At 34.3% G+C, this 71879-nt stretch overlaps 5 protein-coding genes across 9 annotated transcripts in view; 3 read left to right on the top strand and 2 right to left on the bottom strand.

Annotated features, from left to right (window-relative positions):
* Positions 1–2778: 2778 nt before the first annotated feature.
* On the bottom strand, positions 2779–11808 carry LOC111016186 (DUF2358 family protein (DUF2358)). The gene is made up of 2 exons (XM_022291482.2): positions 11292–11808; positions 2779–3418 (listed from the first exon to the last, which is right to left on the bottom strand). The coding sequence occupies exons 1-2, from the start codon at positions 11642–11644 to the stop codon at positions 3007–3009; spliced, it is 765 nt and encodes a 254-aa protein (XP_022147174.1). The 5' UTR covers positions 11645–11808; the 3' UTR covers positions 2779–3006.
* A 19256-nt stretch (positions 11809–31064) lies between these two features.
* MGP4 (Nucleotide-diphospho-sugar transferase family protein) lies at positions 31065–37768 on the top strand. Of its 4 annotated transcripts, XR_015792350.1 has the most exons (7): positions 31066–31227; positions 31316–32074; positions 32660–32821; positions 33205–33420; positions 36472–36722; positions 37512–37610; positions 37691–37768. XR_015792350.1 is itself a non-coding variant. In XM_022291517.2 (6 exons), exons 2-5 carry the CDS (start codon positions 31595–31597, stop codon positions 36679–36681), a joined length of 1068 nt encoding a protein of 355 aa, XP_022147209.1. In that variant the 5' UTR covers positions 31065–31227; positions 31316–31594; the 3' UTR covers positions 36682–36722; positions 36867–37179. The 4 variants fall into 4 exon arrangements, 3 of the variants coding, with proteins under 3 accessions (XP_022147209.1, XP_022147207.1, XP_022147208.1); XM_022291517.2 differs by lacking the exons at positions 37512–37610; positions 37691–37768 and adding an exon at positions 36867–37179 and having other exon boundaries at positions 31065–31227; XM_022291515.2 differs by having other exon boundaries at positions 37512–37768.
* Positions 37769–47593: 9825 nt separating this feature from the next.
* Positions 47594–59039, top strand: LOC111016180 (glycosyl transferase family 1 protein). Its single transcript, XM_022291476.2, has 14 exons — positions 47594–48418; positions 48588–48674; positions 49158–49267; positions 49386–49436; positions 52432–52603; positions 52982–53296; positions 53371–53574; positions 55828–56313; positions 56401–56610; positions 57078–57266; positions 57659–57822; positions 57929–58081; positions 58173–58251; positions 58370–59039. Exons 1-14 carry the CDS (start codon positions 47978–47980, stop codon positions 58823–58825), a joined length of 3117 nt encoding a protein of 1038 aa, XP_022147168.1. The 5' UTR covers positions 47594–47977; the 3' UTR covers positions 58826–59039.
* Positions 59040–61117: 2078 nt separating this feature from the next.
* On the bottom strand, positions 61118–65761 carry BAG6 (BCL-2-associated athanogene 6). Of its 2 annotated transcripts, none has more exons than XM_022291508.2 (3): positions 65479–65761; positions 63177–64979; positions 61118–62728 (listed from the first exon to the last, which is right to left on the bottom strand). In XM_022291508.2, exons 2-3 carry the CDS (start codon positions 64941–64943, stop codon positions 61262–61264), a joined length of 3234 nt encoding a protein of 1077 aa, XP_022147200.1. In that variant the 5' UTR covers positions 64944–64979; positions 65479–65761; the 3' UTR covers positions 61118–61261. The 2 variants fall into 2 exon arrangements, with proteins under 2 accessions (XP_022147200.1, XP_022147198.1); XM_022291506.2 differs by having other exon boundaries at positions 61118–62791; positions 65479–65760.
* A 5132-nt stretch (positions 65762–70893) lies between these two features.
* Positions 70894–71879, top strand: part of LOC111016183 (BTB/POZ domain-containing protein POB1) — a 3722-nt gene continuing 2736 nt past the window's right edge. Inside the window, exon 1 of the mRNA XM_022291478.2 lies at positions 70894–71485. Coding sequence (XP_022147170.1) covers positions 71233–71485 — 253 coding nt within the window. The 5' untranslated portion in view covers positions 70894–71232. The remainder of the gene's footprint in view (positions 71486–71879) is intronic.

Below are 71879 nucleotides of genomic sequence, written 5' to 3'. Positions count from 1 at the left end.
CAATGACTAAATTGACTAAATTGTTACCAATTTGAAAGTACATAGACTAAATCGTTACAAACTAAAAGTTAAAGAGACTAAATTGTTACTTTAGCCAAAAAAGCGACCAAAAATATTTTTTAACCTTTTTAATATGTTCATTCATTTTAGCTCATGCACGTTCGATTTAGGTTCATTTAGTATTTTGGTCCTTCTAGTTTTCTATTTCATACTTTGTAACTGTCTTGTTATAATTGGTATATTTATATGGGCCTTTAATTAATCAATGAAATATGCAGTTAATTTACACTCAAATGTTTCTTGTTCTTTCTTCACAGAAGTCATACTTCCAGTAGACATAGATGATTGTGGGAAGGAGCTGCTTCGCAATGACCTCGACCGACTCTCGAATTTGCCCCACGAGCCGAAACGGAGCAAGGGTGGCAACAAAGGATGGGATAGAAAAGTAGGAGTGACAGGCGTCGCGGTTGGGACCATTCGACACAGAGAAAGACGAGGCCGAATGATCCGCCTTGGGCAACAAGCGCCGCGCCAACAACTTGGCCAGTCGTTCCTCGTTGCGATATTCCCACTAGAGAATCTCGATCACCATCATCATTCTCCAGGCATTCGGAGAAAGTTGAGTGGGAGCCAAGCCTTTAGAAGAGAGGAAGGCTTGAGTGTAGAGGGAAAGAGGGAGCCTTACTCCATTATCGAACATATGAGGATATAAACCTACTTAGCTCAGCGGATGGTGATCGATTCACTCGTCGTCAGTAGGGAAACGCATAAAGACATACTCTGGAATGCGACAAGTCGAGCATATTGTTTCCAACACCTCGTTGGCGACGTTTGACGAAACAATATGGACGGCTGAAGGTTGGCCTTCATCAGGAGTATAACTTTTCTTCTTTGACCCAACCATTGAGAAGAAAGGGATGACGAGAAATGAGTGTTTGCTCACTGAAGATGAATTTTGAAAGCTGAAATCACAACACCCCTTGACAGCAATGACAAACGAAAGAGACAAGAAAGTGAAGAAAGAAAAGGGCGGACGTGAAACCTACTTAAAAGGAAGCGTCACTCGCCGTACAAGCTGCTTCAGATCCCAACGACTCGTAAAAATCACAACAGACGCATGACACCACAACGTTCTATGTAAGGAGACGTGAAAGCCTGTAAGATGTCGAAGAAGCCAGACGGCCAACGCTTGGCCCATACTTGAATTCGAGAAGGCGACCTTTGACGCACGCGAACAACCCCACGTACGCGTTCGCTCACATTAATGCTTCCTGACCAGGGTTCTACCTATTCGGGTCAATCCAACTCGAAAGCAAGGCTAACTGTTAACGGTGGAAATTAGGCATTAAACGTGGGGGGCACGCAAGACGACACATTGAAGTGGAGACCAACCCCACTACAAAAGTACAACCAAGCGACACTGAGGCTAACATTGATGTGCAAACAGTTGCAGAATGTGCCCTATCGCATAACGCTTGCAACGTGTCAGGGTGTAGGTGACGGGTGCGATACCACGCACTGAGAATGTCCCTTCATTGCCCACCAGAGCCCATACACGCATGACGGTCCACCACACTCTACACTGAGCGTCCTTCCTGGTCGGCTCCGTCACCTATAAAAGGTATAAGATCCCACCTCACAAGGAAAGTAAAAGAAAAAAAATGTCATTCAATATTTCTCTAGTTTACTCCTCTCTTCCGATTTACTAACTTGATTGTTGGAAGATCGTAGGTTGGACACTACACCAGTGTCGAGATATGTTGCTGCAGGTTGATTTGTTCGACCTCGAATCGAAGAACACATGGAATAGTCGAATTTCGACATCAACATTCATAGTTATTGACGAAGAATAATCATACTAATAGCTAATGTATGCATATTCTCATTTTTATAATATTTTATTTAAATTATGCTAAGAGTTTACCAATCATAGTGTCATTTAGTTAAAACAGTTGTAGAATCAAACTTTTAACCTTTCAATTGTGATTTGATTGATTTTACCCATAAAGCAACCTTGTGGACATAATTTAATGGAAGATGGTTTAGTGCAACCACCTGTTGGCTACCCCAAGATTAACGTTCATGTGCCTCGATTTTATGGATCGATTTTTCCCTTTTTCAAGGTTAGAAAGTGTGCCCTTTTTATTTGACTTTTCAAATTTCAACAACCAATTACCTTTCATACACTATCTCTGTCTCTTTCATATATTTCAAAAAGCAAACAGTTTTGAAAGTTATTCTTAGTGATTAAGGTAAAATCAATAAAATCTAGTTTTTTTTTTTCTAGCACCGAATATAATTTAGTTTGAATCTCATTCTGTCTTCAAACATCTTAGATGATTCAACTTTTACTGCTTGAACTAATATTTATTTTGGTACTAATGTCTATTTTAATTTTTCTGTTTTTTTTTAAAAAATTGATCATTTTGATTTTTATTGCCACTCTACTGGCAACATGTTGATGTGAGTGTAGTTGAAGTCCGACTAATCCGACATTGGATGGTAAAATAATTCCAATGTAAAAAAAATTTTTCAAAAATACTTAAGTACAACATTAGACGCAACCTTCTGATCGAACATAAGTTTCTTGACCCCATTATCGATTGAGCTATGTTTAGGTTAACACAAAAAAATTGACATTTTAAAGGTTTAAGAATCAAATAACATTGTGAAGATTTAAGAACCAAAATGGTTATATTATTGTAAATAATATATATATTCTCCCTAAAATAGAGTATATATGTAATCTCATCATCAGAATAGGAAACAAACCAGAAATGTACAAAATTGGCCTTTAAAATTCACATTATACATCACTTACAATATTTTTACAAGGCTCGTAAGCTGGCAAACATAGGTTAAGAGTAATTACAACCTGATTATACATACAAAGAAAGTGCAGTAAACTTTGGTAGCACCTAGCAGTATATATAGTGTATCATCATATATTAACAGACGCCATTAACCACAGCAGATCCCAAAACTTTTTCAGCAGTTTCAGCAAAACTATGTCTTGTTTGAAGCTGAAGAAGACGACGTTTCGAAATAAGTGGGTCTGGCATTAGAAGGGCAGCCCATCGCCTGGACTAGCTCTTCCACGGAGAGAACCCGAAACTTGGGAGGTGGCGAATTGAGAGCTATATTATCGACACGGTGCTCGTAGATTTTACCTTCCTTGTCAAGCTTATACTCGGAGGTCCCGTCAAATCGACTGCGGCTCTCCCATGGGATTCGTGGGATGCCATGAACGGTCCATCGAACCATGATGACGCTTTCCATTGGCTGCCATACACCAATGATATCGACCCACAAAGCCCTGAAAAAGATCCTTCCATGGAATCGTAGCCCCCACAAGATTGACTTGTAATTCTCAATGCCAGTGAAAGTGTTAAGAGGATCTTTGAAAACAATATCATCCCTTTGCATATAAGTAAGAACAGGAGAAAAATTAGAATATTACTAAAGAAGATAAGCTAGAACAATTGAATATAAGCAATTTGAAAAGAACTTGTCCTTTCAAAGAACAATTCCAATTGCATATAATCAGCATCAAATTTTTGTGTTACGTGGTGAAATGCCCAAACATATCCCATTTGAACAGTTATCAAATAACACAACTTCTAGATTATCCATTTCCATTACCAATCCGAACATAGCTCAACTAGTTAATAAGGCATATAGCCTTGATCTTTGGTCGAGGTTCAAATCCTCACCCTCACATGCTGAAGTAAAAAAAATATATATATATCCATCCACATCTTGTATTCAAAAATCAAAATCAATAATTGAATTGGTATTCTTCAAAGATGGTTAGGAATAGAATCTTGCAAACTAGTTAATTATCCATCTCCAGTGTCATTCTAGCCCAAATAGTTAATAAGACATTATCCTCGACCAAAAGGTCGAAAGTTCAAATACCCCATCCTCGCGTTGAACTTAAAAAAAAAAATTATCCATCCACATCCGTATTCAATAATCATCACTAATTGAATTGTTGTTCTCTGAAGATGGTTAGGAATAGAATCTGGCAGACTTTTAGTGTGCACATTAAGCAAAGTTATTCTAAATAGCTCTTTTCATTTTTTTTCCCCTTCATGGCTTGTGGCCTTTATTTTTGTGCTTTCTCATCAATAATATATATTCACACACTATAAGCCATACCCATTTATTACTATTATTGCTATTATTATTTTGGTAAGAAACGATTTAATAGAGACTGAAAATACAAGAGGGGTAGGAAAGTGAAGCAACCCCAAGGAGATAACAAAAAGGTTCTTCCAATTGGCCAAAAGAGTATTAGTTCTATAGTTTTTGAAAGGAGAAGTTTACGCCAGGAAAGAGCTAAAAAAGGATTAAGAATCTATAAACCAATCAAATGATTTTTCTTTCAATATTGTTTGAAAATTCTATTGTTCCTGTCGAGCGAAAAGGTCCCAAAAAAAAGCTCTAACAAAGTGAAGCTAAAGGTTTTTCTTGTCTTTTTTGTATGGATGCCTCACCAGTATCAAGGGAAGAAGGTGTTCGTGTCCTTGGCAAGGACCAAAAGCCAATTAAATATGGGAAGTACAATATCCCAGGAAACAGAAAAAGAGAAGTAAAGTGGAAAGTACGAGCCTGTTTGGTAACGTTCTCGTTTTTTATTTTGGTACTGTTCCTATTTCTTGTTTGTTGTAACGAAAAACAAAAAACAAGAACATTACCAAACGAGTCTTACAAAACTCCAGCAAGAGCCCGATGAGAAACTTGTAAAGGGTAAACCACCTTGGCAAAGTCACATAGGAAGGGAGGCCTTTTTGGATCTAATCATGGGTGTTTAGGCCCCGTGAGACTAAGCTCCCAAATGAACATTTTGACTTTTTTTGGGTAGCAGTCCTTCCAATGACATCATAAAGAAGATAGAGAGGGAGCAACTACAAGGAAATGCAAGGAACTCATTGTCTTAAGTGACTCGGAGGACGAGACCAATTAAAATGAGGATGAAGCAGTCAAGACAAAAACTAATAATTAGTATGTTTGTGTGGAGTCTTCCACTCCTTCGAAACTTGTCTGAACAAGGAGAAAATAGGCCGTGGATGGAGAAGATAGAAGCCAAGTAACCAAGGGGGACACACCTATAGAGAATGAAGGGAGTGAGAAAATGCTTTGAAATCCGCCGAAATGATTTTTGCTTTCACGCTCAAATGTTTTCTTTGTTTTTTCAATCTTGTGTTTTTTCAAGTTTATTTGAAAAAAATCCTTGTATTGCCCGTTGATAGGCAAAAAGATAAACTCTTTTGTGTTTGTAAAAATTCTTTTTATACAACACTTCCAGAGAGGTCAGCGTAGAGACTTGTACCTTTGATGCTTGGGTGAAAAGCATCTGACCCATGTTTCATTCGTTAGAGAATGAAGTTACCCTCAACGAGTTCGTCGAGAGGCCTTAAGTGAAGGAGGTTTGTTACTAGGGTGGAATCAAAGACGACTAGTTTGGCGAGATGAGCCAAGACCAAAAGCACATAAGCATTCGTGGGATCAAGGTGTGACGATGTTGGTATCAGAGCGCGGTTTTTTCTTTATTTGAAATTGTTTGATGCTCTTTCACTCACTTCCTGTTTCTAGCCTTTTTCTTGAGAGATGTCCAAAAGTTTGCTACTTGAATCTTCGTTCTTCTTTTTTTGGTAGAGATAAATGGACAGAGATCTAGAAGTGAGGGTAGCAAAGCTCAAAAGACAAATTGGGTTGTCAGTGGGTACCATGTTGGGAATTCTATAGGATCGCATTCCATCCCGACAGTTGTACCTTCCTTCTTGTAACATAATTCAAGTTAGGTAGGAATATGGGGCTATTTCCCCATAATTCGTGTGTTGTGCTTGCTTTATTTGTTGTTGTGTTCTTTTGTGATTGTGCTCATCCTGGGTTAGTGAGTGAAGGCCGACTAAGATTGAGTCCTTAGCACAAAGCAAAAAGTTCATAGGAGGATTTTAGCACTGTGCCAGTTGGTATCAAAGCGTGGTTTTTATCTTTGATGGATAATTCCTCACAAGCCAATCAGTATGACTGAGCCAGTTCGTGATCATGTAAGTCGTCTCAAGGACTACGTGGTGTTCCAAAGGAGGGAATGTCGTCTCTTGGAGAAGTGGTGGCACAAAACGATAGTTGATTCAAAGAGATTCAAGTTTCTTTTAGTAGTACTTCATGGCAGAGATCGGGGAATGGTTGAAAATGGTGGTAGGTGAACTTGATTCTTATTCTTTTACTATTTCAACTAAACTTGATGTGTTGAAGGGTGAACGAGTAATGAAGTCCCATTGGTAAAGAGAGCCCTCATCGGGACTCCTTTCAAAGACAACACTGCCTCGACTAAGGTGAAGATTCTGGAACCAAAGGCATTCCATGGACTACTTCGAAGCTGCACAGATCCCGGATGAAGGTAGAGTGGGCATAGCAAGCATGTACCTCTCCGGGGACGCCAAACTTTGATAGCGTACGCATCTTCAATGAAGATGCGGTAAGACCAAGAATAGAAGCATGGGAGACCATGGAAAAGGAGTTGAAGGATCCTCTCCTACCTTGTAATACATCATGGGTTGCAAGGAAGGCTCTCAAAAAGCTGAAGCATACAGTAACAGTGAAAGATTATATTAAAGAGTTCAATTTGCTTATGCTAGACGTCCATAACATGTCCAAAGAGGACAAGCTTTTCAATTTTTTCTCAAGTTTACAACCGTGGGCACAAATCGAATTGATAAGACGAGGTGTGAAGGATTTACCTATGACCGTTGCAGCAGCGGATGCCTTGGTGGACTATCATTTCATTAACACACCTTCCATGGAGGAGAAGAAGGAAGAGAATGGCAAGAGGCCCGAGGCTTATTGTAAGTTCAAGAAGAATTTTAACAAAGGCAAAGGGAAGCTTTCCCAATCTTCTTCATCTAACTCGGCCCATGTGGGATGATGCATAGAGTGCGGGACTGCTTGAAGAGAGAAAAGCTAAATGCTTTTTATGCTTGAAGAGGCTAAGAAGGAGGTTACAAGGTGTACAAAGCATGGGAATACGGAAGATGAAAAAGAAAAAGAGACATGATGTAGCTCATCATGTAAATCCACTACAGCTACTTAATGACATGGTAATAACCCAGGAGTCTGTGCAAAAGAGGTTGATGCATGTGTTGGTCCTTGTGAATGGACAAGTGGTGATAGAAATACTAGACAATAGACAATAGAGCTACCAACAAATTTCTGTCAACCAAGATCGTGACTAAGTTGGGTTTGGAGGTTCAAAGAGTGAAACTCGAGTCAAGACTGTAAATTTGACAATCCAGTCAATACACGGCATGGCGGTCGCAAGGGTTAAACTGGATCTTTGGGAAGACCAATGTAATCTCATGGAGGTAACATACAGAAAAGTTGCACATTCTACCAATAAAGATAAACCATCCATTAAATTTAGACGACCACTGCACTAAAGGCCAAAAGACTGGTATGCCTATGAGCTTATGAGAAACTGCATCATCTAGAATTAATTACAAAAGGACTAACTAATCCCCAAAATTCTTCCTATCCCCCAAATTTCTAACCCCCACTATTTATTACCATCCACTCTAACCAACTTCCTAAGAATCATTTTTGAAGGAAACATAACTTTTCATTGATGAAATGAAAAATTACCCGAAACGATAACAACTTGCTTAGGAAAAGATTCATCAAGCAACTAAATACAACTAGATACAAAAAATACCCATCAAACCATAACATCAAAAGAACAGACACTTGACCATCTAGAACATTTGCAAAAGATAAAACAAGCATATCTCCAAATTTAAAAAATAACAAGATATTAGACCACCACCAACATCTTCTAGCTGAGCACCCACATTAGTCGAAGTAAAAGGCAAACCCAAAGAGCAGCTTCAATGAACCCAGATGTTTCCAATAATAGCATCGCCTGAATCTTTCCTCACTTGCATGTTCACCAGCACAACCAGAAACTTTCCTTGGCTTTTCAAACCAGCAGCAACAAAGCTCAAAAGGATAACCATGACTATAACAGAAATAAAATCTTTCCACACCTTTTAAGGAAAAAAACTCCATCGCATTGGAGAATTCACAAATATCAGAATTTTACTTCATCTTCTCTCTTTCGTTTCCCCCCTCCCCCTTTTCCTTTCTTCTTCCCACTGTCTCCACGTATTTTTTTCTTCTTCTTCTAAATTTTTTCCTTCTACTTTGCTCTTCCCTTTTTTTCCCTCTCTTTCTCATCTCTCTTTTTTCTCAACACTTGGTCTTTTTTTCTGTTTTCCATTTTCTTTCAAAATCCTCTCCTTCTTCTATTTATCCCAAAATACAAAAACACAATATCTTGCTATTCCTACTGCTCCCACCACAGGGCAACTACATAAAATTAATACTCTAACATATTATACCACTACTAATATCATAATAAGATTGCCAATAGCTCCTTATTAATACTCTAACATGCACCCACCATCATCGCACAAGTTGCTAAGCATCAAGTCCCCTCACATCAACCAACTAGAGCTTCTTACACTCTCCAAAACACCAGATTATATTGAGAAGAATGTCAGTCACACACATAAAACTAAAGGTTAAATCTATCGAACAAGCAGAAATCAAGGACCACGAAGGTTCCTTTCAGTACATCCTTTGTCAAGTATTGGTATCCAATACCACTATGAAAGTTCCTTTCAGTACATCCTAATGACACCAAGAACAATGACCCTGGTACCTTAAACTCCAAACTGACTCCACAATGTTTCTATCCACATCAAAATTTCTCACGCAAAGTAATGACCTTAGCATCTCCTTAACAAATCTCTAATTAGGCCTCTTTTTGGCAAGCCTCTGAACCATACGAAGGGCACTCCAATAGGCTATACCATTCAATTAGACAAACGGGTTTCACAAAGGTTAAAGGAAGTTAACGACCTATTGAATCAAATTGTGTTTTTATTCTAATTCCTATTGTGGATTTCTTAGACAACATCCTTATCACACAAGTTGCTAAGTGTTGTGGGCATGCTTGTCCAGGGTGTGTTCCCCATGGCCGCATGTCCAAACCATCCTCACCACTCGCTTTCCTTTCATGTCTTTAAAGCTTTCTAGTGTAATTTTCTTGTATCGGGTTTTTGGGGTTGTAGGTGGAATTTGGCCGAGCGGCTTTGGAACTAGGTGTGTATTAGTAAGATATGTGAGCACGCCAAATTTCAAGCCAATCGGAGTTCACACGGGCCCTGTAGGCCACCGAGTGACTCCTCACCACTTAGGACGTCTACACCTGTCACACCAAAAATGCCTTATAATGTACCTTAGGGGAGACCAAGTAGTCATCAAACCTCCCCCCGACCAACTGTTGTATGCTTTCTTGCAATCAAAGCTTTCTTGCATCAAATGTCTACAATGCTTGTTTTAAAGATGTTTTCAACTGTTTTTCTCTCTCACGTTTTCTAAAACCAATTTTCTCCTAAAACGTGAGCGGAGGCTAGACCCACGACCGAGATTGTCCGCAACTTACAGTTTTTCCCGGCTGACTTGCTCGTTTGAGCTAGAGCAAGTGCCGCACAATCACTCGAGCTGCTTTGAAAAGGTGCGATTGTGACACTAAGCACCAAATCCCCTCACATCAACTCACCACCAGAGTTTTCAACTCCTTTCTCTAAAACACCTGATTTCCTTGAGAATAATGCGATCGTGCAAACCAAAAACTAAAAGGTACGTCCAACATACAAGAAAAAATCTAAAACCACGAACATCCTTTACCAAATAGATCCATCATCCCACAAAATTAAAATCCCATTAGCAATGTTAAAGACACCAGGAATGATTATCCAGTACCTTCCAGAACTTTGGTGAGAAACAGAGAGGATATATTAAAAAAAGGCCAGAGAAAAGCAACCTGCAGGCCATGGGGAGAAGAAGCCCTTATGCCAGGAAGCACAAACGGCCTCCAACCTAAATTGACTACACAATGTTGCAATCTATCTTCTCCAATTTACTCCAACAAAGAGACAACATCTTCCTCCCAACAAATCTCTAATTAGGCTTTTTTCTCTTGCAAGCCCCTGAATCCCTAATATTCCCGTACAGTGTTTATAAACTTCAAAGAGCCTCTGAAGGCAGAGCAACTTCTTTTGATAGTTTTTGCAATAGTGTACAGCTCACCTCATACATGATTGGAAAGCTACTCTTTGGTAGTCTTGGGAGGGGTTGGTTCCCTCTTCCCCTCATTTGTTCTAATATATCAGGCTTCTTATCAAAGAAAAATTAAAACAAAAGTAAGGACCCCTCCAAAGCTTCATGTTGAAACCTTCTCTTCAAGTCCTGAAGCCTGCTGCAAAAGAAAAAAAAAATAGCTTTGATAGGCATAGGTTAATCGACAAGTACCTAATTCTTGTCTAACTACCATAAGAGGGAAGGGAACTACCAAAAGTCCACACATGGATAATTGACTTCCATTATCCACTTTATTCTCTTGTAGAAGGTTTTTTTTTTTTCCATCCTATTAAAATGGTCTACCTTTAAAGCCTACCCCTATTTCGACCTCACAACTTTCACAAAAGACAGACCTTATTGCAACTCAGTTCTCACCCTAGAACCAACCAAGCTGGAGTATTTCATCCATGTGTGATAAGTTTCCAACCAAAATTTTTCGTTCCCAAAGAACCTCTAATTTTGCCTTTGCCCCACTGTTGTCCAAGCTCACAGTTTTCACAAGTCTTCTCCTTTAATCAGAAATCCTCTTTGTAACAAATATATATATATATATATATATATATATATAATTCATTATTCACTTCGTTTTCTAAAAATATTTTTGTTTAAAAGGGATTTGTAACACCTTAGGAAATACTTCGACCAGTCAAAATGCTATTTCCGCAAGAAAAACAGTTGGTAGCTGGTGAGTTGCTAATCAAGTCAACCATAAACTCATGCTTAAACTTGCAACAATTTCGACAACTTCCCAACTCATTTCCAATTAAATTAAATTCAATTTCGACTGGGTCTAGTCTCAGGATCATCCTTTCCAATTCAATTCCCACACAGGTCCTGATGTTTGTGAAATGGGGTAAAAATGGAGAAAACTGATCATTTCTCATTATGGATTTTTCCCCCTTGCCTTCTCACATGATCTAACTGAAATCTTCAATGAAACCTACCACCACCAACAATTACAACATACAAATTATAACACCAAATCTCCTAGGCTTCTATTCTAATCTAACATCGACAATACAAGAGAAACGGAAGAAAAAACTTCACAACAATCAATAAAACGAAAGGGATATTCCAAATACCTGTAAATATCAAAGCTGAGCTCCCTGTAGAAAAGTTCCGGAAACTCTTCCCTCAGCGTTCGTATGGCATAGCCCATGTTCACATAGTAATTCTGCTTTTCTTCCTCCTCTTTGCTCAGCTTGGAACCTCCTTTCAACGGAGTCGCAAACTGTCCGTGCTGCCTTATATACTGATCCCATTTCGATACCCCAATTTCACAAGGTTTTACTTCCGAACCGACATTAATCCCAGCCTTAGCGCCAATCATCCCCAATTTCGATGAAACTCTGAAGCTTTTCACATTTCTAGAATTGGGGTCGCTGATAATCTTCGAGACGATGGAAAATTCTGGCGCATGCGCGAGAAGAGCCATGGAAGTAGGCACTACAAATAGTTCAAGAATTAGACGAAGCCCAATATCGAAAGCCCCATTTTTTCTGAAGAGCGAACAAGAAAATTTCCAGAATCGATCGTTTTTTGGCTGGCGAGAAAAGGCGACGGAAGAGGAGGAGAAATATCTGTGTAGATAAAACCTATAATTATTTTGGATAAAATGAATTATCAAGATAATTGACCAATCATCAACCAATCTTTTTTTAGTGACAAATATGTCCCTGTCAATAAGATGTGCTCAACACATGCATTATAATTTGTGGGGGACTTAATTGGTTTTAATTTAATGTACTTTTCAATGACGATAAATGGCTTTAGGTGTAAAATGTATGCCCATTTTAACACATACGTCAATAGGTTAAGGCACCTAAGGAAAAATGATCTAGCAAATAGATATAAATACTATTTTGTCACTATACTTTCGATTTTAGTTTATTTTCATCATTGTACTTTTTAAAATGTTAATTTTAGTTAATATATTTTCAACTTTTATTCATTTTAGTCAATACGAGTTTTGCTGAGCGGTAATTAGTATATGTCTCTGACTAAAAAGTCATGAGTTCGAATTCCCCACCTCCACTTGTTGTACAAGAAAAGAAAACTTTTTATTCATTTTAGGTTGTGCATTACTATCAAAACGTCGATATTGATTCATGTACTATTAAAAAGCAGTGACTATAGATTTACCTCATGTATTTTTTTTCCTTGAAACAATTACGTCATGTAATTGAATTAATGACATTCAAAACAATAGATGCGACAACATTTTTGTCCATTGGTATTGCTTGTTGGCTTAAACACATCGACAAATGTCCTTACACATAAATCGAGAATTATAAAAGTCAAACATTTAGCACCTACCATAAATCGAGAATTATAAAAGCCAAACATTTAGCTTTAAAGATGTAACAAGGTTGCCAAACCGAGTATAACTCAAATGGTTGAAGCACCTATCGGTTTCGACTCTTGTTCATTATTTTTCCTTACATTTTTCTTTTCTTTTTTTGAGATAAAAATAACTTCATTAAATGGAAAGAGATGCCACTCGAGCTACATAAAATTTGAATTTCTGGCACATTTTCCTACTTTGATTGTTTTCCTAATGGGAAAAGAAAAATTGTTAGTAAAAGTAAATATATTTAGTTTGAAATTTATATTTACCGGTAAAGCTTAGAGCTTCCAAGTAATACTAGTTAAACTTTTAAATTGTGACTTACAACTGAGGTGATTTAAATTTTTTCTTTGGTTGGGAGTCTTAAATTTGATTCTTATGTTTGGCAACAACTTATTTGAACTAAGTAATGATACGAGGACAACACCATTACATGCCAAAGTCCCTATCGTGCATGTATACAGCCTTCGCACGTGCGCCCACAAGCCCCACACAACCACACTGTGCACATAGCCATATTGCATAGGCCCCTGCCATTGGTCCCCCCATGTCGCTCGCCAGCACCCCTACGCACCTCACAACAGTCCCAAGCCGCGCGCCCTGCCTTGCATGCATCTCTTGCAGCACCCGTCTACTGCCTCAGCCGTGCGCACCATCCATTTGCCTAGCGCTTGCCCATGCTGTCACTCTTGTCGCACATGCCTGGCACCAGCGCCCGTATGCCTACATACCACGCCTTGCCTTCCCGCATTAGTGCACGCCACTACTGCTCATCCACGCGTGCCACCTACCATGCCAGCCCTTGCCACCTTACCCCATGTGTGCGTCCACACCATGCCACCTGCACCATGCCGTCGTTGCTCCATGGGCGCCACTCCCTTTGGTGTCAAATTGGACGTTGCTTGCCGCCCACCTATCTCTTTTAAGGAAAAGATTTCCTTCTTTTTATTTTATTGGATTATTTTATTTTTAATCAAATTAGTTTAAAGAAAGAATTGCCTTACTTGATTAGGAAGTTGGCAATTTAAGTTAAACATCTTTCAATTATTTGTTTCCTTGTAAAGGTCTTGCATCCCTTATCAATAAAATTGTGAGTGTTTTTTTCCCTCAAATACAGAATCTCTTTGTGCGGTAGAACTTAGATTTTCGTGTTTTACCCTCGGAGCATGCTTTTTTTATTGGTCATCAAACTCGTGGGGTGTTTTCGACCTCAAGCATAGTGAGTATTCTATCTGCTCAAGGTAACGACTTCAAAGTTAATCCATCTAACCCTTAGGGTTGAAACCATCTATACGATTAAGTTCAAGTGGCTTGTGGCTCGAGTAGTCAATATGTTTGGGTTGCCGCGTATCAATTTTAGTCCTCATAGTTTCTAAATTAAAATTTTAAAGCTTTATACACCTATATCATTTTGCTAAATACATATATATTGAATTTTAGGTATATAACTTTTACTATTAATTGTTCAGTTGATATGAAAGGTCCCCTATATTGAATTTTTAGGTAAATAACCTTTCTAATGGTGTAACTTAGAAGCTGCCAACTAGTGTTTTGTTATCATATTGTTACTGTGTGGTGCAGGTTATGTTAGAGAATACGAAGAAACTCGAATATCGAAGTGGTGCATAGTCGGGAACGATTTTGACTATAGATTTTTTCAGAAAAGATGGACTAATTGTCTAGCCGAAAATGCTTAGCACAAGTGTACATGTCAAGTTTTAATAAAAATGGTAAGTAATTACCAATATAGTCCACCGGATTTGGTTTCTAGTCACTCAAGTACTACATATATTAATGTCTAATTTTATCTAGAGAAACAACAAGAGATTTTTTTTTAGACACAAAAGTCAAATAACAAAACGATTGAAAGACTCTAAGGAAAACTTTTATAGAGAACGGGCTCTAGGGAAGTGATTTCACCAACTAAACCTACAAGCAGACAAATTAAACATGCCAAGATTGAATATACAATTAATTTATAAGTCAAGAAATCATGAATCATAACTGTCTCTCCCAAAAAAATGGGGGAAATGAGAGAAACTAAAGTTGTTGTGTCAATTGACCGTCCCTAACTCAATCTCCATCATCACGAGCCTTTGAAAATAGTCTCCTCGCCCTCCTTGCTTCAACTCTCGAGCCAATCCTCTCAAAACTCCAATTGTCCAATGTAGGAATGTCAAAAGTCCTCAAAAAACGACGCACTAATCTTTTATTTATGAAAGGGCATTGCTATAGCGCCATGGCGATGTCTTAGAATTGTGACGGACACACAAAGTTCGTAACACCATGGCGCTACAAGACAGCACCGCTGTCACTATGGAAAAAGACCTCAGCTTAGTCTGTAGGCGCCATGGTGCTGCTGGATGGCGCCGTGGTGTTGCTTCTTTAGAATTTTGCTTCCAATTCTGACCTGCAGCCATCATGGCACTGTATGATGGCGCTGCGGGATTGATGTGGCTGAATTAAGCTCTCCTTTTTGCTCTAGTTTTCTTCTCAATTGATCATTAATGCTTCAACTCTTTCTAATGGCTCGATCCTGTAAAAACATCAGTTATGCAAGTAAATAAACCATAAATGACCGAAAATTGCTAAATAATTCCCACTTGAATGTCATGAGATGTGGTTTATAAAGTACACTATCAAATTGATATCTCTTTCATTTTATTGAATTATTGAAACGACCTAATTATCCAAGTTATTTAATGACTTAATGGGATGATAACGATGAATGTAAAATTTACTTTTCTATTGTATAAATAAAAACTAATATGATTTGTTAAAATGCTAAAAATATTCATAGCTAAAAAAGTAGATGAACACACGGCATGTTTAACGTGGTTCAGTTTCACAACCTACTCCACTAAACCACACCCAGAGATCTAAAATAGATTATCAAAAGATTAGTACACAATACATATTGTCTTATGCATGAATTTAAAAGAACTTCCTTATTTAATTTTATGCTGCAATCCCTTGCTCTAATCCCTTTGACGATCTACGTTCACAAGCTCCCCTTGTGTCAGATTCAGTGTATTCAACAATCGTTTATGAAACTCACCGTCTTTAATCGAAAACGTTCTCAATATATATAACCAAAAGAGAACAAATAATCCATTTTCGTTTTCATCAAAAAGGATCAAACAGTAAGTAAGACAAAAATGGATCAATCAATACGTGAGAAAAATATTGCTGGATCGATCAAACTGTCTTAACAATGTTTCAATATTTAAAGAGAAAAACCAATCATCGAAATATGGTAAAGATTCTATTAATCAGTCAAAATTAAGTCTAGCCAAATCAAAGGCAATGAGATAAAGAAAGCAATCAATCCCTCAAATTTCTCAATCAAATATATCACAAATTTCAAATAAATCCGTTAGACAAAATTACCAAAATGAATAATTAATGCTTGAGGTTCAAAAATAATGCCAAAAAAAATACTTTTTCAATCTCCCCCTTTGGCATTATTTTTGGCAAAAACACTAACTAAACAAAATCTACAAAATCTCCTATAAAGATAAGTAACATCAAATCAATAAAAATCTCTTCCTAAACAAAAGTCTCATCAACATTTCTTTGGATAAGTAACCTTGAGAATTTGTTGTGTAACTCCCTAAGAGTTCATCTCGTGTATCTCGCCTCTTTTTTTTTTTTTTTTTGGTTTACCTCAAGATCTTTGATAAAAGTCTTCTTTCTCGCATTTAGCTTCACTTTATGGCCATGCAACCCACTTTTTGAATGTAAGGCTCCCTTTCAATCTTGGCTTCCAATTGTAGTTCTTCATGAGAAGTTCAATTTTTGAATGTAAATGACCTCTCTTTCCATCTTTCGATTTTAAAGTCTAGTTTTCTATGGAAATGTTGTGTGACAGCCCACATTGTGAAGTGAAGGATCGAAAGATTTCCTGTGAGAGAAGTGAGATCTTCTCAATCTAAAGACGATCTTTGTTTCGAAGTTTTGTAAAATGCAATTACAACTTTGCCCCAATGTAGTATTGCTTGACTTTGCCCCAATTTGAAGATTTGTAAAAAAGACCTTGAAGCCTTTGAAACTGACGTTCGTGATCTATATTGATTGTCCCAGTCATTGAACTAAAGAATTGTCATGGTCTTAAACATTTCATTTTTTTCTTTATTTTTCCTTTTTCTTTTTCTTTACTTTTTTCTTTTATTATCCTTTTTTTTTGGCCAGACATACTCTTTTACAAGCAAAATAGGGTGCAATTACATATGAAAAAGTTGGTCATGCGTAGTCGCCTCTATTGTTGTTCCAAATTATGTCTTTGCTGCTGCTCCAGTAAAAATTGCTCTCAAACGAAACTCATCAAAGGAGACTGAGATCTTGAGACTATTTGGCAGGTCGCTAATTTCCCAATTCTTAAAATCATTATCCTCAGTCTTGGCATCACTTTTTATTCAAAAGAAAAGAACATACAAAGAATTAAGCTTTGAAGAACAAGACGAAAGAGAGTTGAGAAGAAAAATTTAGGTATGAATAAAGGCAGTAAAAAAAGGGAGATGTTTGTGCAACTACAAGTACCAATTCATGAAGCAGTAAATCATAAGAGCCCAATGTTATTTATTACCTTTAAAGTTCTCAAGGTAACACTAGGTGGATAATTTTGGACGTTTACCACACAATTAGATGTGTCGGGCTTAGCAAAGGGCTTTTATGGTAAGTAGACAAATATTGATATTCATCACAAATATTGTATGTGACGCTGGGCAAAAGATCTTTTGCAGTAAATGGTCAACTTTCAATGTTGACCATGTTTACCATATATCGGTAGGCTAGGCTCAAGGTAGATTAGGCTTAAAGCAGGCTAAGCTTAAGGTTTTACAGGGAGTGAGTAATTTTGGTTTCTCACCTAAATAGGCATGCTTGCCCCAATATGAAATTTGGTGGTTTGCTGGTTAGCACATGAGAACAATAGGAAGATCAAGATAAAATTGGTTTGAGTTACGGATTTAACCTGACAACAAAGTCCGGAAAAATGGTTGAGCTTTGAAAAAGATTATGACTCATTGAAGACATTCACATATTCATTTTTTTCCCATTTTTCATTCTTTTTTCACAACTTTTTTTTCACTTCTTTTTTCGTTTCCTCCAAGTGACTTACAATGGTTGGTTTATGATTCTTGCTAAGTTCTCCACTAACAAGAATTATAAGAGTAGACCATATAAAAATTATCATTGAAAAATTCCAAAATATGTAATTTTATTTTTATCGAGAGCATTTTCAAAGAAAACATTTTTGTTTTTTTTTTGTTCTTTTCTTTTTCAACCAATGATATGATATGAGTGATGCATGAACGAATGTATGACTTAAATTTTTTTTTTTTTAAAGAAAAGTAGCTCAACTTCCACACACTCACATTCTTTTTTACAAGTACTTAGCTAAATCATGGGTGACTAAAGCTTCATTGTCGTTTTAACACTAGCAAGCAATCTCAAAGATGACTTCAAATAAGAAATAGACTTTATTGATAGTGGGAAAATATTAAATTCACATTGGTTTCCATAGTCTCGTGAACTCATGATTCTAGTGCTTCATGTGTGGACCATCTTCCTTTGAAAACTTTAGCCATCATGCCTTCATTAGAACTTGCACTTTATGATTTAGTGAAGTACAGTTCTCAGTTGAATGACCTAAAGCTCCTCCATGGTAATCACAGCGGACTTGCGGGTTGTACCACTTTGGATAAGGTGGTCGTAATGGCTCTACGGGTACTGGAGCTAATAGATTACCTTGAAATAATTGGGATAACAACTCGGTATAAGATATTGGTATCAGTTTAAAGCTCTCTCACTTTAGTTGTCTCCGACTATTATGATTGTCTGGTAATGTTGGCGATCTTAGTTGTGGGTCATACTGCAAAGATAGGGAGTTTATAGGTACTGTATAGGGATTGTATACCACATATCCTTGTTGGTGACTCCATTTGCGCTTCGAGATTACTGCATGAATTTTATTTTTCCTTTTAATAGAGCTTATATTTGTTTCAGGATGTGGTTCTTTATTAAGTAAAGGCACTAGCAGTTGTTTTATTGCTTTTCCCCATCTTTGAGCATATTCTTCCCCTGCAGATTCTTTTCCCATTCTCTGTTGAGTATGGGTCATACCCGTGTCATGTTTGGATTCATTTAGAACAAAAATATCCTCAATTTCTTCAACATTCTCCTTTTCTTTACTTTTTAAATTATCTGAGAAATTGGTCTTTGATGTTTATCCATCTTGGAATGTGAATTCAATCTGACAGATTGTAGAAGCTTGTTGGCTTTTCTTGGAAAGCTGAGATTCATGTGATGAATTATGCTGGGGGGAGCCCTCTGTTGATTGACAAAGAGGTGAGTCCACTTTAGGTGATGAATTATTATGAGGTTCGACTAAATTGTTAGGTTGAGAAATGTCCCCAACTGTAACAATACTATTTAAGACATTTAAAATTTCTGTTACTTGCCCCTGAATCTTATCAATGTCTTGTCTCATCTTCTTTAGTTCAACATCCTGCACCTTCATGACATGTTATTGAATCTCGTCTTTTATTTTCTTTAGCTCAGTATTCAATTCTTCCATGACCTGTTCGTGGATTTCGTCTCTAATTTTCTTTAGCTTAGCATTAAGTTCTCCCATGTTATGTTGCTTTGTGTACCTTGTATATAAAGAATGGTAAATATGTGGTTGTTGAGCTATTTTCTAATAGTTCATGTTGATTATGATGTAATGGAGAATGCACATATTTTGATTTTTTTAAGATAGAAATTGATATGCATGAGACGATGTTATGCAAATGTTGGATATAAGTTAGAGAAAATTTTGAAATGATTATGAACATGTGGAATGATGCATGCATAAGATGATATAGAGTTTTTTAGTGATGTATGAGAACGATGGACATGTAAAATGATAAATGCGAGATATATTCTTTTAATTTATGATATATACACATGTGGCATGATGCATGAGAATGGCATAGAGTTTTTAGTTTGATTTTCTTTAAATATGCTACAAAAATGCAATTCTTAGTGCAAATGCTAGACTCTAACTCATCCTAAGAGAGAGACATGAATATGCATGACATTTAATTCTAGGGGTTAAGGCTTAACTCCTAAGTTTTGGATAAAAAATGAATGAATTTGAAAGTCTTTGGTGGGCCTATATACGGATAAAAAAATGAATGAATTTGGAGTAGTTCGTCTCCGTTTATCACGATCAAAAGGTTTGCATTCCAATATATCCTAATAGTTTTCTCTTTCAGATTTATACAATGTTGAAAACCTTTTCTTTTTGTACTCTTAAATCCTTTCAATGTTCCTTCCATGCCCAAGTAGTTTCCAACGGTTGTTTTCGATCTCTAATTTTGTGTGAACTATTGTATATATGGGGATATAAGGAAGTTCATATGAAATTTCGTTTATATTCAGATATATCCGAAGATTGTAGTTGAAGAGTGGGTTTGTAACAGTGATTTTAGGAAGTTTATATCCGGATATATCTGAGTATTGTAGCTGGAGAGTGAGTTGCTAATATTGATTTTATTTAGAAGTCTCAAAAAATCTGGATATATCAGAGGGTTGTAGTTGGAGAGTGAGTTGCTAACCGTGATTTTAGGAAGTTTATATGAAATTTAGTTTATATATGGATATATCAAAGGTTAGTGAAGACTTGTACCAGTTGAATAATTCTCCAGCGAAGGAATAGTAGAATTGAGTATACGAAGATCACCGATGAGAAGATGTTGGGTCATTTCAAAAGCGGAGAGAATGATTTGGATATTTTTGTAATTAATAATATTGCTAAATCAAGAGAATCAATTGTTTTTAAGGAGTAAATTAAGGTTTTGAATGAGTGAACTAAGGGATTAGTGTTGAAAATTTATGAGCCCACAATAATTAAAGGATTAAGATAATAATTTATGGAATTAAATTTTTTATAATTAAAAAAAAACAAATAACTATAATAAATGTATATGCGATAAATAAGGGTAAAATCGAAATTCAAATAAAATCCTACCTACAGAAATCTAAACGTATAAAATTAGAATTTTAGACATTTGTGTAAATAAGTTTATAAAACAGCCCTCGTAAAACATTATCTCTATTACTTTTTCCCTTTCTCTAATTAGGCCCATAACTTTTTTAATTAATCATTTATACTTTGATTACTTCTTTTCCATTTATGCTACTAATAATTTTATTTCTAATAAAAAATATATACAACTTTTATTAGTTGATGTGATTTTATTATAAAATATTATAAATTAATATTTAATCTTTTAATTACTTAACTTTACTTTGTTCTTATTAACTAATATCAATAAATTTTGTAAATATAATTCATTATTATTAAATATTGGAACAATAAAATTTAATAATATTATATTTTCTAAGAAGAAATGATTTTAGTTGAAGTAATTTTATTTTAATTATTATTTCTTAATATTAAATAAATTGTTATAATAAAAAATATTTACTATCAATAAAATAGTCATAAAATAAATTAAAATTTATTGCTATTTTAATTTTAAAAAATTTGCCCAATAATATTTCTGTAATTAACTAGAAAGAAGAAATGGGTAGTAATTGTTATATATCCGATTCTAATTCCAATTCCAGATAGTTTTAGTAAATTAAATTAAAGGAATTATAATTCCAATTCTAGAAAATTTCTAGTAAACAAGATCAAACGAATAGAATTCTTTTCAATTGATTTGATTCCAATTGATTTTCATTTTTATTCCTAATAAGTAAGGAGAGCTTAAATGAAAAAGTTGTACTCAATCTTTTTTAAGGTTCTTTTTTCTTAAATAATGTTTTTTTTAACTTATTTTCAAAATAATGCTTGTTAAAAACAAATAAAATGTAAAATGCGTTTTTTTAACTTATTCCAAAAATAATGCTTCTTAAAACATAGTGCCACTTGGTAGTCTTTTGAAGAGACGACCATATGCTGAGAGACAACCACATTACGTGACATGTAAAAGATGGTTGTCTCTTACTATCTAAAGCGAATTACGGTACCGTATTGTAATTTTTTTTGTGTAATAGTTTTTATTAAATTTTATTTTGTTTTTCTAAATTCATATATATTATATATATTCTTTTAAATATTATTTTTTAAGGCAATATATTATAATTTTTTCTTGAAGTTATCTATTTGTTGCATTTCAATTTTTTTAAAAAATACTATGTTGGAGAATAATATTCTACATTTATATAGACAAAATAACAATTAATTGTCTAAAATTTACAGCCTATCTATCTAATGTGACCCACAATGAGGACGTCATCGATTACGTGGTGGTTGATTACGAACTCTCAGTACCACCGGTGTCTGATCTCGATCCTTTGTAGGATTGAGATATTGTCCATGTTCCCCACGTCCACGTCTGTGACCAGCCTCATAACCATATTGTCGTGCCAAAGGTGGTGTGTGAAACTAGCTTGAACCAAAAGTCGGTATCATGACCATTAGGGTGGACGGGCCAGCTTCATTTTGTGTCTTTGTAAAGGTGGAACGTCCTTGACGATATAATATATAACTTAAGGTACAAGAATGTCAACTGACGACGTCTTCTATGTTTTGGACTGTGAGCAGGTGTTAAGTACTCTATACATCTGATGAAGCCTTTGGAGATATCCCACACCAACATTACGTAACCTATTAATATGTTCTAACAACGAGAGGATACTAATTTGTTTGAAACACATAGCCTACAATAAATTTTTTTAATAAATTATATTTAAATTCGAATAGTTTATAACCAAATTAAAAATCATACCATATCACCAAATGCTACTTCTTCGTGAGTGATATAATGCCTAGTAATTGATGAATACCAACTAATGTATCTGGGATCACAATTACCATCATCGTGCACTAATGGTTGACAATTATAAAATCTCTATGCATGTGCCACATCGTCATATAAGGTGCAGTTTGGTCCCGCCATGTGTTATGTCGAATGTCATGTCATGTATCCTTAATTCCAAACTAGGCACTTTTGGAATTTGTTGTTTCATACCAAATTGTCTTGTAACATCCGGTTACCTCAAAATCTGATAACAATGGGAGGAACATCAAGTGCACAAGTTGTTAGACTTATCGATACCATCAATGGTCGAGGCTTATGAGGATATTTATAGTACTCTTTGAGCAAATGAGTCTCTAGCCAAGACAAATGAATACAACAAAGATGATAAAATTTGTGGCCGACCCTGACTGGCTTTCTTATCTCTTTGGAATCTAGTTTATGACTTTGAGCCTACTTTATGAAAAGTAAATATAAGACTTGCCCACAAGCGTGGCCGACAAAAACTGTATCTTTGAAAAGTAGAAAAGATATAAAGCAAAAGCGAAAATAATTACAACAAGACAAACAACTTTACAAAAGCAAAATAAAGACAAATCTGCATTATTGTTAGGCATCTCCGTCGTCTTCCTATTAAGGTCGTTTGATGACGTCAATCACCTTCTTCCTTTTTACGTTCGTATAGTAGCGCTATCCAATACACCCGCTCGATCCGACCTTGATGATTAGGGATGAACATTATTGTGGACTTACAACACGGCATCCGCCATACACCCCTCTGCCGAAGCATCCTTCGGTCTACCGCGCAACTACCATCGGTAACCTACATAATGTAGGCACAAGCATATCTAACCATGGTTTCTTCATCTGCATCGTCATCCAAGTAACAAAATTGAGAAGATAGCCAAGGTAAACTCAACCTAAAGCCTCCGATGTGCTGATCACTGGAGTCACCCCAAGTAATAATTGGCTCAACATCAATTGGTAACCCAAGCTGCACCGCTACATCTTATAGAGTGATAGTACACTATCCATCCGGCATGTTGAATGACCTCCAACGTTCTATAAGTGTAGTGATCAAATGTCAATCTTATTAGATGAACCCCAATCTAGCAAATCCATAAAATCTAGAAGCACGTAGTGTTGACTCAAGGATGCATAAGGATGGAGCGATCAAATACTATTTTTTTATGTCGGTAGTGTAACTCTTCATTACACTGACCTCGCCAAACTATTTCTCATTGATGGTGAGTTTGGGAATACAACACAGATCGATCAATAGGACCTGGATCTAGCTCCATGATCTAATACCATAAAATATCATTGGTTGGAAATTTAAATAAAAATATTATTTGAGTAAATAAGATTCATCATATATTTCAAAAGTATCAAATTGCAACAATAAATATCAAATTACAATTACAGAAATTTATAATGAAATAAAAAATTACATCAACAAAAAAATAATATAAATGATTATATCTATATATTAAATTACATCAACAACTATGATGACGCTTCCCTTTTACTCAAATGACAACTTTTTCGATTGTGACCATGTTGATTACGTAACCCGCATTTTTGTTGGACATTTGGTTCTTTCCGATCCATATCATTATGAATACATGAATTTCTTGGTTTTTTAGGCTGTCTTAATAAAGTTGGATGGACAAACAGTATAAGCAAGTTTTTATGGGGAATCCAATAATCTTCATGTGGGATGGGCTCAAATTAAGGAGCGTAACATTCAATGTACACTAAAAGCTTGTAACAATCCTCAATATAATCTTCGTAGTTTATGTTTATCTGTGAACAAACTGCCATAAAATGAGAACATGACATGACATATGATTACTACTTGTTGCATGAACATGGATGTTTTCAACAGTTAATTTCACTATTTGTATGTTACCTCCTTTGAATTGTAATAACGAACCATTGTTTTCACATGAAACACACCAACGACATGATCATAATTAACTACAACGTGTTTGGTGGATCTCGCCACCCCGTTAACAAGCTTATCGTAAGCATACCAGTTCAACTTGATAATGTTAATTTACATAATAAACAACATTAAATAACAAACTAAAGAATACCTTGTGTATTCTCATTTCTCCTTATTGTAGGATCGAATGACAACACTAGAGGGAGGTGAATAGGGTTGCTTACCACTTTTTAAAAAATTAAAATTCAAGGTAATGAACAATTATGCAATCAATAAAAGAAGATTAACAAGAAGAGGAAATATTGAACAAAATTTTTAAGGAAACCTATATGCAATCTACCAAGATTCTAAGTAGACAAATACTGAATTTAAAAAAGAAAAGAGAAGAGAGTGGTGACACAGAGAATTTTTATAGTGATTCCAAAATTCCTACTCCACTCTCCAAAACTCCTTCTTGGGTATTTTACTGTAGTGGCTCTTTTAACAGGTGAGAACCAAACCGATCGACCCTCTTTTTGTTCTAGGTTAAAGAGAAACCCAAGATCTTTTTTACTGGTTCAGGATCCAACCAATTTACTTTTCTCACAACCCAAAGTGTACCCACACCTTAATACAAAACCCAGTTTGAAAATAAAGTAATGGCTAAAAAGCCACACTCTAATGTATCTCTCACAAAAGAATAAACAAGTTATGTGTAGGAGAGAATGAAGATTTTGCAAAAGTTAAGAGGAGAATTCAAAAACAAATGATTTTGCTTTGATAGTTGGTGTGTGTAATGGTAGAGTTTGGTGGCTTTAAATAGAGTTTCGAGGATGAATTTTGGCCATTGGATTTAGGGCAACAAAGAATGAATGGTGTAGATTTAAGAGGTGAGGTAAGGAAATGAATTAAAAACATAATTATGGTGATTAAAAGAAATTGGTGGAGATTGAGAAATAATTGAGATTGTGAGTGATTGAGGAGACTGAGAGAAATTGGTGGAAATGGATTTGTAGAGATTAAAAGCGCCACATGTCATCTTCTCATATGTTCGATTATTGGATGTCACGTTAACATAAGTATGTCCTTTTGATGCCACATGTCAACTTCTGAGCGGTCCATTTGTCCATGTCACCCACCATGTAGGATTTGTCCACTTGTTCACGTCACCCGCCACGTAGGATTTTTCTCCTGGCTTGTTTTGATCATAACTTATTCGTTTAAACTCCAATTTGAATGATTTGACATGCATTGGTTTTATCTTTTCGAGCTCTACGCTATGGACACTTTGAAACACTCAAATTGTTAGTTTATACTTGGTTTGTGATCATCAAAATATTTGGTTTGATTGAAGCCATAAAGCTAACACTTAAAGCATCCATTACTTCCTCGCTTCGCTTCTCGAAATATTTCACGCATCTATAGCATGTAAGTTGCACTAATGAAGTGATGAGTAACATACGAGCTCCTTTAAGCACCCCATTAATGCACTCCAAGAAAGTGGTAGCTATCCACCCATATCTATACCCTTTATCATGTGATTGGGTCCACTTCTCGATCTCAATGTTGCGGAAGAAGTTCATACAAGAGCTAAGCAATAATTTAATGTTTTCAATAGACTTGTTGTACTTCTGAATTTTGAATTGAGAACTAGCACGATAGACCAAATCTTTCAATTGCTTACACTTGTATTTTTTATTGAAGTTGCTAACAACATATCGTAAGCAAAATCTGTTATGCGATTTAGGTTTGGTCCAACCATTATCTGAATTGTTAACAGCAGAGATAATACCCCATGTCAATCTGAAATCAAACATATATCTTTATTTGTAACAACTTTTCTTAGGTTTTTAAAAAATCATCCCCACGTCTCACAAGTCTCTTCATCTACAATGGATAAAGCAAGTGGCATCAGATGTCCATTTAAATCGACTGATGTGTTGGGTTTTGTACTCTTAGCTCGTGCGTTTATAATTAATGAACAAATTATTTATTGATTTATTTATTCAGTAAAGAGTTATTTTATTTCTTTGCATTACTCATATTTCAATAAACTAAGATCCCAATGTTATTTAATGTAACTGTAATAGTATATATTTGATCTACAATATATATTTAATATACAATGTATATATTTGATATACAGTATATATACAATATATATTCGATGCACAAGTGGATAATATTATAGTAAAATGACTTAAATGGTCTATAGTATATAATAAGGTTGGATACCTTATCTTGGTAACACTATGGATACGACCCGCTTTGTAATAGGTACAAACGACTTTATTCATGTCGTTCATGTGGAGACATGCGAGTGAGGGTATCCTATACAATGAGTTTGTATAAGACCGGACCGCGAAACAATTAATCTTTAGTTATAACACAGTAAACTAACTAGATTAATATTTCATATGACGACCAGATAACTCGATCTTAATCCTGAGCGAGTTATGAACTCCTGTCTATAAAGGATCGTCCTTTGATTTGTATGGGTGAGAATGGTCTGGGTTGCTGACTCAATAATCCTACCATTTTGGGGACGAGACCAAGTGGGGAGCTAGGAACATAACTACTCAAGATGAAATTCACTCATTCCCGACTTTAGAGTAAGTATATGAGTGTTCCCTTAAAGCTAACTCTAAGACTTGAACAAAATGCCTCACCCTCTCATTGACTCGAGAAGGACTTCTGTTTAAGGTCGGACCATAAACAAATTGTTCATTAGAGGAGCAGTGGTATTTAAGGTACAAGATGTAACTCAAGGGTAAAACGACAATTTGCCCCAACTGAAGTTACGAACACTCGTGAAGGATTTACTTATTGTCAATGATCAATTTCCATGGACACGAAATATTCTGCAGTGAGAAGAGTGCTGTTGTGAATCTTTAGTGGGATGATCTGCAGTTAACGAATGTTGGTTAATTTAGTTAATGAGTTTAATCAATTAACCTCGTATCGTTGAAGCTTCTGATCTGTAGGTCAATTAGGTCTCATTGCTAGCTCACAACGGATAAAACGAGGATCAAGAATTGTGAAAGAAATTTGAAATGTTCAAATTATATAAATAAGGGAATGTATATAATGATACATTATATATATAGTTTATATTGAATAAAGTTTCAAAAGTTAAACTATATATTCCGAGAGAAATATTTGAATGGGATTCAATAATTAATATTAAATATGATTCAAAAATATAGTTTTTTAATTTTAAATTTTTTTTTTGAGAAATATATAGTTTTTTAATTAAATATGTGATATTTGATTAAATGTTAAATAATTAAATGTTAATTATTTATTTAATTAGTATTTAGATTTAATTAATTATTAATTAAAGTAATTAATTATTAATTAGATAAAAAAATTAAATTAATTATTATTATTTATTAATAATTAATAATATTACTAATTAAAGCCCCCAACAAAATTGCACGCGAGTGAGAAGTTGTTGTGACGTGGGGAGTTACCTCATGTCACTTTTGGTTAAAACAATGCAGAAGTGTTATGCACTGTTTGCTTCTTGTTGCCCGCAAAGAAAACAGACAACTCTCCCAATTCTCTCACTCTCTCAATTCCCTATCATTGAATCCCACAATCGAAATTCTCGACCAAGAGACTTAGTAAGGAAGATCATGTGATGGTATCTATATCAATTTAGAATGAGTTATTCAAAGGTAAGAAAACTCATCCCCTGTATTTTACTTTTCTGTGTTTTTTAATTTCAAAAGGAAAATCCAAAAACACGTGTTACCGCTTTCGCTCGGGATTCACAATCCATCACAATCAATAGCTTCCCCTTATAATTTCCATATAGGTGAGTACTGTCTATTTGAAGTACAGGTCGACACTTTTGAAAAGATGCAATTCAAGGACCGAACCACCAAAATATTGAATGAAGAATGACATGACCCGACTTTCCATAATCCTAGATTTTTCATTCAACAGTTGTTCCTGGATTAGTGATATGAATCTTCAACATATTACAAGCAAATACTAGTCAACTCAATATTCATTCAAGACAAAAGCATCAATTGTGAAACTCAAGTTCATGCTAGATTAAATGAGGCTTTATTTAATCCTTTATTGTTACAAAACTCTTGGTTTGCTGATTTCATCTTTAATTTTTGGATTTATGGTGTATTTTGATTTATGTTAAGTTTTAAGACTTTTCATTTACTTATTATGTTACAATTAGTTAATAGTTGTTTATGGCATAGATGGACTTAATTGTTCCAACCCTTCAAATGCCTATATGTTACGTTAAGAACTATTTTGAAGGCTATATATAGTCATGTGTGTCAGATTTGAGAATATAGAATTGAGATGTAATGAAATGAGCATTTGAGTCATTTTTTTAGCCAATAGCTAATGTATTTTGCAATCTAGTGATAGCTTGCATGTTTAGGATCATTCAAGTGAGACTTGATCTATCTTACTTGTGGAATGATTCGAATCTCAAACAAGGAACGAGCTTTCTTGCCTTGAGATATTTGATCAACAAGGTAATCCGGTTTTTTTTTTTTTTTTTTTACTTTCTTTGAGTTGATTCCATAATTATTTTTGGTGTTTTTGAGATTGAGTTCAATGGGTCTTATTTTTCAAGGAGATTTTTAGATCCAATTCTCAAGGGTTTCTTAACAATTAGTATGTTTCACATTATATACATCCATTTTGATAAAAGTTGATATGATTCATCCCAATCACAAAAATAACTCAAGCCAATACTTTTGTTTTTCCTTCCCAAACCCTCATGTAAGAAATATGATATCCAAATTTTTCCTTGATCAAATCTCGAAGTGTCAAAATATTTATAGAAGGCTGAGCTCTCACTGCATCACAAATTTTTCTACCTATCATATTTGAATCCAATTGAAAATAACTTTGATTGAATTTTGAGTAGACACAAGAATGTTGGTCTACGTATTTCGTTATCTCCCATAGGTTATAAAATTTATTTAGCATCGCACGGAGTCATCATTTGCATCCATCTTGCCACTTCTTACATCTAGTTACCCATTTAGATAGGGCCGACTCTACAACTTTGTAAGGGTGGTGATCAGCAAAACGTTTCACAGTATGTTTCATGGTTTCTTTATCGTTACACCTAAACCCTTTGTACAACAGATCAATTTCAGCCGTCACTGGTTAAATAATATAATCGTGTTCTGCAATACTATTAATGATATCAATGTCCATGTTATTGAATGTTTATGAAAGGATATTGTGTTCACCCTCAAGATCCAATTCATCAAACTCATCATCTGTTATTGTCCTGAGTTCTATAAACCTATTCTCAGTAGGTAAATCCATATCTTCAAATAAATTAGTTCTTTAAGGCACAACTAAAGCTCATGTTTAAGGCATTGACTGTCGTCAAGACATTTGGCTAGATGTTTGATCAACCAATGAGACATTCAATACATTCCTAAGATTCACATATAATTCCACTATTTGTGGAGTTGACAGTTTAGTTAAGAACATTAAATCCAATGCACGATGGTTCTCTAATGAAATGAGAATGAACCTAATTGATCCCAAATGTGTTTGATTATGGTGTCTAAGACACAATTTCTAATTTATTCTTACTGATCATATCTACCTTCAGTGATATTCCAACAATTTCAACAGAATGATCAAACTCAATACTATAAATAGTAAAACCTCCACATGGCGGTCGATCGTACTCAACTCCATTTATACCATCAATAATACATCCATTCATGTACAATACAATTGCTAAATATTTAGCTGTCATTTAGATCCTAAATTGAAAAAAAGAACTTCAATTAAGTTGTTAAAGAAACTACTAAAAAACATACCAACTAATTAAATAAAAGAAATATTAATTAACAATTAATTCAACTTCAACTTACAAAACTATTAAACTAATTTGATTTAAATTAATTGTAATAATATTTATATATTCAAAATTAATAAAATCTAAAGCTAATAACAATCTTACGTTAAATAAAATCAAATAACAATCAAATAAAAAATACATATTTTATATAATAAACATATAAGAAAAATATAGCATACAAACAAATAAAAATACAGAATTTAACCCAAAAAAAACACACACAAAACAATAGGATAAAATGTATCTTTTATTTGTTGAAGTGGTACACGGAAGTAGAAGCTGACAAATAGTAAAAATAAATTTTTTTTTATTTAGATTATTATTTAAAAAGAAGAAGAAAAGTAAAGAGGGTGAAACTTACAATGTTGACTGCTAAATGGCGGCGGTATCAATAGCGAAGGTGGTGAACGCACTAGAGATATGGAGCAAAGAGGCAGCAATAACGATTTTGGTTGGAGGGGAAGAGACAAAGTGAGGGAGGAAAGAGAGTGAGATAGGATCAAAAAAGAACTCACCTAGACATCTCTTCAAAAAAACGACCAAATCAGTGCACCTTGGTCGTCTCTAGAGACCGTGTTTCGCAATAAGAAAGAGACAACCATCTTTGGTTTTAAAAAAAATAGGCGTGGCACCCGTTGTCTCTAGAGACGACCCAACGACACCATAAATATAGACGCATTATTTTTTAAATAAGTTTCAAAATATGCCATTTTTTTTATTTAATAGGTTTTAGTCTAGCATTATTTAGAAGATAATTTATTTTTAAATCCTACTAAAAATGTCTCATTTTTAGCAATTTCCCATAAGTTGGAATATATATATATATATATATATATTTAATAATACAACATAATTTTCACAAAACCCCCCACAAAAAGTCTTATTTTGTTAATGAGCTTGAATTCTGCGGTATTTACCACTTAGCTAATAAACTGCTAAAACAGCTCCCCGCCACCGTCGCTCCGGGCCCCTCTCCAGTCTCCATTGCTCTTCCCCTCAGATCCTCACTCTTCGTACTCATACTTTCCCGCCGGCGCCGGTGGAGGTTCGATTTCCGGCAAAGGAGGTAGATCTCTGACCAAATATGATGTATAAAACGTTTTTTTCTTCTCTTAATTTCGGTTTCTGAATGAACCACGCCCAATCAATTCCAGATCATACTGTTCAATGCGAATGAATCCATCAGTTGATTGGTGTGCCGAGTTCAGCGTTTTTTCGCATGCCCAATTGCTATTTTTGCCTTGAATCTCGCATTCTGTGTTCTGTTTTCCCACTCAAGTTCGAATCAGAGATCTCCGTGTACACTTGATTTGTGTTCATTTCTTGTGTGACTGACAATTCGTGGGTTATTCTATTCTTATTTTCCTCCTTCTGGCTCTTGGTTTTAAAGATTTTTCTTGAGAATTGTTGACGGCATTCAGAATTGCGCGAAAATGCCGTCGATCTTGCACCAAAGACCCATTCACAACTCACTTGCAAGTCCATATCCACTTTCTCCTCGTTCTTCCTTGAGTTCTGAGAGGCCATTTTCCATATTTAGTCCTTTAAACCTGCTTGCCCTGCTTTCTCTCATTGTGCTTCTTGGAGTCTTTTTGCCCTGGATGAATATACAAGAGAGCATTTTCTCAACCTCAAAGCTCTCGAGCACGAAATGGCAAGAATACTCATTGGCTGAAGCTGCGTCATTCGTTGCTAGGAACGGGACTGTGATTGTTTGTGCTGTGAGCCAACCCTACTTGCCCTTTCTCAATAATTGGTTGATTAGTGTTACCAGACAGAAGCACCACGAGAAAGTTCTTGTTATCGCCGAGGACTATGCGACGCTCTATAAGGTGAACGAACGGTGGCCGGGCCACGCAGTGCTTGTTCCACCTGCTCCTGATGCTCAAACGGCGCACAAGTTTGGTTCTCAGGTGTGGCTAAATTGACTCTAGTATGCACTTTCATAAATTTTGTTTCAATTGTAGTTCTAGGTTTGTTTATTTTGTTTGAAATGATAAATCTGATTGCCTAGATAAACATCTTGTCAGTGTATGTTGCTTCTCTGTTCAATCTCTCAATCATATTTAACACTGCCTGGGCAAACTCGGTCTGTTAATGCAGCACAAGTCGTAAACATTTTGCTTATTTTACAATTGCATAATTTTCATATCTGGCCTTAAATTACAATTTTTAATGTAAGCTATTGAATATTTTTCATATCATGCCTTAAGTTACAATTGGCATTACTTGAAGTCACTTCTGTACTAATCTGATTGCTTCTATACCAATTAATATGATCTCTCTTTTTGCTCTCCCTTGTATAAAGCATTTTTATAGAAAAATCAGTGGTGTTTCTAGGCTATTGAGGATGTTTGCTCAAGCAAATTTCTTCCCATCAAACCCTTGTTTTTCTTTCTCCTAGTTTACTTCTTCCTTCTCATACTCAGGTATATGTGTTTATCTTTAGCCCAATTCACTGTTTACGTGAAATGAAAATGATTTTCTTCTCTTCTCAGGGGTTCTTCAACTTCACATCTCGAAGACCACGACACCTGCTACACATTTTGGAGCTTGGTTATAATGTTATGTACAATGATGTTGACATGGTATGGCTGGCTGATCCGTTTCCTTATCTGCAAGGGAATCATGATGTGTACTTCACAGATGACATGGCTGCAGTATGTACATCAACTGTTTTCTCCTCTATTTCTTTTTCCTTTTCCTCCAGTGCAATGTTGAAATGGGTTGCTTACAGTTTCCTGCATATAAACTCCAATTTATTACTTTTTAATCTTTGAATAAGAAAGAAAAGGTCCATAAGAGTTTGGGAATTTTTTGATGAAAAATGCTGGAGGACTTTCGCTTCTTGAATTTTCACCATTAATTAAATGTTTGTATATTTGACGAAAATATAAATTTGACTGGAAAATGTGGTACTTCTATATCTTTAGCTTAATATTTTATGAGAAACATGGTGAAGTTAAACTCACATCTTAAGATTGATGAAAAGTGGCTGCATCCTTGCTCAATTAACATAAGGTTATTGCTCACATCTTAACAGGTGAAATCTTTGCACCACTCTCATGATTTGCCACCTCCAGGGAAAAAGGGCCGGACTTACATATGCAGCTGCATGATTTTCCTACGCCCCACAAATGGAGCAAAACTGGTCATGAGGAAGTGGATCGAGGAACTTAAAGCTCAGCCATGGTCCAAAACAAAAAAATCTAATGATCAACCTGCTTTCAACTGGGCACTAGATAAAACGGCTGGAGAGGTTTGTTTTTTGTTTATTTAATAAATTTACACCATGCAAGAGCAAGAAAGGAAAAAGATTTTTCTGAAACTACCAAAAGATTTTTCTGTCTTTTTTTATTGGAAGAACCAAAACTTTTCATTAAAGTATTAAAAAGTTACAAAGTATGATACTCCCATTAGAGTTTAAAAGCAAAGATTTTTCTTTGTTATTGAAGATTACTACTGTTGCTTACAAGCCAAAGATGTCAAAGGAAAAATCTATTGAATTGGAGCCAAAAGACTTTCTTTTATTTTCTAAAGAAAATAGTAGAGAGGAGCTTGTTGATATCTAGTGGGGGTACCACCTGCCAATTGTATGCCATAAATTACCAGCAAAAGAACAGTTGAGAAGATGTGGTGTGTGGCCTTGGGACCCCAGATCTTTCTTGCACAAAAAAAAAAATGCTGACCCAGAGAGGGAGCATGTGGGATGCCGTTTCTGTATTTCATCGTGAGTGGTTATGCTTTCATAACTAAGCTCCCACGAGAAGACCTAACTTTCTTAGAGTTTTTGCTGTGCCACATTTCTTTGTATCAGGGAATTCTCTAAGATAACTTTTTCTTTTTTGGATAAGATTCTCTAAGATAACTTTGTTGACAATGTCCATGAAGAGTGCGTGAACTGCAAAAAGTTGGAGAGTAGGTTATATAAAAAAGCTCCATTCCTGGATTTCATCTTCCAAAATGAGTCTTCTAAAGCCAAGGTCCCATGTAATCGTTTTTAGTTTCTAGTTTTTTTAAATTAACCTTGTACTTTTTTTTATCTTTGGATAAGAAACGAGAGAGATTCATTGTCAACCAAAGGAATCCAAACGGTCTAAGGGAAGGGGGATGAGGATGCCCCTCCCAAGACAACTACTATAGGACTGCTTTCCAATCTCGAGCAATCATCGACAAACTATAGTTACAAAAGAATTTGTTTTGGTTAAGGCACCACAAAGAAGACATGATTTGTACCTTGTTACAAAAGACAGCCTGCTGAGTCAAAATGTTGTTAAAAGTTCTTTGATTTCTTCTTTCCAAATGCCCTACAAAAAATCTCTCACCGTGCAGCCTCCAAGCACCTTTGCTTTTCCTGTTAAGGACCCCCATTTAGAGCCTCCATCAACCATTCTCTTCAACCGATCTGGGCAAGCAGCAAGAGACGCCTATTTCAAATAACAAAAAATCCCACCCTCTGGAAGCATAAGGACAATGTAGGTAGAGATGATCTAAGCTCTTCCCATTCTTTAAGCAGAGGCAGAAAACCGAAGGGTAAATGACCGAATTGCCTAATTTTTTCTGCAACTTATCTTGTGTATTAAGGCTTCGATTTGCAAGGTTCCAAAGGACGATTTTTAACTTTCCTGGGAATATTGAAATTAAAAATATATATATATATATATATATATAATGATAATAACTTAAGCTTGTCAATTTCTTTGTCTAGATATCTCACTTTTTAAAAACACTTTTTAAGTCTTGGCAAAATTTCGAAAACAGGATAAGTTTTTGAATTGTTTCATGTCACTCTTCAAATTTTGGTTCCATCTCCAAACGGATTTTGGCCTGACACTCTATCTTGACATTCTCCAAGTGGGCCTTGGAAATATATCTCAAAGACGGAAAGCCTTATTTGGAACTGGTCGAATTACCAATTTTTTGAATGACCATTGGATAGGAGATTCTCCTCTTTCATTATCTTTTCCAAAGCTTTATGCTTTGGCTCCTCGGTTTCCAACATCTATCTTTGATTTGTGGAGCTCAAGTTCCTCATCACGCACCTTGATACCTTGGTCTCCATGAGTACCTTTTGGATGATGAAATCCAACGATGGGTCTTCTTCTTGAGGCTCTCCTCCTTTTTTTTTTCAAAGATTAACCGGACAAATTGATTAGGCTGAAGGAAACTTGGGGATTTTCTCATATCACTCTCCTTTTGTAGACATTTTTGATAAAAGTGGGGTGGATTCTCTCTTCATTTTCTATTTCATTTGACGTGGAAAGCTCCAAGTACCCCCAAATTGTTAAAATTTTCTTGTGAGAGCTTACTCTTGGCTGTATAAAACACCCATGATGTCTTACAGAAAATAAGCTCCTTTTCTCTCCATCTCCCCCGCCTGGTGCCTCCATGTGAATGGAATTTCAAAACTCAAGACCACATGTTCCAATCTTGCTCTTAAGCTGTTCTTATTTGGTCACAGTTTTTGCAGATTTTTGGCATCTCCCTCTCCCTCACAAATTGACAAGTTTGCTTCCCATTTTCACAAAGGTTTCCTATTAGAAATGGAAAGAAGATTTTGTGGCTTCAATTAGTGAGGCTTCTTTTGGTTAATTTGGTAAGAAAGAAAGAGTAAAATATTCAACAAGGAATCTTATAAATATTTTTGGGATAGTTTGTTGTTTATAGCCCCTTCTTGGTGTAAACTATTCAACAAGGAATCTTATAGCTATTTTTGGGATAATTTCTTGTTTGTAGCCACTTCTTGGTGTAGATTCTGCACACCTTTCAAATTTTGTAGTCTTGCTTCTCTTACTGCCACTTGGAAGACTTTTTGGTAGCTTCCTTTGTTTGGCGCTTGGCTTTCCTCCCATTTTTGTAATTTCATATTTTATATGAAATAGTTTCCTACTCAGAAGCTAAAAAAGGTTTTAGAAAACTTTTCTTCTAGTTCTTAAAATTTGGTTAGGATTTTGAAAATGGCTAAGATAATTGTTACTATATAAGCCTAATTTTTAACAATAGAAAGTCACAAACAAAATTGTCATCAAACCAGCCTTAAAATAGCCAATTCTTTTCCTTTTAGTAACCCAGAATCTGAATCGAGTTTTCCTATGAGCTACGATCCTCTGAGTTGTTTTAACCAATTGGTCTAGAAGTTTGTTCATACAAGGCTCTGTTACTAGGATTAAATCACTTGAATATTTCATAGATGCGGGAAGAATCCTTCAGTTTCTGGTCAAGATGAGACAATATATATTACACTTTCTTGTAAAGAGAGAATGTGCATTTTTTGTAACTACCTAAAAATGACCACAATGATGATATATAGGTGGATCTATACCTGCTGCCACAGCCAGCATTCCCAACAGGTGGACTATACTTCAAGAACCAGTCATGGGTAAAGGAAACCAAAGGGATGCATGTTATAATACATAACAATTACATCACAGGTTTTGAGAAGAAGATAAAACGTTTCCGAGAATTTGATCTGTGGTACGTGGATGATCATACTCTCGAGTCCCCCCTCGGTCGGATATGAGAAATTAGAAGGTGTTGTTGTTGTCCTTCCTGCAATACAAGGTACACTCTCTAAGAACCGTGCAGCCTGAGTAGTAACATTTGGTTAAATTTTCCTTCTTCATGGCATGATCTTGAGGTCTTGGGAATGCGTCTGCAATAACAGATGTACAATAATGTTTTTGTATTTTTTGTTTGTTTTTGTAGCGATTCAATTGGTAGAAACGATAATCATTCAACTGCAGTGGAAGGCTGCCCTATTAATATTATTTTTTATCAGCCTTTGGTGGAATTAAATTTCATTCACAATTTGGTATCATGACAAGAATGTAGTTAGCAGCATGTAGCAAGACTTTCATCTATCGTTGAACGTTTAGTTTCAGTTTTTAACGTTACTGTTATGAATAGTTCTACCTTAGTCTAATTTATCAAATTCTTTGAAATTTTTGTATCTTGTATTACTTAGAATTTTATGGAGGACTATCCACTACAGGATATTAGAACTTATAACATTCATACATGGTCAATTCTTTAATATGTTTCTCGAACTCTTACAAGTGTTCCAGAAGTGGGAAGCGACAAAGAAATTGAGGAACTTGAGGCAAATATTCTATTTAGGCCTTTGACAATCAAAATCAATCATAATGAGATTGTTATTTTGTTGATGTTGTCTACTAGAAGTTTTACTAAAATTATCGGATATATTACCATTACTATAATATTCCTTTCTTATTTTTTTCATGCTCTCTTTTTTCCTAAACATTTGGAGCACATCCAGTCTTGAGTTTTCTATTCTCACTGGATGTGAAACTTGAATATCATATTTATCTCTCTTTGTTACACATGATTTAGGTGGATGAAAATAGCAATTGGTGAAAGAAAACGTGCATGGTTGATTGAGGGAGATTTTCCATTTGGTCTTGGAAAGTGCAAGACATTCTCGAAATTTTGGTACCTACATTGAATTCTTCTAAATTTAGTAGTCAATGTTTTATATAACTCATGAACTAGATACGACGTCGCTTGAACAGGATCTTGTTCGATATACGATAATGTCCTTGAGTAGTAAAATATAACTCATGAGATGGATGAGCGCAACTTGAATCTCATTAGTTTGTGTCTACGTCGTGGTATGTGTTCTTCTTCCAATGTTGTTCCCTCCATTGATTTTAGGAATAATCTTGTGTGAATTTTTGTTGATGGTGTATGCTACAACCAAAAGTTTTTTTTTTCTTTTTTATAGTTTTTTGCACCTCATGTCAAGTTCTAACACTATTTTTGGTTGATTAACGACGATTTATCGTTCTCTTAAAAGTCTCCGGTGTTAAAATTAGGCATTATTAAAAATTTGGAGGAAGAATTAGAAACTATCGTCCCTCTTAAATATTAGGTATGTAAATTTATTATCAACCAATGTGGACCAAGATTATAATTGAAAAACTTTAAAATGTAAGGGCTATTTGGAAACTTCTCATCAATTGGGGTTAGGTTGGAAAATAAAAACCTCCAATGGACTAAAACAATTAATTTTTAGATCAATTTGTTTGATTTTTTTTTTTTCGAAATTAAATTGTGCAACAAATGAGTTCTCTTAGCATATTACCTTGGACTAGACCTAATAGACTGGCAAAAGTATTAGTTCAAAATTGATCTAAAAAGTTAATTAATTCAAATCTTTGATAAATTTTAATTCATTTGCAGCAGGTTACTATTCTAAGAATTTATAATTGTTAAGAACATCATTTTTTTTATAATTTTATTTTTTTAATATTTGTTTACAATTTTTTTTTAATTTTTTTTGCAAACTAACTATCGTCTTGTCACAATAGTTTAAGAAAATAGATATAGTATAATTTTCAAATTGGGTCAATTTATAAATAAATTACTTGTCTGTTGTTCTCACAATTATTTTAAAATAAGAGCAACCTTCAAATACTCTTAAAAAATCATTTAAAAAACATATTGAGTCAAGGACAAAACTTAGATTTTTAGTGTTTTTGACTTTTTTTTAAAGAAAAATTTTATGTTACTCATAAATACGAGCATTTTAAGAAATAAAATATCTTAAACTACGACCAAAGTATTATAATCCAGATCAAAAATACGATCATTTTAAAAAATAAAGTATTTTAAGTTACCACCAAAATATTTTAATCCATGTTAAAAACACTTCCAAACATGACGAACGAGAATCGACTAAAACCCTCCAAAATTGGAAGTCAAGTAGATAATGTCATTTTTTAGTTACAATACTAATATATCCCATTGGTTCCAGCTGCATTATTTAATCTTGTCCCTTTTTTTTAGAGCTCAAGTGGGTTTTACTTTTCAATTATCTGTGTATTTAATTAATGACGAAACTCAAGAGAGTTTCTTGCAACTAAATCAACCTAATATTGTTGGTTCAAATAACTCCATTAAACTTTTTTTCGTTGTCAAAAAACATTTTTGGTCTCTATATTTTCTTAAGTAATAATTTAGTTCATGAATTTTAATTCATAACGATTTTAGTTATTGTACTTTCAAATTTGTAACAATTTAGTTCTTGAATTTAGTATGTAACAATTTAGTCTCTATCGTGAAAAATTTTGATAAATTTCTTGTATACGTATATCGATAAACCAATGAGGGATCGTTTATAAATTACAAAGACTAAATTGTTGTATATAAAAGTCGACACTTAATTTTAATGAGAATTTTTATGGCGGGGACTAAATTATTACAAATTATAAAATATAAGTACTAAGCTGTTACATACTAAAATTCAAAAATTAAATTATTATCAATTTAAAAGTACATGACTAAATTGTTACAAATTTAAGGCTAAATCGTTAATACAGATACCACGTGTTTTTTTTAACCCTTTTTCTATCTGCTTCCACGTGAAAGAGGAGTGATTTAAAAAAGTTAGCTTTTTTTATATTTATGTTGAAAATGACGTCCTTATATTAATTTTATTTGTAGTTGAAGCAATATAAAAATAAAATGTTAAATCATTATGTGTTATGCACTAAAATTAAAGGCAATGTGTCCTATGAGAAATTGTTTAGAAAAAAAATATATTATTTTATTTAATGTATTTTGGGGATGAATATAAGTGGTGCTCTAATAGAAACGTCAACTATATAATTAAATATTTAATGTATATAATAAAATTGACTTCAAATTATTTTATTATTTAAAATTGGTTGTAAGTTGTTTTCTCTTTTTTTTTTTTTTTAAAATACGTACATATACTGTAAATATTAGTTTTTAGTTTATATATAATATAGGCACGTAAAATGTGCACAATATCATATTTCAATTAAATAATTAATTAAAAAATTAATGACGTAGACTAAAATTGTTTTTTCTTTTTATAAATCCAAAGTCCTTGGAGGACTGAAACAAATTATATCAAAATTTTACTATTTTTGTCCAGTTACTTTTGCGCTTATTATATTTTAGCCTTAATACATTCATATGTCTAAATTTAATCAATTTACTTTCAATAAACCTTAAAATTAATTTCTACCGCTAATTTAAAGTGAGTCTTTGCTAAAACAAATTAGCCACGATAGCCATTCTCTCTAGAAATTTAGGAAATAATTTTTCCTAAAGTCAGATCCTAGAGAATAATGGAGCCTCATAGTCTGCATCTTTAATTCTCCGTAGATAGGGTTATTTCATTGAGTCTCTCATATTGTGACTTCTCTTGAACAAAAAATATTTTTAATTTTTTGCTAAATTTGATAAGAGTTAACATCAAATTGTCTAATTTTAAGATTTATTGAGAGTATAGAGATTAAATTTAGACATTTAGGGTTTGTTTGATAATGATTTCTATTTTTTATTTCTGGTTTTTCTGTTTTCTGTTTTCATTTAGTTTTTAGTTTTTAGTTTTTGTTTTTAGAAAACAAAAATCATATATATTTGATAATTGTTTTCTTTTCTTAAATATGTTTGGTAACAAGTTTTCTGATTTTAAAAAATTAGAAAATTGAAAATATATATTAGAGAGAGAAAATTCTATATAATGTAAAGATAACAATGATTGGGGCAAAAGTAGAGATGTCTTCTCCCATTCTCGTGGTCGTGAAAATTTTTAGTCCTCTATCTCCACCTGGTTCTTCGGTCCAAGATCAATGTTAGAGAATCTTCATTTGGGGACGGGAATATTTGTGGGAAAAAATTATCCATTTTATAATTATTTTTAAAATTAAAAAAATGTAATAAATATATATTAATTATTTTTAGAATTACTATTTACTATTATAAATAAGTAGAAATATTATTTTATTCCCAATTTAGAGAAAAAGAGTAGAGTTGAGAAGAAAATATATGTTAAAAAAGGAAATTAGAAAGAGGAAGAAAAATTATAGTGAAAAAAATAATAGAGATAAAAACAAGATTCAAAATATACTTTTTAGAGAAAATAAATAAATACCTAGAGATAAAAGTTGTAACAAAAGAAAATTAAACGAGAAAAGAATATATAATTTTTAAATGAAAAATATATTAGAAAGAGAAATAAAATTTACAAAAGACACAATTGGTGGAGAGAGAAAAGTTCACAGAATTATTAAAAATTTAGAGGGAAAAATGAGAAAGATGAAAAATTTGGAAAAAAGAAATAATAATAAATATTTAAAATATTAATAATGGAAGAAAAATGTGATTTTGAAAAAAATGAAAATATGCTTTTTAAAAATTACTTATTATTATTTTTTAAAATTTAAATAGAATTTCAAAATCGTTTAAAAAACAGAAAATTAAATTGATTATCCAAACGATGCTGTTTTTCAAAAATTAAAAACAAAAAACAACTAATATTAAAACATAATAAATTATAAATTACAAAAACCAATGTCCATCATTTTTTTGTTTTAACCTAAATTTAAAGTTAAAAAATAAATACCATGCACATTTTTTGAAAAAATAAAAAATTAACAGAAATCTAATTGAATATTTATAATTACTCATCAAATACTTGAAAATGCTAATTGCTTTTTAAATCATTTGTATGAAAGTCAAATCAGTGGGCTTCTCAAATATTTCAGTTTTTCTTGTTTTCTAAGTGGAGCAAGAAAAAGAAAGAAAATTAGATGAATTGGAATTATTTAAAATATCAATTAATGTGAATTAAATATATTCTTGTGCATACAAAATAACATAATTTAGGAGGATTAAAATACTATTTTGGTCCATATACTTTTGACGTGAGTTCATTTTAATTGTTGTATTTTCAAAATGTTCATTTTACTCACAGTATTTTCAACATTGGTTAATTTTAATATCTATACATTCGAAATGTTTGTTTTGGTCCCTATACTTTTTAAAAGTGACAATTTTAGTTTCTTAAATTTATTTTTGATTTTTTTCTTTTATCACAATTTCAACCCGACATCATACTCAATATATTATTTGAAATATAATCATGACTTTACATTAAATGTTTCCGTTAGGTATAGAATTAGTGTTAAAATTTTTAAAATATGGACCAAAGTCTTTTGTTCTTTTTAAGTACAGGATCCAAGACGAACCATTCAAAAATACAAGGACTAATATGACTTAAAGGTTGAAATAATAGAGACCAAAATAAACATTTTTAAAGTACGAGGCTAAAATGTACCAAGGTTGAAAGTACATGCACTAAAATAATATTTTAACCTTGAAGATATTACTGGAGTTAGTAATTAAGTTTTGTTAATTTAACATTTTTATCTAAAGATTGAATCTCCATTTTTCTAAAATTATTGATGAGCCATGATTTCAAGAATAAAATGATGTAATTAGCATGTTTGTGCCGTACTTAATAATAGAAGGATTTGGCAGAAATATGTAAAATTGTCCCTCATAAAAAGATTATTTCAGAGGGTTCAAGTCCCTCCTTCCACTCTTTCTTGGTTTTGTCGTTTAGTGGTAACGAGTAGAGTGCATAAGTCCCCTAGTTTCGTTGTCGAGAAGAAAGATGTTATGCCGGGAGTGGTCGAAGTGCTTCGTGAAACAAGCACGAAGAAAGGGTTAGAAAATAACTCGGGCTGATCCGTTGAAAAGAAGACAGAACGAACTAGATTTGACATAACATTCTTGGCTACCTCCGATCTGGTAGGAAAGAAATCTGTAACCAGTGACTAGTTCCGCTATGGAGCTACGTGTTCTACTTACGCCTAGATAGTTTTTTTGTGATAATAGTGGTTGTTTTAGGCATATCTTTATATAAATGTTAAATATTAAGAACACATGATGTTGGATACCACACTTATATTTAGAACCCATCATTTCCCTTTAGTTTTCGGCCAAAATTTCTTGGTTTAGTTTTTTATTTTATCTTTTTTCATATTTTACCTTTTTTTTCTTTTAATTAACAGCTTAGTTTTTAATTATTTTACATTCGGCAAACTTTTTCTTTTATCAATGAAAATGAACTATTTTTTATTTCATCTATTGAACCCTGTGGTACACAAATTCGATTTGTGAGAGCTCGACAATTTAAAAAAAAAAGGGACCTTAAGCATTCTCAATAAAAATGCCTATTTATAAAGCGTTGAGTTGAAGAGGGAAGGCGAAAAAAGCAATCCATAGAAAGATTTGGCACCGCTAAGACAAAGCAGCAATAAGACAAGTTTAAGACAATCGACGGAAAGGCAAGTAATGGCACCTTAGAAAAGGTGGGGGTATACCTTGAAACACAAAGCTGATGGAGATTTCATCGGCTTTGTTAGTGAGAGCTAGCGCTTGCAATTGAGAACATTGAAGTTAGGAAGTTCGATGCGAAGATAGTCAGACTCTTTATTTGTCATCCGATGAGCTATATCTCTTTCCCTTAGTGTCTTTCCATTTCCGTCGTTCGGGAACAAATACTTCGCCCAATTCTTTTGAATCCCAACCCAGATTATCCCCACTAACCAATTAATTACGTTACGACCACTGACTGTGGCACAATTAGTTCAAATTCTTTCAAAAGGGAATGCTTTGGAATATTCCATTCTTGTAGAGCCACCACTTTAGATCTTGCTCGCGTATAATGGGAACCAAACCTCCTCGGAAGCTGACGGGCGGATGGAGAATGTTTGAGATACTTTGATCTAGCTACTTCTTAGGAGTTGGTTTTGGCTCATCCATTCAAGTTGTGGTCTAGAGGGTGTATTCTATAGTGATGGTCTAGGTTCCAATGTGAGTTGGGATAATATATATATTTTTTAATTTAAATTAATCAAAGAGCCATCATCAAGGAAGAATCGCTGCAATTTCCTACTCTTAACAAAGTAGTTTCTCCGGAATCCAATGAAAACAACGAGGGGAAAATAGAAGCTTTTGTTTGGATATCATGAACTAATTTTATTTTTAAACCTGTCTACGAATGTCTTACCTTATATTCTTTTAAATTGCAACTATCAAGAAGCATGACACTTAATGCCCTCATTGCTTATCTTGATTGATTAAAGTCTTATATAGTTAATTTACTTGTTGACCACTTGTTTAATCACATTAGTTTGAGTCCAATTTTGATAATGTTAAACTAAAATGGAGTTCATCAAGATAAAATGGTAAATCTAGATATAAGATCTCTTACTTGTTAAACAAAAGTTGAAGCTCAAAATATTTAGAATTCTAGTGTTTCCGTATGTAAGTGCTAGCTTAAGTTTCTAAGCAACTAAAAGTTGATATTGTCCGCTTTGGGCATAGCCTTCACGGTTTTGCTTTTGGTTCCACCCAAAAGGCCTCATACCAATGGAGATAATTGTCCTCTCTTATATACCCATGATCATTCCCTTCCCTAGTGATTTCCCTTGTTCATAAGGGTAAAAAGAAGCTAAATGTGTGCTGTTTTCTAATGTTTTAAACTCGGCAACCGTATTTTAAGCTTATTATAGTATCCAAAACCTTTCATTTTAAGTTATCTTAGATTATACATGCACATAGGACATTTTTACATTATTTAGAGTTGATTTCTAACGAAAATTACACTTTTGTGCAGAAAAATTTCGAGCTAGGCGTCTGGCGCCTTCCCCAATCCCGAGATTGCCCTTAAATAAAACACACGTTTTTGGTGTGATTTGAAGCCTTCCAAAGCTCTGCCACGTGCCTTCCATACATTAAAAGTTGTCAATTCAACAACTACCTAACCAAAAGGTGTTTGAAATGGATGGCTCCCCACAAAGCTCTCAACCTCCTAACCACCTTGAAGTCCCTATAAATTCAGCATTTCATTCTCTTCACTCATCATTCCGGAGTGATCATTTCAGCTTAAAACATTTACTTCTCAGCTTGTTTTCGTTTTCCTTTAAGTTTTTGAGTTGTTATTGTTTTAACCTTACTTATTTCAAGTTCTTCCTTTATTTTCCAGCTTATTATTCTTCAATTGTAAGTTTTAGTCTTGTCTAATTAAAATTCCAGCAAGTTCTTTGTTACTCTTATCTCTCTCATTCTCATACGAAGTTGTAATCACTCAACCTTGAGGAATCGACCAAGTATTGCTCCCCAATCTTGAAAGAGAACGGGTTAGGGTCATTCGAGTTACAACTCCATAATTTCCAGCTTGTTTTAATTCTACTCATCTTTTAATTATGTTGTCTACTTCCATCAACATTAAATTCTGTTTTTCATTTATCATCATGAGCTAAATTTATTTTTCCCAAGCCCGGTTATGGATAGTTAGTTAAAGTTTTTAAAACCCAACAAGGCAAAAGGCGTTTTTCTCCTCTTTTATCACTTAAAGTTGTTTCCATAAGTTGAAACTTGATTTGGCCGATTAATGTTTAACCAAGCATCAATACTGAAAAGGTTGATACGTTTTCACAACTTTACTGATTTAACTTTAGAGAGGAATACTTTAGACATAAAGATTTCGCTCGGGTAGCCTAGACATAGGACTTTGACCTAAGGTTACGGTTGGTTCTTACTAAATTAAGTTCTTTTTTCTAATAGACATATTAGGAATGGACTTAACCCTTCAAAATCACTTAGACATAAGAAGATGGCGAAGTAAAACCGAAGAAAATTTATGAGAGCCGCCTGGCGCCTAGTTGGAAAAAGTTTGTGTATTGTTAGCTAATTTGAAGTAACTGGGCTGAGTTTATTGCATTGAGTTTTTAAATATCAAAACCAACATTATCCTTATTATTTGTCACCCCGAATTCAATTACAAAGTCTCCGATCATTAACATTTCCTATAAAAAGACTTCATTTGTCCCTGAGGATCGATACTCGGAATACTCGTTCCGTTTTTACTACTTGTGACGGGTGTACACTTGCGCTCTCATTTATTTTGAATTCAAAATACCCAAACACCTAGCCAATGTGAGACTTTGTTTGCAATCACCTTACAAACTCAACAGAAATATGAGTAAAACTTAGTTTACAAAACGTGGTGATGCGCCTAGGGAGTTACAAGTTATTTTTCAAAGCTAAGATAGTAGCAGGGGGTTAGTTCCATTATTCTATTTTCCTTGTGTTTTAAGTATTGTTTCCAAAACAATCTCGACTAGTTTTGTCTTAAAATTGGTTGCTCATTCAAACGATTTACAAATTTATTTGAAAAGTAAACTAGTCTTTGTAAAGATGAACTTAAATACTTCCAATTATTATTTATAACAATGTACACTTACGCTTTGACCCTTGAACTGTTAAAGCTGAGACATAACAATTAACTAAAAATGATATTTTGAGAAAACTTGCCATAGATTGAATGAAAATATAAAATTAGAATAATAAAAAAGATGTTGCTTGTAAGAAACCAATATGATTAAGGGCATTTTGGGTAACAAAAATGAATTTAGTTAGATGTAACTTTCAATTACAATCTTTTCCCCAATTCACATTAATAATGAGTTTCTCTTTCAAATTATGTTCAATTTAGTGGCAAAACTAATTTTTTTTTTACTAACCTTTTCTTTTGGTTACACTTATATAAAACTTTTTTTTTCTTTTATAAACTTTGATGAATTTGGGAAGGTCTACGGTTAATTGATCTAATTGTTTTTTGTTTTTTAATTGACATTATTGAAGAAATTTATATGGTGTATATTTGAATTATATCACCGAAATTAAATGTTATAGAATCAGGTGGTTATTTCGTCAAAATGTGAGTATGCTGACCTGGACACTTACATATATTAAGTAAATTTTTTTTGTTTTTAGTAGTTATTGTTATTTACGTTAAATGTGTCTTTTTTTTCTTTAAGGAGTTGACCATGAATGATTAATAAAATTGCCTCTTGAGTTCTCAATTCCTTGATTTGAGGAGATTCGAATTCACAACCTCTTGGTTGGAGGTAGATGTCAATTACCGTTGAACTATACTTGCTTTGACTTTCAATTCATTGATTGAAGACTTGTATCAATTACTACTGAATTAGGTTCATCGTGATATTGATATTAAAAGTTTTCATTAACCATTTGAACAAAGAATTTGAAACACAATAGGCTGTTGTCACGACCAAATTACTATCTAAAAAATATATGGATGAAAATTGAAAAAAAGATATTAGATATCCAATATATGAATTAAATTTACCAAACTCATCAACTTAAATTTTGAGTTGAATGATCGTTTATTCATATTTATGGAATCAGAACGGGAGGTTTGAATTAAATTTACCATATCCATCAACTTAAATGAGTTGGAGGATCGTTTATTCATCCTTAACAAAAAAAGAAAAGAAAATAACACAAATAAACCAATGAATCTGAAAACTAATATAGACATGAGTAAAAAATTAATCAAACTAAAATTATATTAAGCTATGAAATGAAGAATATTCTCATCCTTTAATCACACAGATTACATTATACTTGACGTATGTTGATCTCTCGCAGCGGCACACGACCCAAATGAGCAGTAAAGCAAGAATCTTTGAAAAATTTCAGAATTCAGAGCGTTACTTCAAAATTGATTTCAATTGATTTAATTTTACGTAATCACACTTAAGGAAGGAGCCCCCCCTTTATATTCGGCCAAAATCATCGTTGCCAGTAAAATCTATGAAAATCTTTGATTTCTTAGACCCTTTTGGAGTTGAATTTGACGCATTTCAATTCTCCACGTCAACAACTTTCTCAAACCTCATTCTCTGAGTTGAACAATTTCTCTTTAATTTCTTCTCTCTTTGTTTACTCAACTCACAAGCATCCCCCGTCAATTTTTTTGGTGTTTGCTCTGAATTTTACTGCTTGTACTGCCCCAAATCTGTCGCAATTCAATAAGGCGATTGTCGGCGTTTTTGGGGTCATTTTGGTTTTGATTCTGAATCTTTAAGTGATGTTTTTACTTGACACCCATTCGGTATTTTGAGGAGTTGAGGCGTTTTGCTTCACTGAAATTGGATGGGAAGCAAATGGGTTCTCTGGAAAATGGATTTCCATTGAAGAGAGACCCTCTTCTTCGTTCTTCATCCGCTAGCAGGGGGGAGAGGCACCCATTTTTACAGAGACCCAGATCGAGATTTTCACGGTTTTTGCTTTTCCAGAAGATTGATTACTTGCAATGGATTTGTACTGTGGTTGTGTTCCTTTTCTTTGTGGTTTTTTTTCAAATGTTTTTGCCTGGATCAATCATGGAGAAGGAGAAGTCTGAGATTGCTGTGAAGGATGTGGAGAGAAGTTTAGGGGATTTGAAGTTCTTGCAGGAGCTCGGGATGCTGGAATTTGGGGAGGGTATTCGATTTGAGCCCTCGAAGCTTCTGGATAAGTTTCAGAAAGAAGCAAGAGAAGGGGATTTTTCATCTTTCAATAGGACTAGAAATCGTTTTGGGTATAGGAAACCTCAGCTCGCACTGGTGAGTTTGCTTGGAATTGGTTCAAATCTTTGAACTCTCTGCCATTGAAGTTCTAATTTAGTTTTTAAGTTCTTCCACGGATTGTGAATTCCTTTTCTTAATTCAGTGTCTTTTGTAGATTTGACAGTATTTATGAATAACTATTTTTAATGTCATTTTCTCCTTAAAGGTATTTTCAGATCTGTTGGTTGATTCTTATCAAGTGCTGATGGTAACCATTGCATCTGCGCTGCAGGAGATAGGATATGTGTTTCAGGTAATTAATTTTTTTAGAATATCTTAATGCAAGAGTCCTTACATAATTGCCTTCATTAACCTCAACTTATATTATATAGCTATTTTTCTGGGGATATTTGATGGAAGGTGTTAGCATGCTGTTTTTGGGAATTTCCTATCTCAAATATCTTGTTGCAGCTGATACCGTTCTTACACCTTCAGAAACCTTCCCGTAACCGGTTATATCTGTAGTTTTGTCACTCTACTTATACTTGGAAGAATAATAAATAAGAAAAGTAATTGGTTTCTTGTATTTTTTTGAGGCAAGGGGTTTTCAATTTGATCATCGTTATTTTTTGATTCCCCCTTAATAACTGTCTCGAAATAACCGATTCCCAGTATAAATAGACGTTTAGAATTAAGTTCGTCAGCTTAAACTTGCCTTATTTATTTTACATGCTGTCTATGATGGAGAATCATTGCACCAGCATGTGATTCAATGTCTGAATCGTTTGGTCTACAGGTTTATTCTCTCCAGAGTGGGCCAGTGAGTGATGTTTGGAGACGAATGGGAGTCCCAGTTACTCTAATTCAAACTTGTGATGAGACTGAGGTCATGGTTGATTGGCTAAAGTATGTTGATGCTACTTATCTCAGCATTTCGATCTACTGACATTTATCTCTACAGCATTCTATTAAATAAATTATGTATTGTTTCTATTTTCTAATTTATTTATGATGTTTTTTCCAGCTATGATGGCATACTTATGCACTCTCTTGAGGTGAAAGATGTCTTTTCTTGGTAAGAATGAGAATAGGCATTTTGATTATCATGAAAATGGAACTTATAGTACACTACTGCATAAAATATTGGGGTGATGTTGCCATTGCTTTATTAGAATTTCAATGAGTTACATTCAGTAAGATGGTTGTTCTATGAGATGAGTTTTGGTTTCATAACTGGGTAAAAAGTCCCATAGTCTTCTGTCTATTTGTGCATAGTTTTCTTGTTGGATTAACCGTTTTAATATTTTACAATCACTTGTTTGGTTCATACTTCTAAGCTATTTTTGGTCTCTAGAGTTCATAGGAGGAGTTTCGGAGTTTTGCTTGTAATAATGCCTCTCTTTCATTTCATACTTCTCTAAATTTTTTGTATTTATGTTTTTTTCTTGATCACCAACAGTTGGAGTCCTCCATTATTAAATTTCAGACAACAGCAAAGAAACAGACTTAAAGTAAAATGACCTTTGGTCCTTTACCACAAAAATTAGGATCCAACACAAGGATCCAACACAGCTTCCTTCATCATAGCATGTGAGCTTGAGCCTTGAATGAACCATACAGATACCTAAATCCTGCCAAATGCAACTACATACCTTTAGAAGCATAAGGGTATAACAACAGGCATGTGATTCAAAAATTTTGAAGCACAGCTACACCAAATACACCAATTAGGCCAAGGACAAAAGTTGAAGCTATCTAAATAAAGTCAACTGTGCTAATCCTTCCAAGCGTAATCAACCAACTAAGGTTTGAAATTTCTTTGGGACCTTCAGCTTCAATAGGTTTGGAGAAGAAAGAGATGGAAGAGGAGCGAGAAACCAAATGACGATACAACAATTAGTAGCCAACTTGATGATCTATCTTTCATGAAAGGCTCAACAAACTGGATATTGATGGAGGAGGATATGTCCATCAAAGATATAAGTGAACCTTTGGACTCTATTATGAGGCACCCCATTTTCTAGTGCTGTATTCTTTGCAGGAGAGCAGTTGAGGATCTTGATCACCACTTTTGGACTTGCCAATTTGCTACGACGGTGTGGGATTGTCTATTTAAGACTTTTGGGGTTCATCTTGCTCGGGTCAGAGAGTGTAGTTTGATGTTGGAGGAGACTCTTCATTTTCGTCTGTTCAGAGATAAGGGCTGGTTATTGTTGCAAGCAGATTTCTTTGCTGTTCTTTGGGTTTGTGGTTTTGAAGGGAACAACCTGATTTTTGGGAGTAGAGGGCTAGAGAGATTGAGGGAGGAGGTGTGGGACCTTGTTCAGTTCCAGTTCCATGTCTCCCAGGCCTCAGTGTCTGAAGTTTTTTGTAATGACTCCTTAGGTTTGATCGATCTTGCTTGATTGAAGCTTTTTTTTTTAGTTTGACTCCTTTTACTGGGTCGGTTTTTTGTATGCCCTTCGTTCTTTCATTTTTCTCACGAAAGCTCGGCTTTTCATAAAAAAAAAAGAAGTTGAAAAGTTGCAACTGGAGAGGTACCAAGGATCCACCCAAAACGCATATTACCATACCCAATAGGATATCTAACAAAAGGCACAAAAGTAGGATAAAATTGAGAGGTCGTCTTTCAAGGATTCCTAAAGGTGCCCAAATAACCTGGTTTTGAATCCCAACCATTGGAGTGCATCCAATATTTGCTATGACTTGACACCATGATGCTTCATTCTCCAAGGGAATCACCATGATTATTTAGACGGGAGAGCAGCGTGTTTCTATAACCCAAGTTCCCAATCCCTAAGCCTCATTCCTCACACGTTTTAGAAACAATTCCCAATTTGACTAAATATGAGTCCCTTTCCAGTTCCTACAAGTTCCTCATAATCCTTTCTCTCTTCTTTACAACTTTTAGATCTTATTTATTTATTTTCTGAAATTAAACAAAACGTTTCATTGAGTAAGTGAAAAGTTACCAGTTTAATCATACAGTATAAAGGAGTATAAAGGACTCGACTAAAGAGACTTCCGTCTTCTAAGAAAATACAGGCAAACGACCCACCCTTAAACTAGGAACGCTGAGACCCCTCTCTCAAGAATGTCAATACTTGTTATTTTAGTCACAATTCTAACTCATAAAGGATTTTAGCATAAACCAATTTCTAAGGAAGATTAGTTGCAAAAATTTTTAGTGGGAGACCATGAAGAAGTTTGATGTTTGATAAGATCACTATTTTCCTCACAAATTTTGGAATTTTGGAGAGAGAAAAATAAAGAATAATCTCACTCTACAGATATTGATTCAGTGTGAGCTTACCTCCTTGAGAGAAATAGGCTAGTTGCAAAAATTTTTAGTGGGAGACCATGAAGTCTGATGTTTGATAACATCAATATTTTCCTCACAAATCTTGGAATTTTGAAGAGAGAAAAATAAAGAATAATCTCACTCTACAGATATTGATTCAGTGCGAGCTTACCTCCTTGAGATAAATACGTGGAAAGTTGTATTCAAACTTATTTATCATTGGATAGCAATGATGTTCTAGGATTTTGATTGAAAGGCATAGCAAAAGGCCTCTGTTTTCCTTTTATTAGTTTTACTTTTGACGGAGTTTGTATCTTTGAACAATTTTTTTCCTTTTCATCCATCAATGAAAAGTTCATATCTTGTTCGAAAAAATCAAAAGAGAGTATTCACATCTAGCTGAACTACTGACATGGACTATTTTAAATTAACTTTGAAATAGGGGGTTAAAATGTCACTTTCTGGAACACTCTTTTTGAAATGAAAAGACAAAATAATACCTTTCCTAAGGACTATCAAGTTATTTTGTCAATTTTAAAAATGTAAACAAGATTTCTTTCATTTGCTTGATTTTTATGGTATGGTTTACTTTTCCCTTCTATTTTATTTTCTTTATTCACTTTTTTTGCAGTTAAACTTGTGTTATCATATTCCAATAATTGCCTGTATATGCCCATTATCTATCCATCTTATCTTGGACTAATAGTGAACTCATGGCAATATGCTGAACTCTATTATTTAGTTCAATGAATGATGTTGCTTGTTACAGCTTTTTGCAGGAACCTTTCAAATCCTTGCCACTCATCTGGACCATCCATGAAGAAACCCTTGCCTTACGCTCTCAAAACTATACTTCACTTGGGCTATTTGATCTTTTAAATGATTGGAAGAGAGTATTCAACCATTCAGCTGTTGTTGTCTTTCCCAATTATGTCATGCCGGTAATGGTTCTCTTAACAACTGATTAATATGAGATTAAACACAGGGACGAACGAATAAATCAACCTTGATAATTATAATGAGGAAGAAAACAGCCAGTTAATGTTTCTGTCAAGTTAAAAACATGCAATTTTTGTAAGTTTATAACTATTTCTTTTACAAGTTCTCTCTCAGTAAGAGTTTTATGTTGGATTAATATTATCTGCAGTGGAAATTTTATGTTTTAGAATTTTGCACCATTCATTAAAAAGAAATTTTCCGAATATCTTGTTCTTGTTACTTTTGTATCATTTCAACAACTGTCCTACATTGTGGACCTGTGATGTAACGAAGTTGTCACTTCTTATTAATTTGTTTTATTATTTCTAAAATCTCCACAGATGATCTACTCTGCATTTGATTCTGGGAATTTCTTTGTGATTCCGGGTTTTCCTGCTGAAGCATTGGAAACAGAAATTGCTGTCGCCTCAGAAGATAATCTGCGTGCAAAAATGGGCTATGAAAATGATGATTTAGTTATTGCAATTGTTGGAAGCCAATTTTTATATGGGGGCATGTGGCTGGAACAAGCCATGATTTTGCAGGCCATGTTGCCTCTACTTCGTGAGTTTTCTTTGGATGAACATTCCAATTCTCATCTCAAGATATTTGTTCTAAGTGGGGTTTCAACTAGCAACTACACCATGGCTGTTGAGGTGCATGTCTGCTTTGATTTACTTCTCTCTTTAACAAATTTTTAGCTTTTATTGAGTCATCTGGTTTCTCTTAGGCCATTGCTCAGAGACTGAAGTATCCGAGGAGTGTTGTGAAGCACGTTCCAGTTGATACAGATTCAGACGTTGCTTTAAGTATGGCTGATCTTGTGATATATGGGTCTTTCCTGGAAGAGCAATCTTTCCCTCAGATTTTGGTAAAAGCCATGGGCATGGGGAAACCAATCATCGCCCCAGATCTCTCCATTATTCGGAAACACGTATGTTTCTAATTTCTTATCTTCCTACTCTCAGGCAGCATGTTATAGACAGGATAATTTTTTCGTATTCCCAACAGTTCATGCCATGTCATACATTTCTTCTCGGACATCGTTTCCTTACAATAAATAAGAATCAAGATACAAAATAAAGGGAAGGCCGGATACTTACTGACAAAGCCAAAGTCAAAGGAGATTCAAAACAAGGTCCTGAATTACAATTTTTGTTGGTAAGAATGGTGTAATTACAAAAATATGAGGCACTCTTAAAGGACTGAAAAAAATCAGGAGTTCCATTAAATGTTAAAATTATTTCGTTCTCTAAGAAATGAAGCACTGAACCAAGAAATGAAGCTTAGACCAAGGAAGAGCATGGTAGATTTTTATCTCTTTGAAAAGCAGCCATCCACAAGCTTCCAGGGGCAGCTTTGTTGGCCAGAGTTGGGATCTCTTGGTCATACTATCTTAGAGGTCTCAAATTTGAACCTTCAGCTTAATACCAAAGCATTTTTGTCTCTTGAGTCCAAGCCTTGGGCTAGGCGCATATGCCCCCCAAGTCAAGGGGAGAAAAGTTGCGACTTCCAATTATTGGGAAAGAAAAAAAGCCATCCACAATAGTCCATGAGCCAAGTTTGAGGGAAGAATTTATATTTTTTCCTGGGTATTCTCCTTCCCAAAAAACTTTGCAAAAATCTATTGGGACAACCTGATCTTTTGACGAGAGATCAGAAAAGAGGAATTTTGCAAGAAAAATTGGCTTGTGAGATCCAATCTCTTAACTGTCTTCTGGCATATGCTTCTGAAGGGGTCAAACCTTCCTGGAGATAGAGTCAATCCCAACCACTCTTCCACCACCCATAATCGAGGTTTCATCTTAAAAGCAAGTTTTATCCTTCAGGGTTTAGCGATCTATGGAGTAGATGATTTGTTAACAATTATAGCATAGAGACTAGGCAGAGCTAGAGCAATGACAATTCCACAATATGTTTTAAATTTTACCATTTGTTTAGATCTGGTGAATTTACATAAATCACTATCTATGAATATGATAGATGTAAACATCCATTTAAAATTGCATATCTTAAAGATTCAACAATATTTGTATAGATGTACATATCCGTTTAAAATTGCATATCTTAAAGATTCAGCAATATTTGTTGTGTGTATGAACGTAGTTTTGTAATAAGTTACCATAATTGGTAAACCAGTTTTTGAACCTAATATACACATAAATTAATAGAGAAGATGCCTACTACCTATGTGACTACTAAAATAATCTAAGAAATTCATTTAAAAAATTCTTAATATATTGATCCTTAAGTTTAAAAGTTGGATATTGATGTCTTGAGGATGTGATGTATTATCACTTAGAGAAGGTAAAATGTATTTTACCTGTTTTCCCTCCCTTTCGTAATTTAATGTTTATAGTCTCATGCTCTCTTTATGTGCATGAATTGATACTTGTTTATTGTCTTTCATTCAAGATTCTACGTTCTTGCTTATACAGCATATTTTTTGGTTTCTTGTTTGACCTACCCACTCTCCTTCCAATTATCTCAAGGATATGTAGCATCACTGTTTTTTATTCTTGGTGGCATTGTCTCTCGGCCTTTTTTATTTAATCAGCACTGCTGCTGGTTCTCCCTTAGCTCATTGTTCGAGTTATAATGATACATATTTAACTTAAGGAATAGAGTCTCCTGCAAAGAGGTCCTATCAATCTTCTTCTTTTTTCTCCCTCTTTTATCTTTTTTTTTATTTTTTTTTATTTTTCCTTTTCTGTTTAGGTTTTCTTAGGATGTGTTTGTTCTTTGAGTAACTTTTTCCTTCCAAATTTGTGCAATATATTATTATTTGGACTACTTCGTACAGAAACATTTTAAAATGTGAGCACCAATCTTCGTACAGAAGCATCGACTAGGGGCTTTTAGCAGGTGCAAACATCATGGTTCTGAATTTATTCACTCGGTTAATTTCTTTGGTTTTTTTGGAATGTAGCTGGAAAGGAACACAAGGTACTTTGGAATGTGGCTTAGTTTGACGCCTTTGTGTTTCTACCAATAAAATTGCATAGGGATATTTGCTATTTTTGATTACCAACAATTGGAGTACCTTGTACATTTTTCCTTCATTGGCACTTTATTAAGTTGATTGAAATTTTTTCTGTGGCCTGTACTTCCATGTTACTAAAGAAAAAACATTTATCATACATTCAATTCTGGACAAGCTACTGACTGAACTGGCAATAACAAATAGGTTGATGACAGGGTAAATGGCTATTTGTTCCCCAAGGGGAATTTCAATGTACTTTCTCAAATTGTTTTGGAAGTGATCTCGAAAGGGAGGTTATCGCCACTAGCTCGCAATATTGCTTCAATAGGAAGAGGCACTGTGAAAAATCTGATGGTTTCAGAAACTGTGGAGGGATTTGCCTCACTACTTGGCGCGGTTCTTAAGCTTCCATCAGAAGCTGCACCAGCTAAGGCAGTTGTAGAAATCCCTTCCAGACTGAAAGAAAAATGGCAGTGGCAGTTATTTGAAGGGGTATCGAATTTCACATTCCTCAGTAGAAACGGAAAAAGTTCTGCGATTTTAGATAGATTTGAAAAGCAGTGGAACCATACTCAAAAAGGGAGGCCTGGTAGTCCTATTGCTTCTGATGAGTCATTTGTATATGATATATGGGAGGAGGAAAAACACACTGTGATGGCTAATATCAAAAGAAGAAGAGAGGAAGAAGAGGTAAGATTATAAGCAAACATGATAGTTTGTGTTTAGTTGGTTGTTATTTTCTTTCTTCTAATCATCATTTTTACTTGAATTTGACAGATAAAAGATAGAACTGATCAACCTCATAGCACATGGGAGGATGTATATAGAAGCGCCAAGAGAGCTGATAGATCTAAGAATGATTTGCACGAGAGGGATGAAGGGGAACTTGAAAGGACTGGACAGCCATTGTGCATTTATGAACCTTACTTTGGGGAAGGAGTTTGGCCTTTCCTGCACCGTACTTCTCTTTATCGTGGAATTGGGCTGGTGGGTTGCCAGAAAATTTTCTCACTGTTTTGTTTTCCATGTGCGAATGTGAGAATGAAAATTTAAATATCATATAGCAACCATCTGCTTCGCTGCATTGTACAATGACTTGAATAGTTTTCTTCTAACTTCTATGGTATTCAGAGATATATTTTTGCGACTTATGCTTGATTTTATGGTTCTTGTCTAAAATAAAGTGGCTTCTTATTGTAAGTTCGTTGTGGATACTTAACTAATTTAGATAATTTAGAATTCGTAAGTGTCAGGTATTTTTTTTGCATATAGTCTCTGAATTTAAGGTTTCTTGCAAGTGCTGGATTTAACGTTTTGGAATAATATATAATCGTCCCCTTAGTTTTTCCTGCTTTTTGGGTTTCTCCTTCAATGAAATGTTTCTTTCACCAAATAATTGAACAAGCTGTTATATTTACCATCTTGACGTGGATGTTTGAATGTAATTTTTGCAGTCCAGTAAAGGCAGGAGACCCGGGGTAGATGATGTCGATGCACCTTCACGGCTTCCACTTCTCAGTAACCCTTACTACCGAAATGTACTCAGTGAATATGGAGCCTTCTTCGCAATTGCTAACCGGGTCGATCGGATACACAAGAATGCCTGGATTGGTTTTCAATCTTGGAGAGCAACTGCAAGGAATGTATGTGACATCTCTCCATCCATGTTTCTTCTTAAGTTCTGTTTCTTGAAATCACTTTTGCATGTGTAATTCTCTTCTCCAACGGAAAATAAGAAGTAAATCACTTGAACTTGAAGCAATTCGTAGGATCTGTACCCCTATCAATTATGTTTTTAGCCAATGAATATCTTTGGAAGTTGGAGAGCTAGGCTGCTGTGGCATAATCTTTAGATTATTTTGCACAGAAGAAGTGGAACACTTAGACTGTTCAATAAGAGATTACACAACTATATTTGTATACCTCCTAATGTCGTTTCAGTCTGAGGGTGGGGCACGGGAATTCCCGTTCCTTGCAATCATTTCCAAAAGCAACACGCTTTTTTTTTTCCTAACCGATGTGCATGATCGAACAGGTATCATTGTCAAAAGCTGCAGAAAGTGCATTATTAGAAGCAATTCAAGCACGAAGGCATGGGGATGCTCTCTACTTTTGGGTGCGCATGGACTCGGATCCGAGAAACCCATTACAGCTTGATTTTTGGTCATTTTGTGATTCCATAAATGCTGGAAATTGCAAGTAAGACCTGGAAGATTCATGAACTAATTTCTGTACAGAATCATCTGCAGTCTCTCCATTCACCCTTCTGTTATCAATTCTTTATCTATGCCCTTTTTGTTTATAGGTTTGCGTTCTCCGAGACGTTGAAGCAGATGTACGGTGTAAGAAGTAGTCAGGAATTTTTACCGCCCATGCCTTCGGACGGTCGTACATGGTCCGTGATGCAGAGCTGGGCTCTGCCAACCAGATCTTTTTTAGAATTTGTCATGTTTTCAAGGTCTGCAAGATCTTTCTCATATCTTTGTGACACTGTTGTTCAAAAGTTCATTCATTGGTTAACTGTTGTCGATAATTTTCCGTATCTGCAGAATGTTTATCGATGCACTAGATGCGCAAATGTACGATGAACACCATTCGCGTGGACGATGTTATTTGAGTTTGTCCAAAGTAACTCCCCTCTGCGTTTTAGTTTCTCTGATACAAACATGGAATCATGAGCATATCGAGCACCCACCATCAGTTTACACATTCGCAATTGCTGAAGTTGAATCGTACTTTTTTACAGGACAAACACTGTTACTCCAGGCTACTCGAGCTGCTTGTAAATGTTTGGGCATATCACAGTGCGAGGCGGATTGTGTACGTGAACCCCGAGACTGGCGCAATGCAAGAACAACACAAGTTCGAGATCCGGAGAGGCCAAATGTGGATCAAATGGTTTTCGTATGCCACGATAAAGGGCATGGACGAGGACTTAGGAGAGGAAGCAGATGCCGATCACCCCACAAGACGGTGGCTGTGGCCATCAACAGGGGAGGTCTTTTGGCAAGGCGTATACGAGAGAGAGAAGGATTTACGGTATCGACAGAAAGAGAACAGAAAGCAGAAGAGTAAGGCTAAACTAGACAGAATGAGACACAGAAGGCACCAAAAAGTGATAGGGAAGTATGTAAAGCCTCCACCAGAGATGGAAAATTCAACCACAACAATTGGTACAGAAACTACTTTGGAAACTAATTAACTTGATGCAAATTGGAGGGTTAGTCAGAATTAGAGCCTAATCTTAAATTCATTTCATTTTTAACATCTTTTTGTTTTCTTTTTTCTAGAAGGATGTGTATTTGGGGTTTTTTCCCCTTTTGTTTATTGTTTAAATATTGTTATTATTATGTAAAACTACATTCTTCTTGACTGGTGCCATTGTATGTATTATATCGTGCTATTTTTCATGTTAACTCCATTTTTATGGCAATTCACTTCTAACTGTAATATATATACTCTTTGAAAGTTGGTAAATTTCCAGTGTTTATTTTTGCATAATCCTGGTATGAGATTGGATAAATGCATGAACTTAATTAAAAAAATAGTCAATATTTCATTTATCTCAAGATTGTATAAATATCCAATATTTAATTAAAGAGAACCAAAAATAAATATCCAGATTTATTTTTTTTTAAAAAAAAAGAAAAAAACTGAAATTTCATGCTATACCGGATCGGGATAGTCCCGATCCAGATTATACATGTACTATCCCGATATTGGATTATACTTGTCAAAGGGCTAAGACTTCGGGTTGGAAGTATTTCGAAGATTAATGTTTTCAATGATCCTTGGCTTCCTAACGCCCAAGATCGACCCCCAACACACCCAATTTTTTTATTTATTTTGTTTCGATTTCTTCTTCTTTCTCCCTTTCCCGGGAAATTGACCCAAATGACCCAATTGAGTTTTCTTTTTGGTCAAATAACCCACCCCTCAAAAATGGTTTTTTCTAACCCTAAAACAACTTTTTCTGCATGTAAGTGGAAGTAAATTACATTGGTGCTCATTCCCTCTTCCACTTATCTATATTTGTTCTCGTTCTTCAATTTTCTCTCTTATTCTATTTTTCGGTTTCCATTTTCGTCAATTTGGTTCGATTTCTTGAATTTTTCGTTTTAAAAAAATGGAAAAGATATTCACAGTTGGAAAAAAATATGAGTCGACGGTATTTTGAGGCAAAGAGAGATTTACGAATGGGGATTGAAGTTGAAAGGGCATAAATATCGATTGAAATTTATTTGGGTTCATTGAAACTTTTTTTTTTCTTTTGAGGTAGGATTCGTTGAAATCATCTTATGAAAAAATGTTAGCAAGAAGAGAGGTTAGTTACTGACGAAGTGGTTTGTTTATGCATTGATTAGAAATGCAACTTTCTTTTCTTTTTTTTTTTTTTAAAGTGTACTATTTTCTCAAGAAGTCTACCGTCTTAATTGCTTTGATATTGGAATAAATTCTGCTGAAAACAGAAAAGAAACTAAGAAAATTCTCCCCTGAATTGATCTTTAAAATTAAAAAGTTAGATTTGTACTTAGAAAAATAAAGAACGTCGACATTAACTTATAATTTTCCATCTGCTGACATTTATCTCTAAAGCGATTTATGTAAATTACGCCAGAAATTACTGTAGATTTTTTTTTTTCAAGATGGTTCTATTTTTGGTTTATGAGGATTCAGAATTGGATACAAGTGGGTGAAAATAGAATTGTTTGCCAAAATTTATTGGGAGAGGTCAAATTTTGAACAAACTATAATTGAATCATCTATCGCATAAAATCTATTAATAATTATTATAATTAAAAAAAACACTAGACTATATAACAAGCCAATAATATTTTTATCTTTATCTCGTCTTATCAGAAGGAGTTTAGAGGTTTTTCCTTTGTCAAGGGACTCGTCCAAAATTGTACTCTTACTCTACAAAGATAATAGAGAGAAACACACTCTCAATGGCTGGGCGCCACTCTCTTCAACCGAAGGACCTATAATGATAGAGACAGAATTGTTATGGATGCCAAATAATTTTGCTATATTTATTAGTATACACCAACAATAAAATTTGATAAAGAAGAGAATTTTGTATAAATAAGAGAGTTTTGTAAGATATAAGTTAGATAGACATTTAATAAAGAGTTTGTCAATATATTTATTCTATGTTTATCACGAAAATAAAAGAGATTAAAATTAAAAAGATTAAAATTTTCCAAAAATTACAAGTCTAGTAAGAAGTTAAAATATGTTAGACTTTTACAAAAATTAGCTCAATTTGTCATTATTTTGAATTAGACTTTATTATTTTAATTTAAACTAACTTTTATTTTTTTAAGTCTCTAACTTTTATTTTTTTAAGTCTTCCTTGTTTTTCCATTTGGTTCTTTGATTTTCGATTTCGATACACTCGTTCCAACCATCCAACCGTTCCAATAAATTAAGAGATCGCAAGTTTAAATCCTTCTATGTATTAGTATTGTACTCATAAACATCACTAAAATCATTTACTATCGCTAAAATCACTTTCATTTAAAATATTAATATTTTTCGATGATACATGCTAAAACACGCCTTAAAAAAGGATTCCATCATCAGTAGATATTGGCTCATCAATCCAAGAACATCTTTACTTTGATTGCAGATCTTTTCAAGTCTTTATCCGACCATTCAACATAGGATGTTGTCTTGACACAGATTTCCCACATCCTCCCCTCAGTTTCCTCTTCTTCGCCAGCCTTTTTTCCAACTCTTTCACTCTTCCACTTAGTTTAGATATAATGGCTATCTGTTCTTTTCCAGCCTCCAGCAACTTCTCCACCATCTCCTTCATTTTCTCATTTTCTTCTACCAGCCTTTTGTCCATCTCTTCTGCCATTTTCTCACTTATGACCTCATTATGTATGTACGAGTTTAATAGTTCCTTTTGCAATTCTGCAGATTCCTCAGAGGGTTGTTTAGCCTGAAGTTGAACTTCTCCAACCATTTTCTCCTCCTCGTATGCTGTTTCCGACTCGGTTTCTGCAGATTTCTCAGAGGGTTGTTTAGCCTGATGTTGCACTTCTCCAACCATTTTCTCCTCCGTGTCTGCTGTTGCCAACTCAATTTTCATGTTCACGTCACCAGTGCAGTTTGATTGAGATTCATCAAATGCTCCGTTTCCATTTTCACATTTCGACTCATGACTCGAATCCTCCCCGTTCTGCTCAGCATCTGATACTTCTCTCGTTTCAATGTGCTCAAGCTTAGCAGCTTCAAAATTACTTGGATCATCATCCTCTCTCATTGGCACTTCCAAACCAGCAGCCAAATGATCTTCAGTTTGTCCATTTTCATCGGGTACAGAAATGGTTGCTTGACAATCATCAGTTTGTCCTTCCATGTCAATCTGAAGAATTTCATCAGTCACCATCTCCACATTCTGTTCCATCTCAGCCGTTGATTCAGCCTCTTCTGGCTTTTTATCTTCGAAGAGCGATGATGCAACTTTTTCACACTCTAATTGCTTGGAGCAGTTTTGAGAGGACAATTCAGAGGTATCTTCATTTTTAACTCCAGGTTCTCTTAGTTCTACAACTTGTTCTGCTTCACACGCCTTAGAGTTCTCATCATTTACATCTGCAGGGAAGGACAAGGCTCCTTCAAAGCAATCCATATTATGGATTTTGTGGAGAGGTTGAGCTTCATCAGACTCCCCCAACAAATTGTTGCTTTCATCTACCCCTTCGGAGAAGAGTTCACCAATTGCTACTACATCAACTTCGTCTTGCTCGTCCTCCTTTCTGTCATCAGGGGCTTCTACAGGGGACTTCGCACATTCAAAGTCAGCCATATGATCAATTCCACAGAGAGGTTGAGCTTCCTTCGATTCAAAGCCAGCCATATGATCAATACCACAGAGAGGTTGAACTTCCTTCGACTCTCCCAATACACTGTTGCTGTCATTTGCCCCCTCGGAGAAGATTTCGCCAATCGCTACTTCATCAGCTTCATCTTGCTCTTCCTCCTTCCTGTCATCATGGGTTTCTATATCAAATTGTTTAGCAGGTTTTTCTGTGGTGACTTCCTGTACTGCTTCTGTAGGCTTTGTAGTCATCGTCGTGCAGTCAAGTTTCTCCTGAAGGGATACAAGTTCTTTTGCCAATGATTTTCGGAACTCCCTCACAATTGGATGCACACCCTTTTGAGTGCAAAATTAAAGAAGATACCTTAGAATAGGCCTTCAAATCTACACTTCAGTTTCAACTTAACATGAAAGTAATTTATATGTGAATATATATATATTTGATACAGCATACAAAGGGAAATTTCAAATTTTAAATCTAAACACTTCGATCTCAAATCCTTTAACCTTAAACAAAAGAGAACTGCACAATGCCACATTTGAAAAATGCTTTTAAAATTGAAGCCAAATTTTGAAATTTAAAAAATGTTATAAAAACTAAAATATTAGCTAAGAATTCAAAATTGTTTTTAAGAGAAATGATAATGGTGAGAAAATAAGCATAATTTTTTATTAAACATTCTACCAAAGAAGAAATTATAGTTGTGCAGTTGATAAATACCTGTATGGTGTCAAGTTTTAGCAACAGTCTCATTATCATTTCTCCAGTAAACATTCTTTCTTTCTCATCTTGAGGAGCCAATTCCAGAGCTTTCACACGATTTTGAACCTCAATGATCTGTTGACGAATTTCAACAAGTTGCTTCATCTTTTTTACAAGTTCCCATTTCCTAACTTCATAACCGCGGTAGGCTGACTGGATGAGCAGGGCAGCTTCTATGTCTGTCATGTTCGGCTGTTCCTTTTTTCCTTCATCCGGCGCTAAGTCCTCTGAACTTACCTCCAACCCTTCATCAACAACCTTAGTAGATGTATCGGTATGGCTTATTCTTCCGTCTTCTTTATCTGTACTTTCTTCTCTTCCATCTTCTTTACCCGTACATTCCTCTGTTCCATCCTTGCAAATCTTGTCAAGAAACTTCTCCTCTGACTGCCTCGGTGAGCTTAGCTGCTCTCCAGTGCTAGTGATAATCTCCTCGTTCTCTTGATCATGGCTCTCATGGGTCCTCACTTCTACTGTCTTAATGATCTTCTCGCTACCATGCCCTGCTGTAGCATTATCGATCTTTGAATCCGATTCAGAATTATCTTTTGCAGCAATCGGAGTTAAAGAACTGGGGGACTTCGAACCGCCATTGCTGTTTTTCTTCTTTGGAAGAGGATCCACTCTGAGACAAACAGGGGGCAGTCTTGATTTCTTTGGCGAAGATGAAGACTGCCTTTTGACATTGTTTCGAGATGACTCCTTTTCCTCGTTGTCTTTCATTGTCGCAACTGGGATCGGGATGCATCTTCTTTCTCTAATTTCCTTGGTGTCTTCAGTCTTGTGATCCATATCCTTTTCAGGAATATTTCTCTGATTTATGGTCTTCAAAACTTCAGGACCCTCAATTGTAGAAGGCTCTGCAGTAGGTTTCATGGGAGCATCCATATTTTGAAAACTCTTTCTAGCGGGCATCCAAATAACAGGAAATGGGAGCTCATTTTTTCCATCCTCCTGTTGTTCATTCTGCACATTTTGTACCCCCATGCCTTCTCCGTCAGGCAACCACGACCCAAGGTGGCTCAGACCAGACAAAGGCCAGCCACTCCAGAACTTCAGACCCTTCTCAGTCGAATTAGAACCATGACGCTCTTTCTCCTGCTTCGCGGTTTCAGTTTCAGAAGGCTCTCTCTCTTTTTCCCTCCCCATATAATCAGGAGGAATCCACAAAATTGGGCATTGATTATCTCCTAATTGAACAGGAACTAGAGTCCCCTTCCTTTGAAAATCTGGTTTCTCTTCTTCAATTCTCACACATTTACCTTCGTTCTGGTTCTGGTTCTGGTTCTGGTTCTGCCCACACAAACTGTTAGGACAGCCACAGCAGTGATGATTCCTCATCATCATGTTCTTATCAAACTCAAACCTAGGCTGCTCTACATTATAATGTGGGGGAGGAACATATGGGACATAATACGGTTCGGGGCACGACGGGTACCCGCCATAGCATTGCATATGCTGATGCGGTGCAACGGGATGGTGTGGCGGTCTGAAACCATAACAGCCAGGGAAGAAGTTACCACCATTACAGCAGGAATAAACTGGCATTGGGTAGCCAGAATACCAAGTATTACGCCCAGAATCAGTTGGAGGCACATATGATCTAGTTGGATCCATCATCATGTAAGATGGGATATGTTCCATATTTGAATACTGATATGGATTGGAAGGCATTTGATTTTTCTGGAATGGATGCGAGTCCATGTACCTGTAAGCTGGAATCATTTTCTCTAGCTGATCTGAAATGCACTAACGATACTCCTGTCAAGAATATCATCAAACCACATTGTAAAAGATGGTTTGTGAAATTAGCCAAAATCTACAGATTAAAATCATCCTACTTAATTGTAAGAGCCAATGCCAGCAATATATCGTCCAATCGTCACTCACAAATCTTCAAAAGAAATGAAACTCAGCTAATTTACTAATTGAGGATATCAATTATATGATAACACATGTTCAAGTAAAATTGATCAAATCCAAAGTTGTTGGTCAAAATTTACATAAATTCAAGGGTGGAAATGAACTTTCTTCAGAAAACAACGAGAGAATAACTCAAGCACTTTTACCACAGATACAGGCTTGTACAGTATTATAATTATGATCCAAAATGCACAGTACGGCTTCATAAATTCCCAATTTCAATTCAGATCACTCAAAGACGCAATTTAGGTTCCCATATTTCGAATTGAACATAAAAAATATAGAATTCCGAAAACTTAATCATGAACTACTACAATACAACATCGTGAAAACTCACCTCGATTTGTCGAATTAAAAGTTAAACGAAACGGGAAGGAAAATCCACCAAATCGGTTCCAAATACAATCCAGACGACTTAGATCTCGGCTCGAAAACGGTCCACCAACCCAGAAAACAGAGACTCAAATTCCCGAACTCGCTTTTACGTCGATCAAAGTTGCTCGTCAATATCTGAGATGACGAATTTTGAGAAATGTGGGCCATTTTATACAGCGAAGAATTCGAACAAAATTTTCCGGCGTCTTCGAGATTCTTCTGGTAGTCTCTCGCCGGAAATGTCTGGAATATGAAATGCCACGTGTATGTATGTTATGTACGATGACGTGAGAAGTTAACCCCGTCGTACGCTCCCGCACATTTACGGAATTGCCAAAATAAAGAATTTAAAAAAGCGCAATTTTGTTAAATTACTTTTTTTTTTTGTTAAGACAAGTTACTCTTTTAGGCCGTGGTGTTTAATTTCTAAATAGTCATTTTTAAGGATATTCATTTTTCGAGTAGGTCCTGTACTCACGGAGACCCGTCTAAATGGAGTTGGGAAATCTCGTTTAAATTTGTCGTGAGATGGGCATGGGGTAAAATTTTCTTTGCCACCTAAATGGGTCCAAGTTCTTCGTTCTCTGTCCCGCATCATTTTTTTAATATATATATAGATATATATAACATTAAAATAATTATATTTTTCTCTTTTCATACCCATGTACTAAAAAATTCATGTATTCTTCCCTACCTACCCACCTAATATATATATATATATATATATATTAAAGAGAATTATGACCTCAGAAATTAAGCAATTAAATAAAAAATTTAAGAAAAAATATTTATTGGAAAATAAATCAAATAATAAATGAAAAAAAATCCCTATGGAGAACTCTGATCCCCACTAGTTATCTGCGAGGAATTCCCGAAAAAATTTATAGAGAATTTTGTGCGGATGAGGAGTTAAATGGAGGGCAAGGATGGAGATGGGGGAGGTTGGCCTATGAACATCCCTAGTCATTTTAGTTTGTCTACTTTTAAAATATTTGTTTGGATCTATATACTTTTTAGAATGTAACCATTTTATCCATTTAATTTTATTTTTAATCTCATTTTTTAATAACAATTCCAATAAAGCATTATATTCAATATATTAACTAAAATATAATAATTATTTTATATTAAAAGGTTTCAGTTAATGAACATTATTTTAAAATACAATGATAAAATTTTTTTAAGTATAAATATTATAATAAAATCAAAATTGAGAAGAATTATGAAAATGGGAGAAAACTAGTAGATAGTGGAAAAGTTGCCTCGATTGAATAGTGCCAAAAAAAAATTAGATGGCTCCTGTCTTAATGTAATATTAGCATCATGTAGATAGATACTTTTAGAAAATTTTCAAAAAAGATTATAAAATATTTGAATTAACGAATACGCATATTTTACTCTTTTCAAATAAGTTAAAATTTTTTTACTGTTGATATTATATCTATATTAACGATATTTTGTATTTTGTTGATTATATTGATATGAAACTTATAAACATATGAAAATGTCGACATATATATACAAACTCCTAACCGGAGACGATGACCCGGCCCTTCTCCCATATTTCTTTTGGAGGCAAAGAGAAACTTCTTGAGGAGTGATAGAAGAGAAAAGAGGGTACGAGGAATTGGAGAAAATGTGGGAGAGAGACTAACAGAAAGAGGGAGAATGTGAAGAAGTTGGGGGTAGAATAAAAGAAATAAAACATGAAAGAAGGGACCGTGGAAAGTGCATGGGGGAGAAAAGAAAAATTCTTAGTTCGAGAATTCTATCACGACCAACATTGAAAAATTGATAATTTATTATTTAGAAAAAAGTCTCTACTTTTCATTTCTCTCGTATTTAATAGTAATCCAGATAATATAGTATAGTTTCTCGCCTTTTACCGAGGTTTGAGATAGGCAAGGAGAAGAGAACAAAGGAGGAGTGAAACTTTTAGATAAAAGTTGATGGCAAGATATTTTTATATTTTCTCACTAGTACATAATAATTATTAAAAGAAAAAAAGGGCGTCCTATCAATGCAAATAGCCCCAATTTTATTTTTTGGTGAAATATATAAAATTGTACGATCTCAATCAGCAACAGATCTAACATTTTCATTCAAATTTAATAAAAATAATTTATAAGTTAGCAAATAAAAAGTATAATTTTTTATTTATAATAATGATAGTTTTTTGTGCAATAAATTAAAAAAAATAATAAAAAATCTAAAAGATAAATTATAATATTATATATTAAGTATTAGATAATTAATTTCTATGATGAGAGACGTCATTGAACTACTCAAATAGTGAAATAGTGGTTGTCCAATACAAAATTCAAATTAAAATTTATGTAAAATAAGAACAATTAAATATAAAAAAAAATTAATCATTTAGAAAGATGTGAGGATAATAATTTATAATAAAGATATTACTCATATGAAAAGGCAACATATAAATTGAAAATAAAAACAAGATGTGAAATTGTAAAAATAAGTAACTAAATAAACAATAAATGTATATATTAAAAAATAGTAGGGTGGGAGTAGTACCATTTAAAAGTGTGAAAAATTTGGCAAATTTATATAAATAAAATTTTCAATTTTTCTATCAGAAATAAAAGAAACGTGAATTTTATGATTTTTTTTTCCCCTTTTAGAAATATACAAATTAGGTAAGATTCATTTCATTTGGTTCCAGTGCAACAATAATTGACAAAATAGTTGGTAGTAATGGTGTTCAAAAAACTCGGTGAGCCGAATAACTCGGTTGGATTGGGTTGGGTTGAATTTTTGTAAAATTCTTATTCTCTAATTAATTGTCCATGTATGATTGTTTCTTGCTAATGGTATGATTTTGAGTCTGATAAAGAATTCTCAATTTTGCTACGTTCTTGTAATTGTATTATGATCGGATTACAAATGTTTATCTATCTATTTCAATATTTGAACGTTTGATATGAAAATTTATGCTTCTTTTTTTTTTTTTTTATAGAGAAACAAACAATTTTAACTGTTGAAGATAAATTTGGACCTAGGTTTGATTAAGAAAACTTTTCTTGTATTGTACTGAAATGTGTGTGACCCACTGATCTCAAGCATGTGGCATCCAACTGTTCGTTACCAAATTTTGCTATTCAGAAACTTAGAGAAGTTGCAAAATGACCTAAGCCAAAGATTCTAAAATCTACTCCAACAAACTTTCCAAATTTGACATTTTCTTCCTTTAAAAAGTCCAAGAACCCACATTTGACTTGGCTTTTGTTTTTTTTTTAAATGAAATTTAAAAAATTTCTGTCCTCCTCGATTTAAAATATTATATTATTTGATTTATATTTATTGCTTAAAAAGATAAAATAAAAACATAATTTAACATTTTTTAGTACAACATAATTTACCATGCAGTATATACAAATACAACCCCTTGCATTATTCTATAAACCATGATTCTTAATTTTTAGAATTTATTTATATTCTTGAGATTAATTTTAGGTTTTAAATCTATATTTATTTTAAGATTTTTTAGTATCATGCGGCCTTAAAAATTATTTAGTATTAATCTTTTTTAATAAATTGTTTAATAGAAATTGATACGATGACATCATTTATTCATTTATTGACCTAGTGAATTGATATATAAGTATCTATTAAATGATTAATAGAAATGTATAGAATAGAGAATTAATCATGACGAAATTGATATTTTAATGTACTAAAGACAAAATGTTTTAAAAGTTGAAGAATTAAAATTAGTGTTAATAAAATTACCCATGATCAAGCTCAAGGTTTTCTATTAACTTTAGTAAAAGATGAGGATTATTATTATATTACTAATATGCGGATTAAGTGAAAAGTGAGGGGAGAAAAAACATTTTCCATTGTTGATTAATAAATGGGTTTTAAAATTTTAAAATTATAGAAATTAAAACAAACAATAATTTTAATTCCTAAAATTTGATGGTTCCACCTAAAAAGCTTTTGTTACTTTTTTACAATTTTTTTTTGAAAATCTAAAATAAATTTGTACCGTTATTACCATTATTTACATGTTAATATGACACGTTAACTGGATTAATAGTGGCCAAAGCGAGAATAAACGAACAGAACTAAACAGTAATGGTCATATATCTCCAACCAAAAGATTCTGAGTTCGATCATTTACTCCACATGTTGTACTAAAAGACTAGATTAATAGTGATTTCATAAAACTTATCCAGTTGATAAAAATAAATAATAATGTGGTTAAACTAAAACAAAATCTTTTGGCTAGTTTTATGTTATTTTATTCAATTGACATGTTCTATTATTCCTCAAATTTTTAAATTACCATTTATTAGCCAAATCAACAGCCAGACGTTTATAATATGTTATACAATTTTAATTTTATGTCAAATAAATTTCAGAAGTTGTTAGACACCAAATTAAAAATATAGGCACAATATCGAAAATCGAAGAATCTATTAGAAATTTTTTAACGTGCAAAAATTTATGCCAACTTACTATCTCAAACCCAAATGTAGTGAGTTCGAATCCTTACTGATCAATCTATTATACACAACTTTATAATTTTATGTAGACTAAAATTAAAACTAATTATGATAGAGAGAAATAAATTTGGATAATTTATTAAATTTGTTATTAGTTACCCTTTCTGGTAAAGTCAGCAGTGAGTAACAAAGACAAAATTAACAAACAAACGGAAGCCGGGTAGATATAGAAACAAGGGTTTTGAACCCACTCCTGAAATGACTCCGCTTTCGTTCTTACTTGCAAAATTTTAACACAATAAAAACCATACTAAAATAGACGTTTAGAAAAGGTTAAAATACTATTTTGGCCCCTGTAAATTTAGTCTCGGTTCATTTTAGTTATTTTAAAAATGTTCATTTTGATTCCTATATTTTTAACTTTGGTTCATTTTAGTTGCTGTACTTGTTTATTTTGGTCCCTGTACTTTTAAAAAGTGATCATTTTATTCACTCTTCGCAAGATTTTAATACAAATTTTACACCTAACGAAAAAAATTTAACGTACAGTAATGTTTACATTGTAAGAAATATATTGATTATAATGTGGTGTTGAAATTGTGATAGAAAAAATGAGATTTAAAATAAAATAAAATAAAATGACCAAAATGAACATTTTCAAAATACATGAACCAAAGTAAAAAGTACATAGACCACATTTTAAAAGTATAAGAACTAAAATGAACTAGAACTCACGGTACAGGGACCAAACTAGCTCTAGAAAATACTTAAGGTTAGAAAAAGAAATGAACCAAAAGTAAGAAAAAAAAGTATTGAAATAATATTTAACCCTAGATATTATTATTATTATTATTATAAGTAATTATGTTTTGGATATTATAGTATTGTTATTGGTTACCATTTCTGGTAAAGTCAGTCATGAGCAGCCGCTCGAGTAGCAAAGACAGAATTAACAAACAAACGGAAGCAGAGCGGATATGGAAATGAGGGTTTTGAACCCATCCGCACGCCGAAATGACTCCGATTCTTCCCGCGGATCTCCAATCCATAAATTCTCAACTCTCCCAACTCCATTCTTGATTCGTTCTTCTTCTTCTTCATCCTTCTTCTCCTCGATTTTCGCCGCCTCTGCTGGGGTTTTAGGGTTCCAAGATCACGATCAAGGTCGTCTTCGTCTTCGCCTGCGTTTGCGTTTGTGCTGAGGAGAAATTTGTTTTGTTTTGACTTTTTTGATTTTCTGAGGAGACATGGCGGATTCCAACACTGATTTGTTCGACCCCAGAGCGGCGATTGGCTCGGATCATGTGCTCGGTGCTTCCACTTCCTCGCGCGACTCTGATTTTGGGTTCGCTTTTGACGACAGTAACTTCTCCGATCGGTTGCTTCGGATTGAGATCGTTGGTGAGTCTGATGAAACGGAGCCTGATGCGAGTGAGTGCAGCAGTATCGCCGATTGGGCTCGTCGGAAGAGGAGGAGAGAAGACAAGAAAACAGAAAACGGTAACCTACTGTCTTTGTTTCTCTTTTCAGTTTTTGAGGATGAATTTTGTCTATATTTAGAAAAAATGCTAGGTTTTCCGTTGGGTAGTGTAGCTTTCCACATGTTCTTGTTGCTGGGGATTTTTTTTTTCTTTCTTTTCTAAAAATAATTGTGGGTCTTGGTTTATACAAGTTCTTTTGTCTCTGGGCCGACGTACAAGGGTTGAATTTAGATAAAATTATTTTAAGTTCCAGAGTTGGTTATTTGATTTTCCTTTGGAGGATGCACGTAGAGTTGAGGAAACGAAAGGGAAAAATGTACGAATTTAAAGTCTACGTTCTTAATTTTGGATCACAGGCTTCTACAGGATTTGTAATGTTAAAATGTTGAGGTTAAATGGTTAGAATGGCCAAT

This window comes from Momordica charantia (assembly GCF_013281855.1).
Source record: "Momordica charantia cultivar OHB3-1 chromosome 7 unlocalized genomic scaffold, Mcharantia_2.0 BLBB01000007.1, whole genome shotgun sequence".
In the NCBI taxonomy this organism is placed as follows: Eukaryota; Viridiplantae; Streptophyta; class Magnoliopsida; order Cucurbitales; family Cucurbitaceae; genus Momordica; species Momordica charantia.
This window is presented reverse-complemented; position numbering and strand designations above follow the sequence as displayed.

Bases quoted from the DNA above. Each gene is read 5' to 3' on its own strand.
- LOC111016186 (XM_022291482.2), bottom strand. From the start codon at position 11,644: ATGGCTCTTCTCGCGCATGCGCCAGAATTTTCCATCGTCTCGAAGATT. The intron at 3,419-11,291 runs GTATTTGGAATA...TTATATGCAAAG, and splicing joins CTCAGCTTTGATATTTACAG to GGATGATATTGTTTTCAAAG.
- MGP4 (XM_022291515.2), top strand. From the start codon at position 31,595: ATGCCGTCGATCTTGCACCAAAGACCCATTCACAACTCACTTGCAAGT. The intron at 32,822-33,204 runs GTATGTACATCA...ACATCTTAACAG, and splicing joins TCACAGATGACATGGCTGCA to GTGAAATCTTTGCACCACTC. The intron at 33,421-36,471 runs GTTTGTTTTTTG...GATGATATATAG, and splicing joins TAGATAAAACGGCTGGAGAG to GTGGATCTATACCTGCTGCC.
- LOC111016180 (XM_022291476.2), top strand. From the start codon at position 47,978: ATGGGTTCTCTGGAAAATGGATTTCCATTGAAGAGAGACCCTCTTCTT. The intron at 49,268-49,385 runs GTATGTTGATGC...TGTTTTTTCCAG, and splicing joins GTCATGGTTGATTGGCTAAA to CTATGATGGCATACTTATGC. The intron at 56,611-57,077 runs GTGGGTTGCCAG...TAATTTTTGCAG, and splicing joins TTTATCGTGGAATTGGGCTG to TCCAGTAAAGGCAGGAGACC.
- BAG6 (XM_022291506.2), bottom strand. From the start codon at position 64,943: ATGATTCCAGCTTACAGGTACATGGACTCGCATCCATTCCAGAAAAAT. The intron at 62,792-63,176 runs GTATTTATCAAC...TGCACTCAAAAG, and splicing joins TAAAACTTGACACCATACAG to GGTGTGCATCCAATTGTGAG.